Source organism: Silene latifolia, chromosome 1, assembly GCF_048544455.1.
Source record: "Silene latifolia isolate original U9 population chromosome 1, ASM4854445v1, whole genome shotgun sequence".
In the NCBI taxonomy this organism is placed as follows: Eukaryota; Viridiplantae; Streptophyta; class Magnoliopsida; order Caryophyllales; family Caryophyllaceae; genus Silene; species Silene latifolia.
Genome location: NC_133526.1, coordinates 198,646,815 through 198,717,919, shown reverse-complemented (window position 1 = coordinate 198,717,919; position 71,105 = coordinate 198,646,815). Strand labels below are relative to the sequence as shown.

General features: G+C 38.3%; 6 protein-coding genes across 8 annotated transcripts; 3 read left to right on the top strand and 3 right to left on the bottom strand.

Annotated features, from left to right (window-relative positions):
* The first annotated feature begins 22,141 nt into the window (after positions 1-22,141).
* On the top strand, positions 22,142-23,131 carry LOC141621720 (uncharacterized). The gene has a single exon (XM_074438006.1). The coding sequence runs from the start codon at positions 22,317-22,319 to the stop codon at positions 22,737-22,739; it is 423 nt and encodes a 140-aa protein (XP_074294107.1). The 5' UTR covers positions 22,142-22,316; the 3' UTR covers positions 22,740-23,131.
* Positions 23,132-28,358: 5,227 nt separating this feature from the next.
* On the bottom strand, positions 28,359-32,013 carry LOC141617187 (laccase-17-like). Its single transcript, XM_074434373.1, has 6 exons — positions 31,851-32,013; positions 31,435-31,586; positions 31,102-31,346; positions 30,815-30,949; positions 29,602-30,570; positions 28,359-28,710 (listed from the first exon to the last, which is right to left on the bottom strand). The coding sequence occupies exons 1-6, from the start codon at positions 31,941-31,943 to the stop codon at positions 28,580-28,582; spliced, it is 1,725 nt and encodes a 574-aa protein (XP_074290474.1). The 5' UTR covers positions 31,944-32,013; the 3' UTR covers positions 28,359-28,579.
* A 2,305-nt stretch (positions 32,014-34,318) lies between these two features.
* LOC141617193 (zinc transporter 2-like) lies at positions 34,319-36,753 on the bottom strand. Of its 2 annotated transcripts, XM_074434377.1 has the most exons (4): positions 36,631-36,753; positions 36,273-36,426; positions 35,173-35,679; positions 34,319-34,832 (listed from the first exon to the last, which is right to left on the bottom strand). In XM_074434377.1, exons 2-4 carry the CDS (start codon positions 36,403-36,405, stop codon positions 34,441-34,443), a joined length of 1,032 nt encoding a protein of 343 aa, XP_074290478.1. In that variant the 5' UTR covers positions 36,406-36,426; positions 36,631-36,753; the 3' UTR covers positions 34,319-34,440. The 2 variants fall into 2 exon arrangements, with proteins under 2 accessions (XP_074290478.1, XP_074290482.1); XM_074434381.1 differs by lacking the exon at positions 36,631-36,753 and having other exon boundaries at positions 35,173-36,366.
* Positions 36,754-36,803: 50 nt separating this feature from the next.
* Positions 36,804-40,941, bottom strand: LOC141617202 (E3 ubiquitin-protein ligase SDIR1-like). Of its 2 annotated transcripts, none has more exons than XM_074434386.1 (9): positions 40,714-40,941; positions 39,561-39,693; positions 39,378-39,432; positions 39,244-39,296; positions 38,911-39,139; positions 38,393-38,507; positions 37,820-37,865; positions 37,344-37,457; positions 36,804-37,148 (listed from the first exon to the last, which is right to left on the bottom strand). In XM_074434386.1, the coding sequence occupies exons 2-9, from the start codon at positions 39,651-39,653 to the stop codon at positions 37,020-37,022; spliced, it is 834 nt and encodes a 277-aa protein (XP_074290487.1). In that variant the 5' UTR covers positions 39,654-39,693; positions 40,714-40,941; the 3' UTR covers positions 36,804-37,019. The 2 variants fall into 2 exon arrangements, with proteins under 2 accessions (XP_074290487.1, XP_074290491.1); XM_074434390.1 differs by having other exon boundaries at positions 39,576-39,693; positions 40,714-40,938.
* Positions 40,942-44,007: 3,066 nt separating this feature from the next.
* On the top strand, positions 44,008-50,969 carry LOC141617175 (pumilio homolog 1-like). The gene is made up of 9 exons (XM_074434361.1): positions 44,008-45,422; positions 46,245-47,539; positions 47,640-47,781; positions 47,934-48,041; positions 48,307-48,519; positions 48,628-48,738; positions 48,998-49,192; positions 49,508-49,682; positions 50,464-50,969. The coding sequence occupies exons 1-9, from the start codon at positions 44,751-44,753 to the stop codon at positions 50,499-50,501; spliced, it is 2,949 nt and encodes a 982-aa protein (XP_074290462.1). The 5' UTR covers positions 44,008-44,750; the 3' UTR covers positions 50,502-50,969.
* Positions 50,970-55,526: 4,557 nt separating this feature from the next.
* Positions 55,527-57,419, top strand: LOC141617180 (transcription factor PCL1-like). Its single transcript, XM_074434367.1, has 2 exons — positions 55,527-56,563; positions 57,072-57,419. The coding sequence occupies exon 1, from the start codon at positions 55,645-55,647 to the stop codon at positions 56,518-56,520; it is 876 nt and encodes a 291-aa protein (XP_074290468.1). The 5' UTR covers positions 55,527-55,644; the 3' UTR covers positions 56,521-56,563; positions 57,072-57,419.
* Positions 57,420-71,105: the final 13,686 nt, after the last annotated feature.

Here is a 71,105-nt window from a genome sequence, read left to right as displayed (position 1 = left end):
ACATTTTTTGCATGGCTTGGAAAATCGACCCATTGTTACGGTGTAGACGTTACCATTTGTTGAAATAAGAGGAGTTTTATCAAATTTTTCCTACTTGAGTTGGGTTTATGCAATTTTTGCATAGTTTTGGTCATCAATGCTATGTTAGGGCATAGACGTGTCTCATGTGTTGCAATAAGAAATGGGATGTGATGTGTCGATAATTCTTGATTTGAGCTCCACATATCCAAACGGTGCTTGCACCAATCCCGTTTCGACCTTCTCCTTAGCCCCGTTTTAACCCTTGCTTCATTTTGAGTGCATTCTACCATTGTTGCATTTCATAGGACACAGGACGGTCTTACACATTAGATTGCGGGCACGTTTTCGCTAGTTGAGTTAGTTGAGTGATTTTGGTTACTATTGGTCACAAAAATCACCTTGTTCTTTCATTGAGTGACGCGTGAAAACCGTGAGGATGTCGTTGCCTTGGTCCCCTTAGTCATGGGTCCTTTGGGTTGAATCTCGTGTCGGTTTTGTAATTCTCGGCGGTCTTGCCCTTTCTCACCTTTCCCCGCTCTTGAATTTGTTTCTTGAGCATTGGTCACACGAGGGTTGCTTTAGTCATGCTTAGGGGGTTGGCACCTCAATTGGCACTTCTGAGACGGTAATCCCGACCAAGACCGTGTTCTGTTGTTTGAAAAATTCGGCCACTTAGATGAGGAAAGTGGATCATTTTGTTAGATGCATTCTATTTATTGATTACGTGCTTTCATGATGGATGTGTCAAAAATTTTGTAGCAAGACCCAACTTGCCTTGCAATAGGGCACTCTCCCCTCATGGGTGTCAAATTGCGAGTTGAAGGGGCGTTGAGTGCACTAATACTCGATCGTCTTAGTTAATAGCGTTGTTGAGTGGTGCTTATATTGTGCACCCACTCTCCGTATTTATCTTAGTTGTACATTGGTTGAGGACTTACTCGGGGACGAGTAAGGGTCAAGTGTGGGGAGGTTTGATATAGGATCCTTTTACGCCTTTTTTTCCCTCTATTTTCATGCATACCGACTCCATTTGAGTCGGTTTTGATCGTCCTTTCTCGCATTTTGTGTCCCGATTCCCTTTACTATGACTTTTTGGCCTCCTTGCAGAAATTGAGGCGGGAACGGGTGAAATGAAGCAAGGAAGACGGGTTGTATCAGCCTTGCATGGAAGAAGAAGGAGATGAAGCTGAGGAGCATTCCCAGCCGATAGGCCGGCTGCCGGCCAGCCGGCTGGAAACACCAAGTATATCGAATTCATTGTAAAACCAAGTAAAAGGGATTCCCAGCCGGTGGCCCGGCAGCCGGCCAACTGGCTCGGAGAACTTCTAAGCTGAAAACACAAGTTTTGAAGGAAGATACAGGAACCTCCCAGCTGGTCAAATGACCGGCAGCCGGCTGGGAGTTCCCCCAAATGCCAAAAGTCAAGATTCAAGTCAAGAGTGCCCCAGCCGGTCAGTGACCGGCAGCCGGTTGCCCGGCCGTGCATACCTGATGACTTCCAAAAATTAATTCAACTTCCAGGAAACTCCCAGCCGGCCAGAGGCTGGCGGCCGGTTGACCGGCCGGTAGTGCAAAGTCGTGTTTTAAAGCCCATTTTGAATCCTACCCTAATCTTGGTGGAAACTATATATACCCCCTCCCTTAACCATTTGTACACACATTACCAGATATGAATTTATTTCCCTTTCAAAGCTTCAAACTTTGCTAATCATTTAGTTAATCATTCCTTAATTAGACAAGTTCTTCAATTAATTAGTAATTGGAGTTGGGTTGTAAGAAGATTGAAGGTTCCTCCTTCTTTATTTTTCTATCCTAATTCCTTTCTTGCTATTTGATTGGTATTATTTCTCTCCCTATTTTGATTTGTTTACATTTGTTTTTCCTGCAAGTTTGTTTGATTGTTGTTGTTAAATTTGCATCTTTGTTGTTTGATTGTTGTTGTTTTCACCATTGTTCATCTTTTCATTGTTCATCTTCTCATTAATTCTTTTTCCTTTGTTCATCTTTTGTTATTTGTACTCAAAGATTCAATCCTTGAGTGGATTGTGTTAAAGATTGTGTCTTTTAGTTTGTTCATCCTTGTTATTAAATTAAGGGTAATTGGATAACTTATACCTTGAATAACTCACTTTTTCAAATCTTATACCTAAGATAATTTTCTTTAAAATCTTATACCTAAAATAACATTTTCTTCTAAACTTGATACCAAATCTTTAAAAAATCTTTAAATTAACGATTTTACCCTTACTAATTTGATGGTTTTTAGTGGTGGTAATCGTGGATGTGTGTGTTAATAGGTGAGACAAAGGATGATAATGTTTAATTAGTAAGGGTAAGATTGTCAACTCAGGGCTTTTTTTCAGATTTGGTATCAAGTTTGGAAGAAAATGTTATTTTAGGTATAAGATTTTAAAGAAAGTTATCTTAGGTATAAGATTTGAAAAAGTGACTTATTTAAGGTATAAGTTATCAAATTACCCTTAAATTAAACCATCTTTCTTCATAATTATTGTTGGATTGTTGCATGTTTAGAAGTAAAGTTCATCCTCCCACCATGTTTATGCTAAAAGACTCCATCTTTATTGTTTATTTTGCCTCTAGAAACATGATTAGTGAGTAGTCTCCTTCTAGGACTCGGTTTGACCCGATATGGGTAATTTCACTAACTAATTATCATTAAGGCTGATTTGTGGGGAAAATTGGTGAGGGTAGTTTAGAGGAATTTGCATGTTTAAGGTTTGGCTTTTGGGTAGTGTCGACTTGTGACCCTTGTCCACCAACGGGAGTTGGTTAGGTTGTAAATTGGATACCTGAAATTTGACCTTGTCACCAACTAAGGTTGAGACCGGAAGGGAGAACCGAGGGAGGGTGCCTCTAGGCTAGCATTTGAAATCGACCTCCGGAAGGAGGAGTGGGATGACCCGGAATACGATGAGTACTTAATGATCTTGACCAAATTCTTGACCTCCTTGGAAAAATGCATGTTTTCATGGTTGTTGGGTTTTGAGTTAGGAATACCAACTTTCGAACCCGGAAGGGGGGGTTAGTTGGAGTAGCTAGTGTCCTTTTGCGAACCCGGAAGGGAGATTCTAGGCGAATTAGAGTCATCTCCCCCTTACCTTTCTACCCCTTTTGATTAGCCGAGACGATTAGTATGTGGAATTACTTATATTCGTGGGAGAACTGAGTTCTAGTCCTTCTCTTTATTTGATCTATCCTTTATCATTTAGCTTGTTCTTATCTTGTCTAGTTTAAATTTGTTAGTTTAGTGCTAGTTCGTTACCACCCTCTTGTTTTATATCGACTTAGCTAAGCTCAAGAATATAGACAATTAGTAATCACCCATACTCCTTGTGGGATCGACCCTCTAGAGTGTACAACGATAAAATCGTGCACTTGCGAGGTATAACTTGTTACCATCAATTGCTGAGAAGCACTTGTTCAACAAGGAAATCGGGGAGATGATCAGACACCCACCAACAAAGAAGTATCCGTATGTCAGTCAAGACCATTGGGATAGTTATATCGCTTATAGGCAATCTGACAAGTTTAAGGTAACTTAATAATAATAATAAGTAAAGAAGTATACTTAGTTTAGTATTTGTCATGCTTACGTTTCTTGATACAATTTATTTGATGAAGGCTATGAGTGGGAGGAACAAGGCGAACATTTCAAAGAAAAAGACTGTCTTTTACGGCTCCCGAGATGGTTATGGATTGGTTAAGAAGAAACATGTAAGTACATAATTCTTATAGTATTAAAATATTAGGTGTTTTAGTCGGATATTATATATGTTCATAGTAATCATACATATTTTGAGAGGATATCAATGTGATGAATGAATTGTAGGCAAAGCTTGGAAAATTTAGTCGTCACGACGTTTGGGTGGAAGGTCACACTCCTAAGAATGGAAAGACGGAACCTGAATATGATAAGGACATCAAAGAGAAAATTGTAAGTTTGAATAAATATGTCACTTCTATCACTGGTAGTCGGAGTTATATAATTGTGTGTTGCTTAATGGTTTTATGTGTATGTAGAGGATCTGTGAGAAGGAGGTATAGGAAGGAAAATGGAAGCTTGAAGGACGTGATGACATTCTTGCTAGGGCAATCGGCAAAGCAGAGCATCCAGGTCGTGTGAGAGGGGTATCGATGCATGTTGGTATCACTAAGTATTTTGGAAAAACTACTTGAAGTGGTGATGATTCCAAGAAGGTAATCTATAAATACTGTATTTGAACCAACGTAATTTATAACTATATATGCTGACATTAATTTGTACTACACAGCTACATAAAATAGCCAGATTGATGATGAGAATGTTGGAAACTGGGGAAAAGCCATCGGAAAAAGAGTTGGATATGGTTCAAGAAGTCATAAAGGAAGTAGAGGGGGAGGAGAAGGAGGAGTAGGAGGAGGAGGAGAAGGAGGAGGAGGAGGAAAAAAAGGTAATAATATTTATGTCTTATATATATACAATGTGTTATATGATTTGGAAAATGGCAAGGGAGAAGGAAATGCCAAAGGAGACTCAGGTGGGAGCCGAGGATCGATATCAGGTATTTGAAGAGGAAGCCGGGAAGGCCGTGACACAGGAAGAGATTGAGGTAGTTGATGATCAGACGTTCTTCTCTACACCGAAAAAGGTATTAGCTGTTAGTTTATAATTATTCATCTCAGTTCACGTTTTTTACTTATGAAATTTATTAAAGGTAGTGAATGTATGTATACTAATTGATTAAAGTTGTCGTGAAGGGCGATTGCAAGGTGGCTTGTCATCTGTTCTATTTACAGGGAAAACAGAAAGTTGTTGTTGCCAGGGGATACGTGTTCGGTTACGACCGGCTTCAACAAGTTAAGGTTCATGGTATACCCCTTCGTCACAATTGAAGTAAAGTGGAAGTGTCCCAATTATATAAAGACGAGTATGGGGAAGTAAAATTACTATTTCCTAATGAGGAGATCATTTATTTGAAAGAAGCCCTGAGCTCTTATGTGCAATGGCCTAACAACCTCGTCAATGTTGTCATCCCCGAGGTACCTATACACAGACGTTAATTATTACTTGTTCTTTAAATGTATTAGGGTACGAATATTAACACATCGTAAGTACATTTGCAGAAGTTAAGCAAAGCTATGCCAGCAGCTAAAGCAATTACTACTACGTCAACGGAAGTTGTTGCAGTCAAGCCTGCTTATGATTCTTATTATGAATCGTGTGAATATAAGAAAAAAATGAAAACTGCTTCGCTGATGGCTTTGGACAACCTGGCTGTAAAGAAGTCACCTAGAGGGGATGTAGTAATCATTAACATTGAAGAGGAAATTATGGGCGCAGCTGATATAGCCGTACTGGGCCCGAAGCAACTGATGGAATTTGTCGACCTTGACAATTTAGATGTTGTTCACATTTTGATTTGGATAAAGTAAGTTTTATTAATAAAACTATTTAGTCATTTCCATTTACGAATAATGATGTTTCTTAAAATTATCAATTACAATAACATTTTTCATTCCATGTCCTACGGATTCTTGAGTCCTAAGGCATTCTCTGTGCACAGAATTTCATACGAAGAACAAATCAATAGTATCACTCGTCGATTGATGTCGTCCAAAAAACTATGGCTTGCCCCCTACAATGAGAATATGTATGTATAGTAAATGATTATTGTAATGAATCACAGTTCTATAAATTTATTATTAACATGCTTAAATGCGTGTAAATGAACTAACAATTCAATGTCCCAAATTGAATAGGAAGCATTGGGTGCTACTGGAAATCCAAGCAAAAACAGTGTACTGGATTGACTCTCGCGAAGGCAAACCCTCTGACAGTTGTGTAAGGATGATAACTGAGTAAGTTTACAACCTTCAATAATGTCATTTGTTATTGTATGACTTGATACATATATATATATATATATATATATGCAAATAATAATGGCATGTGTGTATATTTATGATTTAGTGTTTTTGAAGCAAAAAAAAAGATTATGTCCACTTGGGAAATATGAAAGCGACGTCGTTCCCAATTTTATCACGCCATTAGTAAGTGTATTCTTAATAATTACTCGTATCATTTAATTAATGTTTATGCGAGAGGTTGATTATCTAATTTAGCTGATTTGTGTGTGATTTATATAATAGTCTCCTAAAGCACCAGACGACAAACAATGCGTCTTTTACGTTTGCCAGTCCATGTGGGAGGTTATCAACAGAAAATTATCTACCATTCCGATACGGGTTAAATTAGTGTGATTTAAAAACTATTTTAGACGTAAATTGAGTTCAATTCTGTATACTTCCATGTATTATATCTATTTTGATTATGTGTATTTTGAATTGTAGTTTCCACAAATACTCAACAAAGCCCGGGAATATTCGCCAGAGGACATCAACCAGATGAGAAATATGTGGGCCAGTTATGTTGTTTCATTAGCGAGGTCTCAATAGTTTTCTCATACTTTATGTACGAGTGTGTATATATAGATCCATTGTGTATTGGATTCTTTTGTTTTCTCAATAGCAGTTGTGTTTTGGCTGTTGATCATCCTGTTTGTACTGTTTTTAAACTGAGTTTAATTGATTGCGGGGTGTAATATTTTGCTACAGGATTGAATTTTTGCACTGCACAGCTGTTGGAATGCTATTTTTCAGCAGAAAGAGTGAAAAAATAGCATTTCAAAGAAATGCTACAACGCTATTTTGAAAAAATAGCATTTCAGCAGCTACTAGAACAGGCTAAAATCATTTTTTAAAAAAAAAAATTAAAAACGATAACGGTTAAAAATAACCCGTTGCAAACAATTATTTGACAACGGTTTTATTTAGATAAATAATCGTTGACATATTTTCCCTCCCATTCAAACCGCCAAAAATATAAGATAACGAACGATAACCGTTGTGGAGTTCAAAACTTTTACAACGGTTTAATATTTAAGCAGAACCGTTGACAAAATTTCATCAATATAAATAGATAACGGTTACATACCGTTGTCAACAAATGAATATAACAACGGTTTTGCACGCAATAAAGCCGTTGTTAAATTTTGACATTCAATTAAATAAGATAACGAAATGAACCGTTATCATATATAATATTTAACAACGGTTTTAGAACGATAAGACGTTATCAATAGTAAACTACGACAACGGATTTGAAGCTGTTCTTAAGATTTAACAACGGTTTCTTAAAAGATTTTATAACGGTTCTTGATGTTATATAACGGTCGCGTGTTATTTGTACAACCGTGGTATATATTTAACAACCGTCGTTGTAATAACGATCCCGTGTTTCTATTTAAAAACGGTAATTTGCATTATTTGACCGTTATTGCATGTCTTATTTGGCGTAGTGTAGGGGAGTCGGGTCACACATGCAATTGTAAATATATATTCATGTTAAACTCGGAAATAATAACATTGTTAAATAATTAGGCTTAAAGACACCCACCTCACGATATTAGTATCAACCATAGACTGGGTCCTAGAGAAACTCTCGTTTATGACTAGGTCGTCTTACTACACATGCTTAGTCTAATCCGATTCCGTACCTCTCGACTTATAGATATATTAGATTTTGCATGGCTTCTTTAGTCCCTAGACAAAGGAAATTACTCGAACATAATAGAAATGAAACTAATAGCAAATGATGTAATAAACATGAATATTAGCAAAAGTAAATGATAAAGGAACAACAAAATAATACAAGAAATAAAATTACCTTAACAAAGGAAATGAAACTTGAAGAACAAATACTTGAAATAACTTGAAATGCTTAAATGAAGTGTAAATAACAATATGGAAATGCTTAAATGAAATCTAAACTAAACTAAACTAAGAACTAAAAAAACTAATGATTTGTGCTAAAATATGAGAGAAATATATCGTGGTAGTCTACCCCAAGTGTTGAATACTACCCACTATTTATACTAAATAGGAGGTGAAACGTAAACAACTCGGAAGAGCTTAGATACGGTTAACCCCGATCGGGGATGCATGAGTCCGGGCATTTTTGAGTAATTGCTTGAGTAATTGCCAAGAGAATCCCATGTTGGCCATTAGCTCCTTCTTAAACACCCGGTTAATTGCACAATTAGCATCCAAGGCATTCTCTCATCTTCTCTACTTGGGCTTTAACACTTGATTTTATACTTTGGCTCATTTCTTCAATTTTCTACTAACATAAGTTAGTGTCATTTTTTGCTTGGACCAACACTCCTTATAAATTGTCATGCCATGATCAAGCTTGCCTCTACTTAGCCTTGCAAATTCCGATATTTGCTAAAATGACGGAAAAAAGCTTCCGATCGCTTAAATCCCACAAAATGTAACAAATACGAGCAATACACCTAGAATGCAATATTAGCTCACAAAAACACTAAATAAAGCGCAATAGTCAAATAAATCTAGCTAAAATACGGGGTTAAACTATATATAAAATGGACACATCATGCACACAACTGTAAAAAAACCGGTCTTTAAAAAATTGGAAAGCAACAGAATGCAGGAGATTAAATACTTAAATTGTGACAGCTCCATCCAGTTAAAAGAGTAATACATAAGACATTATAGTTGTGGATGATTGGCATAATCGACTTGTAGACTACAACTCTACAAGTATTCGGGCATCCTTATGCTGATCATCCTCGACTATATTGTCTTGATACGGTGCAATTCGCAAAATTCTATGTACTCCGTAATATTTAATGTAATGCTCATTACAACACTTTTTCATTCTGCAATTTTTGAAATTGACAGTAAAAATGCAATTAGGAAACTAGATCAATAAAGCTACATTGATGCTATATCTTACTGAATTCACCAAGGACAAGAGTGATATTTCATCATAGGCCAAGTTTAGAAGGAAAGTCGTCGCAAATATCTTTCAAATCATCCAATTTTTTCTTAGAAACCATTCAAATGTCTCATCGACGGCCTGCTTCCTTGAGCTTGTTCTTCACAATAGAACTTATTTTTAGCTGTTTACTACTAAGCCCTGTTCTTTTGGACTGAAACTAATCTGATCTGAACTGAACTGAACTTATAGGATCTGAACTTAACTGAACTGAACTTATAGGATCTGAACTTAACTTATGAATCAATCGAATCAACTTATAGGATCTCGAATCAACTTATAGGATCGAATCAATCGAATCAACTTATAGGATCTCAAGAAGTGAACTTAAATTAAGTGAGGTATAGGATCTCGAATCAACTTATAGGATCTCGAATCGAATCGAATCAACTTATAGGATTCGAATCAACTTATAAGATCTCAATCAATCAACTTATAGGATCTCGAATCAATCAACTTATAGGATTCGAATCGAATCAACTTATAAGATTCGAATCGAATCGAATCGAATCAACTTATAACTCAAGTGAACTTAAATTAAGTGACTTTTGTCCAAAAAAATGCGCCAAGAGTGCAAGTATATGTTCTTATAAGCTACATTGATATTTCGGACTTTATCTGTCCTTAGATTCAGTCCACTCCACTACTCCAGTGCTAATAATTCGATAGTCATAACTCGCAATTTTGAGGAATCATTAAAGATTTCGTTATCATAGGAGAATTGCTACAAGGCCATAATTGGTGAAAATTGATTTGAGTATTATTTGTCGCGTTTTTACGAGTACAATTTTGTCGAAAAAACGAAGGCTACAATAGCAAGAATTTATGGTTGAGATAGGGAATGGGAAATTACCCAATATATCGGCGGCCAGTTTGTGGTACAACCAATTCAACAAGGAAGACTAACATGCAGGGACACTTATCCGAGTAACAAAAAATTTCAAGTTTTAAGTCAACAACATGGATGTTTTTTGTATGTTTTAAATAAACATACAAAAAATAAACTATCTTTTACTATGATATACAACAATAATATTACCTAAGTGTCTCAACTATGCAACCTTACCCTTATCTTAGCAACATAAAGGAGTTGTTTCCGAATGAACGAAGATGAAAATCGTGTCGATAATAACTGCATCAAATGACCGCTACTTTACAATTGGGTCGTATTTACATCTTTTTTGATGATTGAACAAAATTAGTGTTGTGTATCATGGTGTTAAATCTAGTCTCCCGAGACCCAGTGTCTCAAAATTTCCGTTGATATGAACTCAATTAGTTAGTCTTGCTGAAGATGGGTCAGAGCAAGTGACGGATAATGTCACTCACAAAACGGATAGGAGGGACAAGGTAGGTGCACCCCTATATGCTTCCCTCTCTCCTCTATTTGGGTCATTTGTGAGGGAAAATGGTATCCGTCCGTCACAATGAGATTTTGTGAAACAACACGGAGAAGAACGTATGAAAGTTGAAATTGTTTTTGCCTTGTCCCCACTCCCACACATGAATTTTAACTTTAAAAAAATGTGGGCCCAAAGTTCACTAACACTTAACGTTCACTTGGGCCCACGTGTATGCATGTGGTTCATTTAAATTTATCTGTGATCCATTATTCCATTTTATGCAATGGAAGCCCATTTGATCAATTCTTGTCAACACTTGTTTTATGTTTGGCCCTCCTAATTTCCATTGCTACAATGCCTATAAAGGCTACAATATACCCGGCCAACCCGGGTGGTATATCGAAGAGATCTTAGCCTAATGATTAACACCGAGAAAGTGATAACTTAGGTTATGGGGTTGAATCTCCCTTCCTCCGATATTCTACTGGCATCGGATTGTGGTTATGTACTCCTATATAAGTACAGGTAGTCTTGCTTGTGATGGGCTAATCCCGTTACAAGCTTGTGACCTCTTATAAAAAGGGAGAGGGATAAGGTGGGGCACCCCCCATGTGCTTCTCACTCACCTTTTAATGAGTATTTTGTGAGAGGAAACGGTATCCGTCACAAGCTTGTGACGAATATCGTCCGTCTTCAATGAGATTTTGTGATATAAGTAAGCAATGTAACGTACACTTTTTTTTTGGTTGGCAATAAAGAAATCCGCCGTCGCTAGTTTTGGAGTGCATTGGGTAAACTCTCGGGTATTATAAGTAATAGCTTGCAAACCACGTATATCATGTACGCCACCCGAGAGTGACATGTTCGAAGTCTAGAAGATATGGACTCAGGCCACAAATAATCCATAAGATTGTTGGAATGACTTGAACCTGGGTCTCTTGAAAATTTCAAATAAATTTTAACCACTAGACTCCACATAGCCGGACACAAATTTTACTATTGAAATGGAATAAATTAGTAACTATTACGTGAGACGGTGCTATTAGATGAAAAAAAAATCATTTATCCTACATAATACGGAGTAGTAATAAGTGAATAGTCATTGTATGAAAATGGATCATCTCACCGTATAAAACTGTCTTACTGTATAATTTTTTATCAATATAAATAATAAATTGATTCAAGACAACGGGACCGTAACACAAAAGATAAGTCTGCAGTGAACACATACTATCCATTTGTCGATCCACTTATATATTTATTTATTCAGTAAGTCTTTCTTGTGATTGATACCGGTCATAAGCTTGTGACGGATAAAATATCACCTACGTGGGTAAATAAGACAAAAGTAAGAGAGCCTTGAGTATTACAAATGGCTTGTTTTTATCTATCCAGATGAATTTTATTTGTCTTGTCATAAGCTTGTGACTGCTGTTGTCCGTCACAAATAAAAATTTGTGTTATTTATTATTACAATAAATAAATTAAAATTGGTATGAACAATTGTCTGAAATATATAGTTTGACTGGTCAAAATCAATATGTGTACTACACTAGCACTACTACTATTATTTCAAAACATGCTGTCAGGTTTCATACTAAAAATTTATCATTTACATTTCCTTGGATCCTAAGTTAATTAAGCATTGGACAGTTAAAAGAATGCTGCCTTTCTGATTTCTGTTGGCTATTTCAGTATTAAATTAAAGAAATAGTAACAATTTTAGATAACTTTATGGTCAGAATTCAGAAACAATTTGTAATAAAATATGTAAAATGAAATAACGTCAATAATTGGTTATCGAGTTTACTCGCTCAAAATTAGGTGGACCGAATTTTTAATGTATTTGTATTTCTTCATGATATTAACCTAATATTACTGGAAAATGAAACAGACTTTCTTTAAGTTTATAATATATGCAAAGCGATATACTGTAGATAATATAGCTCATAAAACGATCTCCTGATAATATCGATGTGAATGAACGGTCTTATATTATTTGACACAAGCCCTATCTTAAAAAAAAAATTATTATCAAATTTTACAATTAAAGTTCTAACTTATGATTAAATACATTTACAATTTTACTATAGATTTTGAAAATAGACAAATATAATATGACATGAGAAGAACATTATATATAGTTCTTCTATTGTTATTACTCTAAGTTTATAACATATGCAAAGCGATATACTGTAGACAGTGGTGGAGTTAGGGGGTTAGCAGAGGCGGTCGCCTCCCTGGCAGTTGAGTTTTTCAAAAAATTTAATTAAAATTTTTAAATTTTTTCGAGTGTGCCTTATATTATTACCCATTCGCCCCCTCTAAATTTTTTCGCCCTTTCTAAGCTCAAATCATGATAATATTGCTGTGAATGAACAGTCTTACGTTATTTGACACAAGTCCTATCTTAAAATTTTTTTATCAAAATTTTATAATTAAAGTTATAACATATTGTATTAAAACCGCTTTCATCTTAAAACGAATACTATCGTCGTAAGGGATACCTAGTTGAAACCAAAAGGGCATAGTAAAATGATGAAGATGGAATCTAAAATGGTGGCGTCAGAGGAACGTAGGAAGAAAGAATAGAGAAAAGTGCGGATGAATGTGTCAGACAAGTGAATTTGAAGGAGACGAGGGCGGTGCTTCCAATTAATAAGACTTTTTTACAAGATTTCTGTCATTTAATTTGAATCCCATATGCTTTGTGCTAACTTGCATGTGCAACCATTTCTCATTTACTTCTTCGACTACTACGTTTCCAACCTCTTTACTATTTTAGGTGTTGGGCATGGTGAAATGTACTACAAATGGTCTTGATGAGGTCGGGTTGGTGTCTATTGATCATGAATTTGTTAGGGGATTGATTATTACGAACAATAAATTTGACAAACAAATACAGACCAAATCGACTCTTGTTTTCCTAATAGAATAATTCGACCCTTATTCTTCTGCCTGGGTTATACCGAATTTTTCTACTGAGATAAGACGCTCCCCTCTGTCTTTGGCACTCAAAGATCAGAGACGTAATATAGAAATATTGTGTGTAGTTTGTTAAACGTTTGTTGATGTCAGAAGAATTTTCTATATGTGCTTCTTCTCTTCCTCTTTGTTTATATAGAGAGGAAAACAGGGAAGGGGGGAAGTTATTCTGAAGAGTTGCAACTCTTCAAAACCAGGAATACGTTGAATTGATTTCCCTTGAAATTAATTAATTATCTTTTCAGAGTAGACACGGAATTAAGTTCCGTATCCCGCGATATTTAATTAATTCCAAATTTTCGGGGGCGTTGCCCCCGAACCCCCATCGGGGACCACGTTCGCCCCTGGACCCAGACTCGCTGACCGGACAGCGAGACCCCCGTCATAGTCATTCGTCCGAATGCTAAACCGTAATTCCGTAAATATTTATGCAAGTATACTCTCCGTATTTTCCCGAACTTACAATTTATTATTCAGAAATTACCCACTAACGAACCAACCTTAATTACGCAAAAATGAAACCGGTAATTACTCTTAAATCACCAACAATCCTCCCCCATTTAAGCGTAATTCAAGATTAAATAAGCTAACAATCATACCAATTTATGCATAAATGAAAATGTCACGAAGATTGAATTTTCACTTAGTGAAATTACACATTCCAAATATTCGAGTATCGGGGTGTGACTAAGCATTGAACCCTCCTACACATTTTGAATACATGAAGATAACTCACACATAAACTATTTTACTTCTAAAATTACATTAACCGACACTTAATTACAAGCCTAGTGTCCCTTATCTATTCATGAACATATGAGGAGCCAAACCCAATCTCCTTTGAAGCGGCTGAAGACTTCATGTTCACATAGGTTGATTTTTTTCATCGTGTCCCTGCAAACACACTTTTTCAAAAGATCAATTAAGAAGATAAACTTCATCCTCACAACTTACAAGACTAAGCACACACCTTGGGATTTAAGTTTGTGTGCTCCAATCTCATAACAATAGGCCTTCCACATTGAATTCAGCCTCTAACGTTGTATTAGAGGGGAATTGGGTATCCTATTGCTAAGGATTTATACGAGTTTTAGACCCATCCCTTCAACCGACTTGTCAATCAAGTCCTTAGCTAATGCTTTGGTCAAATGATTAGCTAAATTCTTTTGAGATCTCACAAACAAAACTGTAATAACCCCAGTTTCTATCAGCTCACGAATCGAGCTATGTCTAACACCCAAATGTCGTGATTTGCCATTATAAATTTGACTATAAGCTTTAGCCATAGTAGCAGAACTATCACAATTTATAACCATGGGTGGTATAGGTTTTGGCCTTAATGGAATTTCATATATCAAATTCCTTAGCCATTCCGCCTCTTTTCCAGCTGATGCCAAGGCAATAAATTCCAATTCCATGGTTGAGGTAGAAATACAGGTTTGCTTCTTCGAAGCCCACGAAATGGCACCTCCACCAAGCAGAAACACCCAACCACTCGTTGAAGAGTGATCTTCAACGTTGTTTATCCAACTAGCATCTGTATATCCTTCTAATACCGAAGGATATCCCACATATGTTAGTCCATAGTTCTTGGTAGCTTTAAGATATCTCAATACACGATTAATAGCTTGCCAATGAAGATTACTGGGGCTCTTCGTGTATCTACTTAGTTTCCCTACCGCAAGAGCTATATCCGGTCTGGTGCATGTCATGGCATACATCGGACAACCAATCGCTCGAGAATATTCGAGTTGTGAAACAGGTTCTCCCTTATTAGGTACGAGTTTCAAACCATGAATCATAGGAGTACTAGCTGGAATGCTATTTTCACAATTGAATTTCTTTAAAACTTTCTCAATGTAATGAGTTTGTGTTAAAGAAATTCCTTTGTCACTACGCTTTATTTTTATTCCAAGAATCACATCAGCTTCTCCCATATCTTTCATTGCAAACTTGGATGATAAAAATTCTTTACAAAGATCAACTTGGCTTTGGTTTGTACCAAAAATTAACATATCATCCACATATAGACATATGATCACGCCATTACAAGCATCATCAAACTTGCTATACACACATTTGTCTGATTGATTTAATTTAAACCCATTAGACAGAATTGTCTCATCAAATTTATGATGCCATTTTTTAGGAGCTTGTTTAAGTCCATACAATGATTTCACTAGTTTGCAAACCTTATGTTCATTTCCTGGCATAATAAAACCTTCTGGTTGTTTCATGTAAATTTCTTCCTCTAAATCTCCATTCAAGAATGTTGTCTTTACATCCATTTGATGGATCACTAGATTGTTAATGGCAGCTATGGCAATTAACAAATCGAATAGTGGAGATTCGAGCCACGAAGCATAAGTATCAAAATAATCAATACCTTCTTTTTGCCTAAAACCTTGGATGACTAATCGAGCTTTGTATTTGTCAATTGTACCATCCACTTTAGTTTTCCGTTTGAAAATCCATTTACAACCCAAAGGTTTACAACCACGAGGGAGATCAGTTAAAACCCAAGTGTTGTTTCCTAAGATTGAATCCATTTCATCATTTATGGCTTCTTTCCAAAACGAAACATCATGAGACATCATAGCCTCATCAAATGTCCTAGGATCCTCATCAATATTGTAACAATAAGCATATTGGGATCCTACTTCATCTCTTGAACCTTCAACCAAATATGTTTGGAAATCGGGTCCAAAAGATTTGTTTTTCCTTATTCTTTTACCTCTACGAATTTTAGGGGCATTGTTTTGAGGTTCTACAACCTGATTTGGTTGAACAATGTCGTTATTTTGTACTTCAACATTAGTTGGAGTCATCAAACTTGGTCTAGAAATAGACGAAAAACATGTTTCATCGAAGATGGCATCTCTAGATTCTATAACGGTATGAACCGACACTGCATCGTTTGGTTCTATTACATAAAATCGATAAGCCTTGGAATGCTCAGCATATCCAATAAAAATGCAGTCAATACCTCTTTCTCCCAATGTTTTAATTTTGGGTGCGGGTAGTCTAACAATCGCCCGACATCCCCAAACTCGAAGATAACTCAAGTTTGGTCTCTTTCCATACCATAATTCATACGGGGTGATTTTGTTTTGTTTATTTGGGACCCTATTTAGTAAATAGCAAGCCGTCAACATGGCTTCCCCCCAAAATCCGTCACTTAGACCTGAGTAAGATAACATGGTGTTAACCATTTCTTTAAGAGTTCTGTTTTTCCTTTCCGCTATACCATTTTGCTGTGGTGTATACGGAGGGGTTACCTCATGTATTATTCCACATGAACCGAAATAGGTAGGATCATAGTATTCACCTCCCCTATCCGTTCGTAACTCCTTAATGAAAGAAGAATTTTGTAACTCTACTTCATTCTTAAAAAGAATAAACTTACTCATTGCCTCATCTTTAGAATGTAACAAGAATATATAGCAAAAACGAGTACAATCATCAATGAATGTTACTAAATATTTCTTATTTCCTAAAGATGGAGTAGAATGATAGTCACATAAATCACTATGAATTAATTCTAAAAGAGTAGAAGATCGTTTTACTCCCGCAAAAGGTTGCCTCGTAATTTTGTTCAACATACAAAAATTACATTTCTTTGTGCTTGTATCGAGAGGAGGAATAAGTTCGTTTTTAGACATTAAAAATACTCGTTTATAATGAACATGGCCTAAACGAGCATGCCACAATGAAGATAAATAAGTTTCGGAACAAACCATAACATTATTGATTTTATTCATGTTATCATTATTAAGGTTTAACATAAACATACCATTACATAAGTATCCGAAACCAATAAATACACCGCACTTAGATAATACATAACGATCAGATTCGATCACTTGTTTATATCCACATCTAGACAATTGACCACTAGAAACCAGGTTTTTCCTTATACTAGGAACATGTAAAACATTCTTCAAGCACACTACTTTACCAGAACTAAGACATAAATTAACATCGCCACATCCTTGAATTTCAGCGGTTGACTCGTTCCCCATGTAAATTATGGTCCCATCTTTAGTGGGTACATACTTGGTGAACCATCCACGGTCTTTGCAAACGTGTTTGGTGGCTCCCGAGTCAATCCACCACGAAAGGTCATCATCCTGCATAAAAAATGCTTTAGGAATCCATGATACATAATTTCCATCTAAATTGAAATCACATACAAGATCATTACCTTGTTTTGGAGGACCTTGGTCCTTAGACCCTTGTCCAATTTTCATCTTTCCCTTTTGATCTAACCCTTTCTTTGCAAACTTACAGTCCCTTTTCAGATGACCAGTTTTGCCACAAATCCAACAGCCTGTTTTGGACTTTTTATCCGGATTATCGGTTTTGTCCTTTCCATTGTGTGGGCGTTTCTTTCCTTTCCTATCGTAATTAGAGCCTTCACCAATATCCATCATATTGATGGACATAGTTTTTCTGGCATCCTTGGTTTTTGCATATTCTTGAGCCCTTATGGACTCCTCTATGCGCAAGCTTTTACCAAGATCTGTTAACGACATTTCTTCTTTCTTATGCTTTAGTGTGTGCTTAAAGTCCTTCCATTGTGGCGGAAGTTTGTCAATAATACTAGAAATCGAGATGGATTCAGGCATCTCCATGTCATGTTGGGCGAATTGCCCCAATATACGCAACAGTTCATTAAATTGCTCCATCACTGGTCTAGCATCAGACATCTTGTAATTCATAAAATTACCGACCAGAAACTTTTTACTCGATGCATCTTCATCAATATACTTAGACTCCAACTGATCCCACAAATCTTTTGCACTTTCACAATTCTGATAAATATCAAATAAAGAATCAGCCATACCATTCAGAATGTGTCCACGGCAGATGTAGTCGTCATTATCCCATTTGCTTCTCTTCCTTAAATCCTCCACGGTACTGTCGTCATCCACTTCAGGGCAGGGAGTACTTAAAACATATACCACTTTCAGATTCGTCAATATGAAGTGCATCTTCTTCTGCCATCTTCTGAAATCAACACCTTCAAACTTTTCCAATTTGTTAACCTTCATTGTCATCTCCTTATTGTTCGTCATCTTGATGAATTTCGGATAATTATTCTATTAGATTGTTAGGGTATTGATTATTACGAACAATAAATTTGACAAACAAATACAGACCGAATCGACTCTTGCTTTCCTAATAGAATAATTCGACCCTTATTCTTGTGTCTGGGTTATACCGAATTTTTCTACTGAGATAAGACGGTCCCCTCTGTCTTTGGCACTCAAAGATCAGAGACGTAATATAGAAATATTGTGTGTAGTTTGTTAAACGTTTGTTGATGTCAGAAGAATTTTCTATATGTGCTTCTTCTCTTCCTCTTTGTTTATATAGAGAGGAAAACAGGGAAGGGAGGGAAGTTATTCTGAAGAGTTGCAATTCTTCAAAACCAGGAATACGTTGAATTGATTTCCCTTGAAATTAATTAATTATCTTTTCAGAGTAGACACGGAATTGAGTTCCGTATCCCGCGATATTTAATTAATTCCAAAGTTTCGGGGGCGTTGCCCCCGAACCCCCATCGGGGACCACGTTCGCCCCTGGACCCAAACTCGCTGACCGGCCAGCGAGACCCCCGTCATAGTCATTCGTCCGAATGCTAAACCGTAATTCCGTAAATATTTATGCAAGTATACTCTCCGTATTTTCCCGAACTTACAATTTATTATTCAGAAATTACCCACTAACGAACCAACCTTAATTACGCAAAAATGAAACCGGTAATTACTCTTAAATCACCAACAGAATTTACGAGTTAGGTTTCGTTCTTTTGTACTGAAACTTCATGAATTAGATTAAATTTGTTGATAGTAAACTGTATTGTTTAAATTGAGTAGTTGAACTGTGTTGAGCTGAATTTATAAGATTTTGAACTCTTGTTCGTGTGTTGATCATGAATTAACCAGCGAAATTCGTTCTTATGTACAAAAACTTTATGAATAGGATTTAACTTGAATTGTTGAAAGTAATATGTATTGTTTTCATAGAGTTGTAGATTGTGGAACTAAATTCATAGGATTTAAACTAAATTGAATATAACTAAATTAAAGTGAAGAACGAAAATAAATTAAAAATACTAATATTGAACTTATAAGACCGGAAATGAAATGTATGACTTGAACTGAATTTAGCAGAACTTGAGTAAAACTAAAGTTAATTAAGTAAAAAAAAAAAAAAAGTCTAAATACCGTAGAATAATGATTGAAAGAAGCTATTTTAACTTTTATATCGATTTTAAAAAAAATTGTGGTATATTCACATCCTTTTACTTAAAAAGAATAAGTAAAAGGAATTAATGATATTGTTTACTAGACCTGGCAAACAGATAAGGTCGTGTCGTGTTCGTGTTCGTGTCCGTGTCAACCTTAAACGAGTCATCACTACCCCAACCCTAACCCGACGCAATTACATAAACGAGTCATTTGTCTCAACCCTAACCCAACCCATTTAATTTTTCTATGACCCAACCCGACTTGTTTAACCCATTTATCTTGTAGCAGGTTATTTTTAACCCGTTTCACCCAATAAACTAATAATAAAACTAAGTTTTATCGACTTATTATCCCAAAAATGATGAATGAGAAAGATTATTTTTAAGTTGTTTGGTTGAATTATTGGTTAAACCCAAGTGTATTATGACACTTTTAATTAAATGGGTAATTCGTGTCGAGTTCGTGTCAAAAGAGTTCATCCCTAACCCGGCCCATTTAAGTTTCGTGTCGTGTCCATGTCAACCCAATTACATAAATGGGTCGTAACCTCTCAACCCTAACTCTGCTAACTTCGTGTCGGGTTCGTGTCGTGTTTTCGGGTCGTGTCAATTATTGCCACCTCTATTGTTTTCCGTATTTCATACTCATTATTTCACGTAGCATTATTTTGATTTACGGAGTAGATATAAATCCTAAAATAATTTGACAAATGTAAGAAAAATAACTCATTTACTTGTCAGTTATTTCCTTATTTATCAATCAATGTGACATGATTTAATAAGAGTTCTTTACGTATAACCCATAAAACAATGTAAAAACATTTCGATAAGACAGCCATTTCGCAATTACATGATAGTTTGCTAAAACTTGAGAAAATTTTAATTGGACAACACAAAGTGAAGCAAAAGTACACCTTATCACATGAACAACCACGTGAATTTATGTCTCCAAAATTTCATAATTATAATACGAACATATAACCTCATTAATTGCGACATGATTTGAAAGCAAACTTTGAAAGTATGATTTATATCTTAAGAACTCCATAGACAAAAAATCTTATCTACTAGGGAGTTTGTACATCTAAAACTTAATGATAATTAACAAGCTTACAAAACCTCAAATCAAAAATAGTTTGAACATCATTATCATTATCATTATCATTATCATTATTATTATCATTATCATATGTTATTATTCACTCGTCATGCGTAAATGTACTCCATTAATAACGTTTTATGTAAGATCACTTTATAATATGAGACAATCCTTTTCATATACTGTCGAGCTGTTCAGATGTCGTAAGATTGTATCACTCTCCGTATATAATGTCATTTTTGGAATATCAAATTTCATCTTAGATGAAGACATTCTTAAGGACCATAATTTTTACCTAATGATGTTTTGTACATTATTTAATTTTCGATTTAATTTTAAGAGTGAAAAATTAAATATCGTTACAAATACACATTAACCCATTTAGGCTTTGTGTTTTCTGACTTAATTTATGCTCATTTGAGTTCAATTTAACTGTACTATAGTTCAACCCAACATTATTCAAATTAACTCTTGTTTTAGTTTCATTCAATTCAATTTAACTTATTTCAGTTCAGTTAAATTCATCTCACCTCTATTCAGTTCAGTCCCGTTTCATTTAGATAGAGCTTGTAAACATAAGACATGATCATGGGGATCTTGGTAGGTTAAGATGAGAGTATGTAATGAAAGTAATCATGAATAATTTATAGGATTAAGGGGGTGATTATTATGGAATCAATGATTCTAAAGTGGGTGATGACATTAAAGAATAAGTCAAAGTATAAGATTGGACCATAAGTCGTAATTAATACCCAAAACAAACAGTTTTTAAACATGTTTCTTATGCACAAGTACCTATAGAATCCAACCACGTCACATTTTTTAAAACCTTTTTCGTACTTAGTCAAAACAGTGTGGACATGTGCTGACGGGGCCATGGAACTGTTGGGCAACAGTAAATCGACATTATTACTATAACCTACAATAATAATCTAATTTTACTTCAAAAAAATGTTTCCTCCTTACAATTTGCAAAGTAGTTAGTGTAAGCTGTGAAAATTCACATGTTAGGTCCTGTTTTTTTTTGGCATAGTTCAATATATTTCAACTAAATTTAGCTCATTTTAATTTAACTTAGCTTATTTTATCTATATTTATTTTAGTAAATTTCAATTCAGTTCAGTCCTAATCAGCTCATTTTAATTAGTTCAATTCAGTTTAAATTAGTTTAGTTTAGCTTCATTAAACCCAAAAGCCATGGCCTTAGTTTAGTTGAACTTTAAGGCTTATATTTTACCATAGGGGACATTTTCACCCATCTTTATTCATATTAGTGCCAACATTCGTTTAAAAAATCACAAGTCTCCTTTTATCAAAAATATAATTATAAAAAAATTAATATTTAATACGAGTAAATTTGAGTTATCTTGACTTATTCGTTCTAACCGAATTAATTCAACTACTTTTTTTATAAATCAATGTTTTTTAGTGTGTATTTTAAACTACTTTCTACATATAAAATATTTAAACTGATTTAACTATCGTAAATGGGTTTAATATATTACTATAAAAACAATTACAAATGTAATTTTTTACTCAAAACATTTCACCACTTCAAGTCTCATTCATGGGGCATATATATGACCTAGACCTATATAAACTTCCCTATCAACTTTTAATCCTTAACTCCTATATAAATCACCTTAAAAACCCCAAAAAAATCAAACAATTGACAAATTACAAGCAAACCTCTCAAACCATTCTCTCTTTTATTTACTTCCTTCATCCTCTTTGCCTCTATTTTGGCCATCCATGGCCTATGAAGACACAGATTTCTACTCGACATCCGAAAAGAAATGGAAATTATTCAAAAAAGATAGTTCATCAACACATAAATCTTCATCTCATTACATAGATTCATCATTAATGCGTAGTTATTCACATAAAAACAATAATAATAACACATCTCCAAATTTTCTTAGAAGTTTTTCACAAAAACCCTCATCAAAACTAAGTAGAAGCTCCTCTTTAAAGAGTTCATGTCCTTCCTCTCCGACACTTCGAAGAAGCAACTCAACCAAGAATAAGTCGAATCTAATGCGAAGCTTTTCGAAAAAAAGCAATGCATTTGGTAAGAAATGTACTAATTTGGCTAAGGAACAAAAGGCTAGGTTCTATATTATGAAGAGATGTGTTTCTATGCTTGTTAGTTGGCGTAAACATGGTGATTCTTGATGCATTGGAGATGATGAGATGTTATAGTTATATATCGTCGATGATCTGAGTAAGTCATATATCTTCGAGATCACAAATACTTGTATAAGACAGCTGGTCTCGTAGAGAGTTATGTTTCTCTAGGTAGTACCATGCATGATAGTTATATGAAAGAACATATTTGGCCATTGCATTTTCATTTTCATTTCCATTTGGATTTGTGAAAAACATAAGCCATGCATCTACTTTTTCTTTTTATTTATAGATTTAATGACGATAGATTAATTATCTTTGTTTAATTTTATTTAATTAGATGTTAATTAGTTAAATTTAGTATAATGTAATACGCGTTGTGCAAATATATATACATTAGAACCGTTTATATGTTTATATATAGATATATCGGAGTTATTTCTCGCTCAGTCTTTAGAAGCACTTATAATAAATACTCGTATGTAACGATATGCATGATTCATGTCGTCCGACCTTATATTCAGATGTAGCTAGCACACATAAACTAGTTAGACCATTTATTTTCTTTTTATCTTTAATTCTAGTATCTTTTTTTTTCGTATTCATGAAAATAAAATAATTTTGTTATCAGTTAGCCTGCAATTTACATTTTTCATATTTTGTCTTTGCTAAGTCAGAATATAGATTCCATACAGCTGTTGAAATTGTCAAATGCATGAATATGATGATATGAATAAATAAATATTTCCTTTGTCTTAAATATTTGTTTAACTGAATAAAATAACTCTCACAATGAATAAAAAAGATAAACAAATGAATGAGACCGACCACGTATGGTATAATATTTCAAATCTGGTTATAGTCCGCAAACACATAAGATGGGCATGCATTATTTAAAAACATAAATCAGATGTACATAACAAACAGTTATACAGGGCACATGTGAGCTTTGATCTCACCCCTTCTTACAACTTATAATAAAAACAATTGATTGAGTTAAGAACTATAGGAAATTTGGTTTCATTTGATTATTTGAAAGACATCTTTGAACATTTTTTTTTTTTGGGATTTTTAGCGAATAATTAGTCCATTTAATTACATGACCCTGAGGCGAAGTTCAATAGGCCTTATAGACCATGAAGGGTACGAACGTAAGTTACTTAGCTAATTTACTGATAAAGTTATGAGATGTTAGGATGTACTATTATTGACCGTGGACGCTTAACATGACTACAAATCCCGAGACCATATATCTACAAGCTTACATTTATTGATTTGTTTTGGAAACTAATATGTAGAACAACAAAATGGAAAGTTTGAAATTGATGACCATAAGAATTTCAGAACTACATACTGAAAATATATACCTTCTTCTTTTCTCACATACAGATCGAGTATATCGATGTAGACTCATATACTAACTCAAACGTATGGAACTCAGTTAAGCGAAGCGAGTATAATATATAAAATATTTCTTAGATTCACTTAATTCTATACGTTTGATAATACATACACCTTACAAAAACAAAAACATAAAGAAACAAAATTAAGTGGAGATTTAGGAAAAGGAGAGTACTATTTGGTGTCATTTCAAAGGGGGGGCATGTGACTAGAGTGAAGCTAGGCATTGTATGATGATTAAGAATGTGTGAATCATAAAACAAACAACACAACAACAACAGCAACAACTATAGCACAATAGGTCTTGGTATAGATAGGTGGGGTGAATAGACGGGTAAAAACCTCTAATAAAATGGGTAGAGGGGACAAGGTGGGGCACCCCCCATGTGCTTCCCACTTTATGGCAAATGGGTATTTTGTGAGGAAAAATGATATCCGTCTATACGTATAGACGGATAGTGTCCCTCTATAATGAGAATTTGTGATAGCTGGAACTAAAATTCTCCATTCTTCTCTTGGTCCTACTTAATTGCATCACCAACTTCTTCAATCAAATGTTTTATTCATTGTTTTTCAATTATGGTTATCAAACAACAATTAATAGAATCTTCTATATGAAAATCTAGTTTAAACAAAAGTAATTTAAATAAATGTTAATTATTCAAAGTTATTAGGTCAGATTTTGATAAGGAATATAAGTGAAGGTTACTATAATGGATACAATAGCATAAGTTATAAAATTCGGAAATTTCATAACTAAACTGAACTAAATGAAGCAAATCTTAAGTAAATGAAGCTAAAATAAGAGTTAATTTGAATACAGCTGAGATGAACTATGTTAAGCTGAAGTGAACTGAATAAAGTCAAACTTAACTGAAATAAGTTGAAATTAAGTTAGAAAGAACAGGCCTAACACAAGTACTTAAGCAATAAGCAAGACAACACACAACTTAATGATTGTAATAACGACATTGTTGTATATAACTATACAACATCTATAAGTCAATTTATATGTTACTTCGTAATGAGGAATCGACTCAAATTCAAAACTTGTCCATAAATTTTCATACCTAAACCAATTGGTAAAAGGAGTAGTCCATTAGAATACACGGAGTAACTTATAAACTGGACTCGGAATTTTAAATTTAGCGATGGAACGATGCCCTAATACACACATCGACACATGGAAAGGATACGACCTCAAACAAAACCAATACTAGTACTTGGTATATGTCTATCAACTTTTAGAAAATTGAAACCAAAGTAGGAGCAACAAGTTGTCTTCTTCTTGTTGTTTGAATATATGATTCTTAACTATTTTAGAGACTATAACTTCTTGTTACTACGAATATTTAGGTCACTTTTAGGAGTAAAATAGTACAATTACAGCAACAATTGCATAGAAAAAGGAAAGAGACGACAATTCGTACACTTATTCATGGATCGAAAAGTTAGAGTGAAATCATGCAATGAGTGAAAAATTTTCTGCACATTATGAATAGATGATTTGACAGTGTTTTTATCCAGAATTTAACAACTGAGAAAAATACTGCAATAATAATTGACCATTTAATTCCTAGACTGAATGTAGTTAAAATTTGAAAATAAAAAGGTCGTCGCTTTTTTTGGGGGCTTAATTTCAGTTCATTTCACTTCAGCTCAACTCATTAAGTTCAATTCGATGAAGTCACTGTTCTTTTCGTAGTTGAACTGGATTAAGCTTGGCTGAAACGAATATATGACGCTGTTTTTTATGGTTTAATTTCAACTCATTTTAGTTCGGCTCAACTATATTCAGTTTAATTCAGTTCATTTCAGCTCATATCTTCACAAATTAACTCTTACTTCAACTATATTCATTCAGTTCAGTTCAGTTAAGCTCAATTCAACCGAAAAGAACAAGATTATCTTTTACAGTAGTTTCATTCAATTTAGTTCAACTCCGTTCAGCCAAAAAGGTTAGAGCCAAAGAGATTCACAAGTATAAATAATAATAAAAAAAGGTTAACATATTTTTATAATAAATAGTCTCACGATAAATTTACTGATAGATAGTTATTCTTTAATGTCATCTTTGCCTTTTTTTTTTTCTTTTAAGTTATTTGTATATTATACGTTGTGTCTCACATATAATACACAGGTAATTCCATCAATAAAGCTTATAAATTTGATCATCAAAACTGAGACCTAGTTCTCGCCCTCTCATGACTGAACAAGGCCTTAAACACCCTAATGATAAAATTATTATTGCTATTTAATTTGTGTTATTATGTGAGGGAAATATTGCTAATAATAAATCTTGTTGTACATCGAAAAAAAAAAGTATTTCACCTCATTCACTTGAACCTATATATTCAATTACTCCTATCATTTCAATGAATAAATACAATATGAGCTTTAAATATTAACGGAAATAATCAAGTATTTCAGTTATATTAACGGAAATATTGCTAATAATAAATCTTGTTGTACATCGAAAAAAAAAAGTATTTCACCTCATTCACTTGAACCTATATATTCAATTACTCCTATCATTTCAATGAATAAATACAATATGAGCTTTAAATATTAACGGAAATAATCAAGTATTTCAGTTATATTTGTGATATTTTATATAGAAGGTCTCTCTTCAAACGTGTATATGTAACCCATTTACAACCAAATGTGATCTTATTTAAGTGGTAACATTTTTATGAGTCAAAATCCTCTCCATTTCCTCAAAAGAAATGGAGAGGTCATTTCCTTTCGATGGACGAGATTGTATTCTATCAGCATTGAACAGTTGACGATTTATGCATAAAAATATAAGGTTAATAGAGTATAGAGAGGATAATATTATTAAATGGGTTTGTGAGAGGAAATGGAGAGAAAGGAAATGGAGAGGATCCTAATTGCATTTTTATGTTACAAAATGTGACCCAGTTTAAGTGGTCATATTTTACCATAAAAATGGCGACAAAGGCCCTGTTCTTTTGGACCTAATTTTGCGAACTTTTCTGAACAAAATTTATAAGATCTAAACTTCTATGTTAAACTGAACTTTGTCATCTGAAGGCTTTAGACAAAATTTATCGTCTGAAATGAGAATTTGCGTATTTCATATTAGTGAATAGTGAGACCATCTTAGACGAGAATTAGCGAATCCCAAAAACGCTTGATGACATTTTGATGGATACCAAAATTGAGAATTAGCGAATCCCAAAAACGCATGATGACATTGATGGATACCAAAATTGGGCCCTTTCCGTCTGACAACACGCACGTAGTAAGAGACAAGAGTCAAGAAGGCCCATTAAAAGCTGACCACACGGGCCGTAACGCACTAACGCACGTTCAATATAGGCTGCCCAAGTTTGAAATTAGGGGTGCATGTGTGCATTGGACTATTGTTGTACTCCTCCAACCCGATTTGTAAATATCGTCGATGTTTTAGTAAATATCGTCGATGTTTTCATTCCAAAAGACGATAATGCCCTTTACATAATTACACTATTTTCTCTTTCTAAGCAATTTTCTCTCGAATTCTACTAAAAACCAACTACATTTCGATCTCTCATCGCATTAAACCAATTAAAAAATGTTAGAAATTAACGCACATCGACTAGAAAACTTAAATAAATTTTAAAAATCGGCAAATAAACGTATTAAACACGATTTTTTTTAAAAAAAATGAATTAGCTCATGGACTAAATGTTGAGAATCAACAATCGACCATGGACCAAACGTTGAAAACCAACGTTTGCCATGGTCCAAACGTGGGAAACCAACATTGGCCGTGGTCCAAACGTTGGAATCCCACGTTTGGCCACGGAGAATTTTTTTTTTTAACTTTTTTTTTTAAATCCAATTGCTTCTACTTTAACATCACCATCTTATTCATCTAGACATCCATCTGTGTTATCACGGACGAAACTAAGTGCAGGCTGACTAGGATATTGTACGGTCGAGCATTTTAAGAGAAGAATGTACACAAATCTTTAAAAAATCAAATAAAATTAACTATTATTAGAAATATATGTAAGATTGATACTTCAGCTTTAGGTAGAGTTTTAAATTTAGGTTTGTCCTTGCGTGTTACAAAAGTCGGTTCGTGTGAAGATGTCACATGTAAAAGTCTTTCATATTGAAGAAAGAAGGAAAGGGTGACAAGTTTATAAATAAAAGAGCTATTTCACTAATTGTCAATTGGTTTGGAAATTGGAATAGAAGTCATGGAAGCTTCTCGGGCTTATTTCAGAATATAATGATAAATGTATTGGGCAAAAAACCGATCAATAATATTTCATTCCACGTAGTATTCTTAACATTATACTCTCAAAACTCAAGCCTAAGCTAATTATTATTTCTTCATAGTACACTAGTAAATTTAAATAAAAACACAAAAAAATAATTTACACATATTCTTTAGACAATAAAGCAAATTAAAACAAAATGCATGGCATATGATGATATGAATATGTAGGGCAAAAGACAGCTCAGCTGATGAGTCAGCATTTCGGAAGGTCGGCCGGAGGAGGTGGCAGTTTTTGATTGGGCAGCATGCCATCGAGGACCATCCAAGCCATCCTTAGTCCCCAACTTATGTGCACTTCAAAATGGCAATGCATGAACCATACTCCTGCATGGCTCCATTAACAAAGTTCTTACGTAAGCATTATAATTCGACTAGTAGAAAAATACTCTTTCCGCCTCGATTATTTTAATCAAAAGTAAATAAATGATATTAACAGATAGAGTAATCGTTTTATAACCTGATTTTAACTTTTAAAATAAAAAATAAACGGAAATTTCCCATGGTACCCCTTAATTTTGTCAAATTTTCCATAGTACCCCTGTTTTTAAGAATCTGCATATGGTATCCTTGAGTTTCCATTTTTGTGCCCATGGTACCCCTAATTATGTAACGGTCGTTAAATGGAGGTTAAGTTTTGATGATGTGACAATAAATTAGTAATTAAAAATTACGGAAATTTCCCGTGTTACCCCTTAATTTTATCGGATTTCCCATGATACCCCTGATTTTCATTTTTATTTCAAATTTATTAATAATTTTTAATTACTACTTCATTGCCACATCATCAAAATTTAACAGTCTTTACATTAGGGGTACCATGGGCAAAAAAATGGAATCTCAAGGATAACATAAGCAAATCTTTAAAAGCAGGGTACCATGAGAAATCTGACAAAATTAAGGGGTACCATGGGAAATTTCCGAAAAATAAATTATATGGCAAATTCTCATTTCAGATGGCGGTATCTACCTGAAATAAGAAACATAAAATATGACTATTTAACGATAAAATGCGAACATTTCCTAATAAAAAGTTATCATCAGTTATTAATTGTTACAAAGTTACAATTTTAATAATAAAATCCATCATTAAATAGTCACTTTTTATTATAAAGTGCTGTTATTTTTCTCGTATTAATTTAAGACCGTTTTAAACGAGTCATGTTGAAAAATTAATTTCATGCAACATTAACCTATGTGTATGTACACAACACTGACCTGGGTTATCGGCTCGGAATCGAAGAGCAACCCAACCACCGGCCGGTACAGCAACCGTGTTCCGTTCAACGGGATCAACAAGATTATAATTAGCAGGGTCTTTACTAGAATTAAAATTTCCAAAACCTTGACCAACAACATACACATTGTAACCATGAAGGTGAAGAGGGTGACTTTCAGCACTTATTATACTAGTATCTTGTAAAACAATCTCCACACTTGTGTTATATGATAACACAATGACTTTCGTACCGTTGAGAACGTTCGTATTGTTCGGTGGCGTCCCCGTGTAGTTAAATTGATTGAGAGGAAATTGAGGAAAATCGGTTTTGAATTGGCCCGAATTTTGGCCAAAGTAGTGGGATTGAAGCAGAGAAATTGATGGAAGTGTCATAGAAATGTTGTTAATTGATGCAGAGAATTTTGTTGTGTTAGTTGGGCCTTGACATGTTTGATTTTTCGGACATGGGCTCGTTCCGAGCCCAACTGTTAAAAAAATGTGTTTATCGACTGTCTGGGGTACAGTCACTGGGAATGCAGCAGTGTTTAAACTTTGAAATTTACTAGTAAAGTTGGTGAAAAATGACGTGTCGTTGATTGAAGGTAGACATGGGAGGTCGTTCAGGGTTACGTTTTTAGGTCCTGGTGACGGGACCGTGTACTCGAGGATGGCGGACGCGGTGGTGTTGTCGAATGTGCCACTACCGACGAAATAGGGTCTTAGACCCATTAAGTAAGTGGTGTGACTAGGGTTTGGTTTGGTCTTAAGGAGGACATTGGTTGTTTGGCCAGGTGTTATTAAAAGCGTGTCGGTTTCGAATGGCTTGACGTAAAGCGCATCGGCTTCGACTACGGTTATGGTGTGATTTGCTATGCTGAAGAATAGGTCGTCGTTGAGTGCAGCGTTGATTAAACGTAAGAGGTATGTTCTCCCTGGCTTGATCTTCAGCTTGTATGTATCAGCCATACCTAATGACAAACAAATAAAAAAATATTAACATGTTGAAATTTGTGAAAATACTCGTCTGTCTCAATCATTTGTTTAAATTTAATTAAAATATCTCTCACAGAATATAAAAATAAATAAATAACTGAAACGCTGGGATATTATATATGTTTCGTTAAAAAGTCTCAATTGACTATTTTCATCTTGCTAAAAAGTCAAATGAGACCGTCAATTGAGTCTTATTCATTAAAATGGAGAGAATGTTACCTTTAGCTCCGGTACATGAATTGTACAAGGGACCTGGATATCCGTTGAACGTATAGGCATCCGAAACATTTGGGCCACCTCCGGTTTGGAGGGCTTGGGCGATAACTGCTTCCGTGTCATTATTCCACCACTCGCCTACACATTTGGTGTCGGAATGACAACAAGAATTGCTTAATACCATGCATGATCGCGTTACAAAAACAGGGGTCAGGGGATTTCAATCAAAAATAACTATTGACCAGGACGAATGAAGTAATAATTAATTAAAAGACGGGTTCAATAAGTACCGAAAATGATGGTTTTCTCTTTGTTGGGCTTTGGAAATGGATATGATACATTTTTCTTAGGAAAAATGATAATAGGACCATGAATAGTTGCTCGAAGCCATGAGATGTGAGCATGCCAAAATAGAGTTCCTCTTTGACCATTGATAGTATAGTTGTACACATAGCTTTGATTTGTCTGGATCGGACATTGGGTTATGTAGGCCGGCCCATCAGCCCATTGGCTTCCACGTTGTCGTATCCCGTGCCTATATAATATTTTCGACAAATCAGTAACTCTTCTATAAAACTGGCCTATATATAATAGGTTATTAAAATACCCATTACAAGTACTACCAATGGATGGTAAGGTTGTTTGGCACATGATTTACAACTTTAATGAGGACTCGATCGCCCTCCCTAGCGAAAATCGTTGGCCCAGGAAACTTGCCATTGACGGTAATTATGCTCTTCGTTTTGCACAAATGTGTCACGTTATGCGCGTTTATCTACAAAATTAACATTAAAAGATTTAAAACTGTAATAAGCCATTTTTACATGTAAAAATAAAAGTAAAATTATATGATTGTATGATTGAATAATTTGTCATGTACTCCGTATAAGACTGTTGTATGAAGATAACTAGCCCGTTAACCAATTATGAGATGAGTAAAACCACATGAAATTTATATAATGGTCTAATATAAGTTCAATTCAAAAAATCGCAAAATTAGGTTAACGTTTACTTGAAATTTACGGATTAAAGCACATACATCAAACTTATAATGTCGAGTAATTCCACGACATAGCAAAATATTCGCAAGCACGACAAGAATGGCTGCCGATAATGATAATGTAGAATTCATCTTATTTCTCTAAAAATTAATTATAGTGTAAGGATGCTATATTGCTAGCTAAGTAATTCGTAGTTGCATGTGTAAGTGAATTTGGAGTAATAAATTAATTAAAGACGTTGGTTTACATATATAAGAACTTATGATGATGATGATAATGTTTGTTTGGTACGTAAAATTGTTAGGTGAATATAGAATTCTTGAGAACGATAGGCTTTCAATCTTTCACTCACTTAGGAGTGGTGTTCAAGTCAAATTTACGTAGATGTATCATGACTAAGACCTTTTTCTTTTCAGCCGAATTGAACTAAACTGAACTACACTGAATTTAATGGAGCTAAAGTGAATTGAAGTAAGAGTTAATTTATGAGGAATGAAATAAGCTAATTAAGTCCAAAAGAACCTAATCTATCTTTTAGTAACTTTGATTATTGAACTAAAAGCTACATGCATCTTCCCATACATTTTCAAAAGTCAAATATTATTCAAATTCTATGAATAATGTTAAAACTTTGTGAATTCATAGCGGTATCGGAGCTAGGGACGAGTAGGGTGCGTCACCCCTTCAAAAACGGAAAAATCGCAATTATTGTTTAGCTGAAATTCTCAATTTTTATCCTAATTTACTTAAATTACATTATTAGTTTGTCCACCTCGATAGCCTGATCCCCTGAATTCAAATTCCGACTCCATCGTTAATCCTTAAGACATATGTAGACTATATAGTACACAATTAGCTTAGACAAAGATCTTTCTATTATAAGTACACATCGTGGAAGTTGCTAAAGCTGATTTAATTGCTAGATCGTAACCCCATTTGGGGTTATTTCAAAAAAAAAAAAAAAAAAAGGAAGTATATGCGGAGTACATAATAATAGCCTCCCGAGACATAGATCAATAACTGCTCGCAAGGGTGAGTTTAGTGGTTAAAAATTGGATGAAACTTTCTAAGGGTTTCAGGTTCAAGCCTCTCAAAGAGTAAACTTGTATAAAATGAAAGTGGAAGCATGCCGAAATAAGGCCACATCGACAAATGCCGAGAATGTCAGTGCCATGTCACTTTTGCATCTGTCCCTTTGTTGAATGTAGGTGCGGTTGTGTCAATAACTTGGTGAGATTGTATGCAATGTAACTGAGAAGGGTAGTGAAGGTCATGGCAACTGGCAAGGGAGTTTTTGAGTGTCAATTTGGTAGTTGTGTTGAAGGTTTCTCTTAACCTAACAGTCTTTCAAGCAATAAGCCTTGCTTAAGTTGACGACATACCTTCTTTAGTAAGACAATGATTAAAAATTCCTTGAAAATAGAAATCTTGTATATTGTCAAGCTCTATTGGATGTCTTATACAATTTCAGATGATGATTCTTGTCAGCCGACCTAAAATTATTTTGGGATTAAGGCTGTAATGATTAATGTTCTTGTTATATGCACATTGCATATAGATAGGCTAAGCCGGCATATAATCGATCATCAATAATCTTAAAAATTCACGTTTATAACACGATAAAGCGGTTATATTTAGCATTTACTCTGTACTTATCCTAGATATCTTATACGGAGTACATAGTACTATAGTTGTTTAATTTATTCATGACGAGTAACCCAAAGTTAACCCAAACTACGCACAAATAGGATTATACATCCAGTAAAAAAATTAAACTTATGTGTATTTTTTCTGAACTTATTCAAAGTTATATTTTTATTGTGTAAATGGATGAAATCAGATACTCGAATTCTTTAAAATAGAATACTCGAATTCTTTATTACAAAACTCAAATTCTACACCGTACAACTGGTAGTATAATTCATGAATTGCAAACTAGTTAAAAACTACATATGGTCTATTATCTGTTTGTAATGCAAGAAGCGCTAATAGTATAGCAAGTCATTTGTTTTTTTTTTACCATATCAAAATAAGATATGGTAAAAAAATCGATCTTGAACATTTACATCACTTGGTTGTTAGTTGATTGATAATAAGTTGATTATGCTTAGCCAAAGGTTTTATGTTCAATTACTCGTCAAAATATAAGATAAAGCTAGGCGTCCCCAAACTAAAACCGAGATAAGGTGCACACCAAAAAGACATATGGTAGAAAACTACAATTCATCAAACAAGAGGGTTTTGGTGTCATATTTGTTGGGAGAATAGGACTTGACTATATGATGGTGGCACATTGCATATTTGCATGTGCTAGTTGTTCTTGTTTCATTTTCCTCGTTCAATTAGCATTTGGTGGGAGATTAGAGAAGTTAACCGAGATTTTTTTTTTTCCATCGGCGTAAAGGGAGTCAGTCACAAAGACGGTTTTTATGCTAACGGGATTTAAACTTTGGTCGTGAATACCACCTCCCATGGCTTCACCAACTAAGCTAGTTGATATCTTCGGCTAACTGAGATTTTATAAACCATACAAACTAGATATTTAACTTTCCATAATATGTAATGTAAATTCAAAAGGTATGAAAGACATTTACTCCCTACCTTCCATTTGACTACAAAAAAATATGATTAGTCCCAAATCATAACAATTGCTATGACACCGACCCCGAGAAACACAGCTGCAAACTTATAAAACGAAGTGTCGAAACGACAAGGAGATTGCGGCTTGTAACCTTTAGCTATAAGATGGCAGATGGCGACATACACAAAGATGCCACAAGCAAAACCCATAGCAATCGCGTATGTCCAATCAGCTGCCCGGCCTTCGGTTGTAGCATCAATGCCTATACCAATGCCGACTCCTATAGGGCTTGATACGGCGAAGGCAAAAGAATAGAGGATAGTGGCCTGTAGAGGCCTCTTTGGTAACATTTTCAACAGAGCGATACCCATTGCTATGGCCGCGAATACTTTATGAAGCGTTATCGTCCACAAGTTCCTCCAAGCAGCGGCTTCAGTTGCTGGAGATAACAATTTGGAAGTCAATGTCTTGCCTCAAACACGAAAAATGTCTTATGAAAAAAAAAAGGATAAATTTAAAAGACGATTAATAAATTATCAAAAATCAAGATTCCTGCCATATAGCAACGGTTTTTCTAACATGTGCTCGGTGGGAAATTGAAAAACGTAATCATCTTTACTTTTTTTTTAATAGAAAACCATTAAATTGTGTCTATTTTGGTTTTCTTTAACATGTGCTCGCTGGGTACATGTTAGAAAAACCGATATAGCAAATAGGGGTAATGTGCAAGGAAAAAAAAAAAATGAAACAAGAAGTTTAGTAAGTTCGAAATGAGTTACCTGCAATACCAACGGCGATACCCTCAAAAACGGAGTGGAAACACAGTGCACAAATAAGAAGGATAGTATCTCCAAACGATGAAGTTTTCATGAAAATCGGGTTGTGCTTCACATCCTCACGGCTTCCGAGTTCTGGTTCAGCATCATTTTCCACCTTACCTTGTTCTATTTCCACCCTATTAACTCCTGAGCTTCTTGTCGCAACATACGCAATAACAGTATCAGCAAACATAGTTACAAGGTAACCCGCACAAGCTAACATGAATGAAAAGGGGTATTCAATCTTTGTGAGACCCTTAAATGTTGAAGTAGAACCGCTCAAGAAATGCATCATGGATGTTCCGAGAAAGACTCCTCCGGCAAACTGAGTACCTAAGACGAGAAAACCCTCGTTCCATCTCAAGAAGTAGGGTGAGACACCAAAGGCAAATGTGCTAACAAAGAAGATAGCTAAACACCCCAATTTTACGCCTATGAGCTTCTTTGAACGGAGATTCACATCGCTACCTGCAGCCTCATGATCATCATCAATTCCTCCATGAGCCTCGGTTATTATTAGTTGTAAGGAGAAAAGGAGAAACACAATAATTGTGAGATAAGTTGGCTTCAAAGATTTGAGCGTAATTGATGTCGTCATTGAGCTAACTTTTTTTTCCGCCTTTTTGATTTCCTCTCTACTAATTCTCGAATGAGCTTAGTCTTTCGAATTAGTTATGTTAGTTTAATGATTGTCGAATTTTGCTAGATTAATTATTGCACAGACTTACTTGCGTGATTGCCATTTAAACATCAAATTTGTAGTACACCATTGACTTTGCAAAAATTGTACTACACCATAGTCTGTCATACTGTCATTGCAAATCAGTATATTTATTTTAATGCACATAAGTGGGCTGGGCATTCGGGTTAAATGACGATTAAGTCCAGTTAAGTATAGTAAGTAAGTTTTAGGCCCGATTTAACACTTAAAGCCCACCGCGTAATTTATTTAACATAAAAAATTACTCGAGTTTCAACATTTCATCCACCTAAAACATTATGAATGTTATATGTGAATTTAAGGAAAGCGGGTTAAACATTAATTACGGAGTATTACTTACAGAGATAGTTGGGCCTGGATGAGTCTTTTCCTCGGAAGAGTTCATAAGACCAGCGATAGCGAGTATATAGAAAGGCATGAAACATGCTGTTTTTCAGTACAAACATTCCGTTGAGACGTTGACGGCCCCCCATCAGGACGACTCATTCTCTTATCTGAAAGCAGAACAATGCAATTAAAGAAAAAAAGGACAATATCATCAAAATATTAAATAATAAGAACTCCGGAGTAAAATAATGTAATGTACCAAATTCAATAATGCAATGTCCACAACAGTTCATTATTGCAATAACTCAGTAAGTTGACTTATGCAATGACGACTATGACGTTAATTAGGATTAAGACGGCTGACCACGTACCGGAAACATATCATTATTTGTAAATCTCCTGGAGTATGATCCAGGTGACCTTACGGGTTATATATACAAGGGGAAGCTGAAAGAGCGAAACTTCAGCAGCATTATTATTAAGGATCCTGACCTGAAAAAGATATATACAGCTATACGAGTATATGAAGTTATGAACAATGAGATGAATCAATGCTAATGTATATTTATTACTCTCATTGCGATCATAAGAATTTGTTTTTGTACATTATCATCAAACACCAGCATGAAGAATCGAGGTGTCAATTGCAAGATATAGGAGGCAACGAGGCAGGTAATCTTGATGCTCTATACAGAAAGCATGATATAACGTGTAGTGATGTAGTATACAAATCATACAAAAGTTTGAAGTTTGTGGAAACTTAGACGATATCTGCAAGGTCTGCAGCAAAATCCAAGTTATCTTGCATTCCTAACCCGACAACTCTGAGTTTGCAAACCGGGCATGTGCCTTGTTGCTTCAGCCATGGATCGATGCAATGAGCATGGAACTGAAATAACATATCAGCATATAAATCTCGGTCCACTGGTCCAGTCATTTGGCTATAAATTTAAAAAGGAATAATTGAACTACATTTGAGTAAAAATACATGGTGAGATTTTCATAAATTTGACGAAAAGGAATAGTTGAAATATAGTATGACATTCGACCAGCCTGATTAATAGTCAGCGAGTAAATCACAAACCTGGTGTAAACAGGGCAAAGTGCGAAGGAGTTCTCCTCTGTTGACTTGATCTAAGCAAATAGTACATGTAAGGTCATCTTCAGCACCCTTGGCACTACCACCGTCTTCTTCTGCCTATTTTGGTAAAAAGTGTTCAGAGTAATGTCAGACTGCGTGCTTTGACGAATGGCCGTACTACGCAGATCAAGCAAAGTACACAGCTATTTTGTGAGAATATTAATGCTTTTGGCATTCGCATAAAATCAAAAGTTCTAAGAGTCGTGTCAAAGAACAAGAAGTTGTTGAAGTACCATATGTAAGTAAGGTACCCACATGACCCACATGCCACCACCTGTAACTAAACCCCAGAACGAACCAGGTGAAGATACACGTGCAAAACGGTATAATTCACAAAATTGCAGGACTCATGGAGAATAAATTTCTTCTGCCAATAAAAGGGGAAAAAATTATAGAGACGAAAAGTAGTGTTAATATACCTTGGGAGAACTCGAGGAAGATGATACGCCGTATTTTGACTCCCCACTGCCAAATACAGTAGATAATATGTAACAATATTATGTGTGAAGTAGCAGTCCTTCGATGCAGTTCTCGACGCAATTTTCATCTTGGGTCATTCGGAAACAGCCTCTTTGTGTTTCTAACACAAGGGTAAGGCTGCGTACATCCGACCCCCCCTTACCCCGCAATTTGCGGGAGCCATTGAGGCACTGGGGTAATGTTGTTGTTTTTTTATTATGTGCAATGAAAAAGCCTAGGGTCAATACAGTACTTTTTAAGTTCACAATCATTCAGAAAAATACAGCCGCGACATCTTTAGTTGCAGGCAGCTCTCCTAGCTGCTCGTTTATCATTGTTTTAGTTTACAAGTGTGTGTGTGTGTGTACCGCAAAGTTACTGACACTGAAAATTGAATGGTTATATGACATGAACTGAACTTCTAGCCAACATGACAGCGAAATACTTGAATCCTTAATCATGCAAAATGTGGTAAAAGAAACCACCAGCTCTCCTATGAAGAGGTTGATAAAATTATAACCACGCGTACTGACCTTTTGGGCTCAGTAACCTTATACTTGTGAACAGGTAAGGCATTTATCTCCACTTCAGTCATTGATGGGGTGTTTGGAACATTGTCAGAGTCCAATGTTCGCAACGTTTCATAATCTGCAACAATCCAATGAAAAGCTTCATACTTAAATGTGTACAACATGATGAGTTTACGACTGTCCTCAAAATGTCCGTATCACCCTTACTCTAGATTACAGGTATCAAATGTGGTCGCATAGGGGCTGGGTCTAACGGATTATATGGCCCACCAACAAGGTGGCTGAATCTAACATGGATTTATGGCCCACGTACATGTGTCAAGGGGGTAGATAGTTTTGGGACGATTGAAGGGGTCGTATATACGCAAATTTTCAGAAAAGATTGTATGCATCCGCTTCTTTGGTTGGTTGGTTGGCAGAACAGGCTGGGTCCAGTGGTTTACCCACCCTATAAACAGTCACCTAGATGTGAGGGGTTAGGAAACAGAACTTGCAAAACAGCAAGGCATGAAGTGGTATACCTAGGTCATTGAATTCTCGATCCAGAAGGGCAAGCTGAAGTCGTAGTCCCTGAAGCCGCCTTCTACTGGCTAAAGCTATAGAATCGGGCATCTGCAAATGGAATTGGGCCGGTCCTGACAGTCCAATGCCTGATGCAGAGAGAACTTGGGACTGCGCTCGTAGTTGTTGCCAGGTTGCATACACCCTTAAGCTAGTAGCAACCAGAAAAACACCAAGAGCCAGCCAAAGCTGCTTATGTTCAAGAAGCACCACTTAGGTAATTACCACGAAAAACATAAAGAGGCCGCAGCGGAAGAATGTAACAAAGCAAAGTGTGTTTAGGCAAAAATTACCAGAAAACTAGGCGACATTTGATGGGTATTTAACATTGTGAACAATAAAAGAACTGCAAATTGAAATAGCAGCAAAGCGGTGTCAGGATAAGTAGTGGAAGCATGTTGCAGACAGACAATGAAGCAAAGCTTACCTGTGACTAGAAACATCAATGAATTTGTATTTACAGATCGGACATGTCGGATTCTCTGTCACAAGCAGAATGCTAATGAAATGAGCAAATCAATTGACATGCAATTCAGAATAAACCAAACAAGTAAAAAAGTCCACTTTTAAGGAAAATACAAAAGAATTAATTAGAAAAGAGAACTGTCACATGAGAAATCTGTACCAGTGGACTCCTTTCGGGAATAATTCCTGGAAATCCATCCTCAATATCTCCTCTACTACCACGAAAAATGAAGCTCATGTTCACAGGAGTTGCAAGAAATAAATCAGCCAGACAACACCTGCAGAGAGCCAAATATTAATCTTCCGATACTGACAACAACAACAACATCAGAGCCTTAGTCCCAAAATGATTTGGGGTCGGCTGACATGAATTTGCTCAAAATATAATGTTCGTATCCATCAACATACAACATTGTGATTGCGATGATGTGCTTCAATTACAACCTGAACCTATTGCAATAGGCATTCTAACCTGATATTCCAAGGCACACTTTATATGTTAAAGAACAATGCCCTAGCATGCTACCACAAGTTTCGATTGAAGGATTTGGAGAGGAAAGGGTGAGACAATTTCCCTACAACTTTTATATAATTATAACAAAATCTACAGAAGTACATCATAGACAATATTTTCCAGGTTCGCCAGTTCGCCACTACCTAGAGGCACAGCACAAGGGTCATTTGAAACAGCCTCGTTGTGTTGCTAACACAAGTGTAAGGCTGCATACATCCGATCTCCCCTTACCCCGAAATTTGCACAAATTAATCACCCATCAACTTCAGTCTTACCTTTCAATCTATATGCCTTGAGTATGCAGTTTATACATCATGTACACAATTTTGCAATTTTCAACATTAACAAGAAATTGTTACCACAAACTTAACTAATCAATTAATCATCAAATCCTCAAAATGAAAATTGAACAGAATTAACCTAGAATGTGACATCTTAGTAAATTGGGTTAATGCTAAACACGATAAAATATATTCCCTCCATTCCCAATCATTTGTTTACCTTTGATTAAAATACGGAATAAAAAAGGAAAACGGATGGATGAGACGAAGTGAAGTGAGCATCTTGATCATGGTACATTGGTACCATCTATTAAAAAATTGAATAAAACCCACATAAAAGATGAAATCTTTAAGCTAAAACACAACAATTTAGCAAATGAAATTACTTTTTTATCTTAATTATGGTACCATCATTATAAAAATTGAACAAAACCCACAATTAAAGATTAAAGATGAAATCTTTAAGCTTAAATACAACAATTTAGCGAGTGAAATTGACTTACAATAATGAGATCAATGGCACACAAGTTCTCCAAGTAACAGTAGTCGTGTGATGTTATGGCCGTGCGCGGTTCACAGTGTCATTATAATTCTTTTGGTTATGAATGAAAATAGAAGTGATAAAGAGTGAAGCTGGAATGGTAAAGTGCAGAATTCTCTAGTACGTAGTAAGTTGCAGGTTCTGGAAGCATACAAATGATACAATTACGTTTACGCCAATGCTCGTTTGGTTGAAAACACGTGAATGGTAAATTTCCATGAATTGGGGGAATACAAAATCTCATTGAAGACGGTTATATCCGTCACAAGCTTGCGACCGATACCATTTTCTCTTATAAAATATTCATGAGAGGTGAATGGAGAAGTACATGGGAGTTGCCCCACTTTGTCCTCTCTCCCTTTTTGTGAAAGGTCTTTAGCTTGTGACGGGATTAGCCCGTCACAAACAAGACGCTTTAATTGGGGGAATAGAAGGTACCCTTTGGATTATTTCAAAATTGGAAGATTTTACGGGTTCAAAATCCATCCAGGATATTGAAATTAGGTGATTTACATTTTTTTTTTACTCCGTATTACTACGGAGGAATTGAAATATCTAATCTTTCTAGATAATTGTAAATATCCGCATGCATTTCATTTAATCCTCCTACGCCAATCAAATGGTTGAGTAATTCACGTAAATTGTCCAATTTATGTGTTTTCTAAACTTATGCAAGTTTAAATCCCTTATGGCAACTAAACGAGCACTAATTTCCACCTGAAACGGTCTTTTAATAGAGTTCATGTGATACTTCTCATGAGAATTTCTTATTTTACTTTCGTACATCAACTTTTTGGGTTTTACTTATTTCTTGTTGTAGAAAATGTAGTACTCCTTATATTTGTATATACGTATGCAGTGATGTCATGTATTCATGTGTTGGGACTGCCGCCTCCACCACTCCGTCACATTAGTATGATATTATCCGCTTTGGGCCAAGCCCTCACGGTTTTATTTTTGGGCTTCTTCCCAAAAGGCCTCATACTAATAGAGTGGTGGGTCTCTTATAAACTAGATAGAACTTATCTTCTTTTCCAATGTGGGACTTGGGTTGTTACCCCAACAATCCTCCCCTCAAACCAAGGACCACGTCATTGTCCTCCCCTCCAACGATACTATCTGTCCATCTTGCACAGCCGTTATCAGGAAGACTTTCGACACAAGGCACCCACAGATCTCCAATCGCGAGGTCACACCGAGGGCGCTCATCCACATTGCGCAAAGGCAGTCCACTTGCCTCGGGCTCCACCACACACTGGACTCAGCCGAACCATCGGCTCTGATACCACTATTGGGACTGCCGCCTCCACCACTCCGTCACATTAGTATGATATTGTCCGTTTTGGGCCAAGCCCTCACGGTTTTATTTTTAGGGGTTCTTCCCAAAAGGCCTCATACTAATAGAGTGGTGGGTCTCTTATAAACTAGATAGAACTTATCTTCTTTTCCAATGTGGGACTTGGGTTGTTACCCCAACAATCCTCCCCTCAAACCAAGGACCACATCATTGTCCTCCCCTCCAACGATACTATCTGTCCATCTTGCACAGCCGTTATCAGGAAGACTTTCGACACAAGGCACCCACAGATCTCCAATCGCGAGGTCACACCGAGGGCGCTCATCCACATTGCGCAAAGGCAGTCCACTTGCCTCGGGCTCCACCACACACTGGACTCAGCCGAACCATCGGCTCTGATACCACTGTTGGGACTGCCGCCTCCACCACTCCGTCACATTGCGCAAAGGCAGTCCACTTGCCTCGGGCTCCACCACACACTGGACTCAGCCGAACCATCGGCTCTGATACCACTGTTGGGACTGCCGCCTCCACCACTCCGTCACATTAGTATGATATTGTCCGTTTTGGGCCAAGCCCTCACGGTTTTATTCTTGGGCTTCTTCCCAAAAGGCCTCATACTAATAGAGTGGTGGGTCTCTTATAAACTAGATAGAACTTCTCTTCTTTTCCAATGTGGGACTTGGGTTGTTACCCCAACATCATGTTAGCTTAAATTAAAACGGTTTTTTAATAGTTTACTTATTGTCTTATTGACCAAGAAATTAATAGTTTTGTTTAAGATAAATAAAGCTAACTAATGTATTGAAAAAATGATATCGAAATCGACATTCAAATTAACAAAAAGACCGAGAAAATGCACATTCTTTGCAATAAATTGCAATATGTTGTCATCAGAATGAGGTAACTCTGAAAATCATTCCAACTTCATGAACTCAACATGAAATTTGGTCCTACAAATCTACAATCCTACAAATGTACCATTACTATCGCAAATGTAAGGTAATGCCACCTAAACAAAATATGTAGCTACTAGAGTGTAAAAGGAGTAGATACAAATAATGTTGAAGCTATCTACCCTATCAAATGTAAGAAAGTGTTTTTTTTTTTTTTGATGCGTAAATGTAAGAAAGTGTTAACTACAAAGAATTTGATTTAATAATTTATAATATCATATAATTAACAGATAAAAATAATATTGTCATCAAAAGAATTAGTTTAAAGTAAATAAGCGGTTTTGTCATTGTAAACGAATATTTTAAAAATCCTTGTAGTTATAAGAAAAATCATCCATAAAATATTCTAAGACGTCTCAACAAGGGATTAGCAAATAGCAATAGAGTCTAGTAGTCTACTACAAAGATATGGCATAGGAGTAGTAATTAACAATTAGAGCTATCAATTTTTAGAAAAAAACACTACTTTAAAATAGATTTTTGCACTTTCGTCTCTCTCATGAGTTTGTTATCTCTCTCGTCAATTAGCTCATTCTTTAATGGAATTTAAATACTCTCATTTATTCGTTAATTAATAGCAAAACTAAAAGTAGTTTTCACATTTAGTTACAAATTCAATTGTTGAAACGAAATTAAAGTCGAAGTGTAATCGTTAGCTTTCTTATTAACATCTAGTGACATAGATGTACACCCACAAACTTTCACGTGAAAATCGAATTCATGTTTAAATTCATTGTTCAACAAACACTTCTGTATGTCATCACGAGATCATCCCAAATAAGTAATTAATTTACCATTTTTATTCATCCACTAACATAGATACACCCACAAACTTTCACGTAAAAATCGAGTTTCAAGAGTTAGTAATTTAGGTTTATTATTTAATGAATTACGCTATATTTCATCACTAGATAATCCCAGATAAGTAACTAAGAACAAAAAAAACAAATAATATTGAAAAAAATGTAAATATTTAATTGTAAAGCATTTTAATTCTCTCTTCAATTGAAAAAAAGATATTTAAGAAAAAATAAAAATAAAACTTTAGTTCATCTCTTGTTCATTATCTTTGTTCAATTGTCCTGTCTCTCTTTTTTCTCTCCAACAAAAAAAAACATCATGAGTCCATTTTCCACAACAAAAACCCTAAACTGAGGTTCTTCTAATAACATGAGTAGTACTACTCCATATAACCCACAATTTCCCCAAATCAATTAGCCTCCAAATTTGACCTAATTTGTTAAAACGCCTTTTTAATCTTTCTCTCTTTCATATCCCACCCCTTTTTCTCATTTTTTTTAAGAAAAAAAAAAATAAAAGTTTGAGAAAAAGGGTAAAAAATGGAGGAAGCTGTTGCTTGATGATCATCTGCCAAAACCCAGATAAAAGTTTTGATCTTTTTCATGTTTTTGTTATTTTTATGTTGACTAATTAATGTGCAGCTGAAACCCAGTTGAAAAGTTTGATGTTTGATCATTTTATAATTAGTCTGATTGTCATAATTTAGTGTTTTAGTAATTAGGGTTTATAAAAGTAGTTTTCTTTTTTTGTAAATAATCATAAAGTTGTAAACTTTTTAGTAATATTAGGGTGATTAGTGGTTGAAAGGGTTAATTTTGACTGTAAAAGTTATAAGGTTTAATTTTTTAGTAATATTAGGGTGATTAGTGATTAGTGCTTAAAAGGGTTGATTTTGATTGTATAAGTTATAAGGGTTTCGAAAGATTTTCGGGTTTTTAAGGGAAAATGTTGTCTGAATTAGGAAGAAGACCATTGTTGGGAGGTGGTGGTGGTGGTGGGAGTAATGAAGGGTCATTTGGGGATGAGCTGGAGAACGAAATAGGGGTGTTGCTCCGCGAACAAAAGCGGCAAGGGCAAGGGCAAGGGCAAGAATCTATTGCCTTGGTCGCTGACCGTGAGCGAGAATTGAATATTTTTAGGAGTGGTTCGGCCCCACCTACCGTGGAGGGGTCGTTAAATGCGGTAGGGGGGATTTTTGGTAATAGCAATGGGGCATTTTCGGAGTTTGCCAGGGGTAAGAATGATAATGGGGGTATGTCTGAGGAGGAACTTAGGTCTGATCCTTCATATTTGTCGTATTATTACTCGAATGTTAACTTGAACCCTAGGTTGCCACCACCGTTGTTGTCGAAAGAGGATTGGCGTTTGACTCAGAGGTTGCAAGGTGGGAACTCGGTGTTGGGTGGGATTGGTGATGGTAGGAAAGTGAATAGGGCTGAGAATGGGCCTAGCAGGTCGCCCTTGGTTATGCCCCCTGGGTTTAAGGCTAAGAAAGAGGAAAAGGTGGCTGAGGCGGAGAAGATTCGGGGAACGGCTGACTGGGGAAAAGATGGACTTCCTGGTCTTCCAGGAATTGGTCTTGGTGCTAAACAGAAGAGTCTTGCTGAGATTTTTCAGGTAAAATGACGGTCAATTTTTCTTTGCCTCTAGTTATTGTTTTCTTGCAAGTGTAAATGATAGTGTTAGGATGTGCATTAGTAATATGAATTTATGAATTGCTACTGTGATATGAAGTTGATTGTTATTGGCCTCCTTGAATTTTAGTTTTTGGGAACTTTGTCCTATGCTCGAACGTGTGTTTTGTCAGGTCAGTTTTCTTCAACCTTTGTTCGTTGGATAGGAGGCAATTGCGCCGCCCTTATCGAGGTAATGTAGGAACCAACAAATGGAAGTTAGAGGTAATGGTGGTGGTGGTGGTGGAAGAGGAAGGAGATGAAAAGGGGTTGTTAGTTATCCCATAAACGAGGGTATACCCAACTTCCCTTAGGCCAATACATTACTCTTGTATCAGAGTAAAAAAATTCTACCTCCCCTTTATCCTCCCTTCACCCCCCCTTCGTTTTCCTGTTGCCATCATCATTCCTCCCTTTTGTTTTGACTTCTGTTATTCCTGTAACAATAACCATCAATCCAAGTGATCCTGTTACTGCAATGTTTTTATAAACAGGAAGTTGTATTACGATTAACTCAATTCTATTTCCCGCTAAGGAAAGGACCCCTTAAGTGTAGTTGTTCACTGTTGATGAATACCTTTTTTCTCCATCGTTATTTTGTTACTATACTGCCTTTTCCAAAAGTTGCACTCCCTCCGTCCCAATCATTTGTTTACCTTTGATTAAAATACCCCTCACGAAGAATATAAAAGGTAAACATATGATGGGACAAAGGGAGTATATGCTTCCCCACACTATTCTGACTCTTACGATTTCTTCTCCCCAGAACGACTTGGCCAACTCTAATCCTCCGTCAAGACACCCATCTCGCCCAGCCAGTCGCAATGCTTTTGATGAAAATGTTGGTGCGTTAGGTTCAGCTGAAGCTGAGCTGGCACTTCTACGTCGTGAGGGTGCTAGTAATCAGGTTTCTGCCTCTCAGAATGTTGCCGCGCCTACCTCTTATTCTTATGCTGCTGCTTTAGGCACATCGTTGTCAAGAAGCACTACACCTGATCCCCAACATATAGCTAGAGTTCCCAGTCCTTGTCTCACTCCTATTGGTGAAGGTAGAGCAGGAGCAGCAAAAAAGAATGTTACTAGTCCAACTTCATTCAATGGCATGTCATCGGGAACAAATGAGACTGCTGATCTCGTAGGTGCGTTCTCGGGTATGAACCTCACGAGAAATGGTATTAATGACAATGGAAATCAGCTTTCTGAATCTGGAAATTTCCATATGTCATCTGGGGCCCAGTATGTATCTCGTGGCAATATAGGGGCTTCTGAATTGAGGAGCCCCCAGATGGAGCGGCCTAAACCTGGCTTTAATGCACGGATCTCATATTCTAAGGGATTGTCTCCATCTTCTCTAAATGGAGGTGGATTGTCACCGCATTATAATCATCTAGATGGAAATAACTCATCCTATGTGAACCATGGCATGAGTGGGTTTTCGTTGAACTCGGCAGCGCCATCCATGATGGGTAGCCACCTTGGCAACTATAATCTGCCTCCTTTGCTGGAAAACGTTGCTGCGGCTTCTCCTATGGGGGTCCACGGTCTAGATTCAAGAGCAGTGACTGGTGGTTTGGCTTCTGTACAAAATTTTGCATCTCATCAAGATGCCATGTATCTTCAATACTTGAGATCAGCCGAGTATGCTGCGCAAGTTGCTGCATTGAGTGATCAATCCCCAGATAGGTATTATATGGACTTGCTTCAGAACGCATATTTGGATTCTGTAATGTCTCCTCAGAAGTCCCAGTATGGTGCTCGTTTAGGAGGTAAATCCAGTGGGTCTAATCATGGATATTATGGAAACCATGCGTATAGCATTGGAATGGGATATCCTGGAAGTTCATTGAGGAGTCCTGTTCCAAACTCACCTGGTGGGCCTGGTAGCCCAATTGCGCACACCGAGTTCAACATGGGCTATCCTGGAATGAGAAATTTAGGAGGTGGTATGGGAAACTGGCACATGGATAACGGCATCGGTTCCTCTCTTTTGGAAGAGTTTAAGAGCAATAAGGCTAGGTGCTTTGAGCTTTCAGAGATTGTTGGCCATGTTGTGGAGTTCAGGTATTTGCTATATATTCAAAATTATTTCTTCCCTTCCCTTTCCGTTGAGTGATCGAATTTTAGATTTTTATTTGTTTGTCTAATCATCTCATATGAACAGTGCGGATCAGTACGGAAGTCGTTTCATCCAGCAGAAACTCGAAACTGCTACAGTTGATGAGAAAAACATGGTGTATGAAGAAATTGGCCCACAAGCTCTTTCTTTAATGACTGATGTGTTTGGAAATTATGTGATACAAAAGGTAAGGACAGTTTCATCCTTCATCCTTCACCCTTCTTGTTTAGTACTAAGGTGAAAGCAATACCACTTCAGCTTCTGAAACCATAACTGTAAGTGACCGTGTTCTTCTTACGAAACCTGCCTGTGTTTTAAGATCTACTCTTTGGTTTTCAGTTCTTTGAGCATGGAATGGATTCGCAAAGAAGAGAGCTTGCCAGCAAACTTGACAATCATGTCTTGAACCTCAGCCTTCAAATGTATGGCTGTCGTGTTATTCAAAAGGCAAGTCTTTATCTTCTTGGTTAGGTTTTCTTTCCTTCTGAAGTTTCTCACCGTCAGTTTTGAGATATGTTAACTATGCCCTTCTGTATGGATGCAATCAGCGGTTTGATTTTAAGATTTAATATACTGCTTGAATTCATCGTTTAATGCTCATTATTATTATTATTGTTATCGTTTTTTGTATTTCGGCTGTCATACTTCTATCTCTAAGTTGCTGAGTTGTTTGAAAGAGACTCCTTTACAAAGATATGTATTTGATAAACAGGCTATAGAAGTAGTAGACGTTGATCAGAAGATTAAAATGGTCAAAGAGCTTGATGGTCACATCATGCGTTGTGTACGTGATCAAAATGGTAATCATGTAATCCAGAAGTGCATTGAGTGTGTCCCCGAAGAGCATATTCAATTCATAGTCCAATCTTTCTTTGATCAAGTTGTTACTCTTTCTACTCATCCTTACGGATGCCGTGTGATTCAGGTTTGTTAATTTCGTCACTGAAGTGGTTGTATAACACGTACTAGAATTTCTGCATTGAGTGGATGTGTTGACTGGGATGTTTTATTTTAATTTTTCTTATGGTTGCAGAGGGTTCTGGAACATTGTGAAGATCCCAAGACACAGAGTAAAGTTATGGATGAGATTCTAGGTTCAGTTAGCATGTTAGCTCAAGATCAATATGGCAATTACGTGATTCAGGTCCGCTTTTTACCCTTAGAAGGTCTTTATATTCAAAGTTTGAATACTTAAAAGTTTTGTTAAACTTGGTAAAGTCGTTGAGTGACGGTAATCATGGCGTGGGTTCAAAACCCATCGGGCATCACCATCAAATTGCCCTACAATGGCCCTTGAAATTCACTTTGCTATATTATTATCTCTCGGCTTACCTTTGGATATGCTTTTTGGGTTCCTGTTTTTCTTGTTTTTTATCCTTTTTTCCAAATCTTATTCCGAGCAGCACGTGCTGGAGCATGGGAAGTCACATGAACGAACTACGATTATCAAAGAGTTGGCTGGAAAGATAGTCCTAATGAGTCAGCAGAAGTTTGCCTCCAATGTTGTAGAGAAATGTCTGGCTTTTGGTGATGCACAAGAACGAGAACTTTTGGTGAATGAGATGCTTGGCACCACTGATGAGAATGAGCCTCTGCAGGTATCTCATATTCCGTCTCTCTTGTTTCATCAACGCAGTTATTCTTTCATTAAACTCTTCATTTGTAAGTTTCCATTTCCAATGGCGCCAAAGACTCCAGCAAAATGGCTAACTAGACAAACAACGCGTCTGTTTATAACAAAGTATCAGTCCTATACTAAACTCACGATTTTCATTATGTTTCATTTGAAAGCAACTGTGTTAAAAATGGTGTAAGGTCGTGCACACCCCTTAACTTGACTTTTTTGGGACCCCTGAGGCATTGATGTAATATTGTGTACTCTTTGTTTGTAACACTTTTGGGGTGTTATTCAGGCGATGATGAAGGACCAATTTGCAAACTACGTAGTTCAGAAGGTGTTGGAAACCTGCAGTGATGAGAAGAGGGAGCATATCCTTTCACGGATTAAGGTTCACCTAAATGCTTTGAAGAAATACACTTATGGCAAGCATATTGTTGCTCGTGTCGAGAAGCTTGTTGCTGCTGGAGGTACCACCTTTTCTCTGCTTGCTTTTATCTTCGTTGGCTTGTTCCGTCTAGATTTTTATGCATGTTCATCGTTGTGCTTGCATCTGGTGCGCTTATACTAGTTTTTTCTTTTTCACACATTCCACAAGATAAGTTTTGTTTTACGACGAAATTCACAATCTTTGGCATAATTCAATATTATGAACTATTTATTAGCAGTCGGTCCACACAATTCTCAGTGCAATATTTATTATCGGTCATCTGAAAATAATCTGACCCCCGCCGTACACGGGGGGGCTCTATAAGGCACTAAGGCAGATACTTGTACACTTCACTTTTGTTACGGGTCAATTGTCTGATCAACTCTGGAACACTTCTGCAACTAGGACTGGGCACCGGAACCGGACCGGATTATAAAGATTCGGTCCAAGACCGAACTGGACCGGTTGGACCGGAAATTGTCATTACATGCCCACTTTTTCAAATTCCGATCCATTGGACCGGATCAGACGGATCGGACCGTATTTAAAAAATAAGTTTAAGAAAAAAATATGCAAATAACAATAATTTCAGGCATTCCGGTCCAAACCTGTCCGGACCAGAATTTTTAATACCGATCCCGGTCCACTAGATTCCGGCCTGGATCGGTCCATTTTTCCGGTCCGGACCGGATTATGCCCACCCCTATCTGAAACCTCACAAAAAAACCGCGTCTCACACTATAGCTTCCAACACTTGCAGTCCGTCTGAATAACAGGCCAAGAACTGTACTAATGTAACTGTATGTGTCTAATCTGTGTAGAAAGGAGAACTGCAATGCAGAGTTCACAACCTGCATAGACTGGGGGATTCAATCAAGAGTTGTACAGCTGACAGAAGCCTTATATAGACTTTTCATCGTCTCTTCGAGTTCCCTTTTTCTCTAGTGTTTCTCCTACTACATAGAGCTATCGCTCCACGAGTCCTGGCATGGCAAGGAAACGTTAAGAGAGCCCCGGAAATAAAAAGTTGTGGCGTTCAGGACTGTACATGTCGTAGTTTTAAGGCTATACATAGAATCAGGTCGAGCTCCGATGTGAAATATATGCTTTTGTGCTCCTGCAGAATTAAAGTTGAGCTTAGATGAGGGTGTATAAAGTTATTTGAATGGCGACGGGGTTATTAGGCTAAGTTTTCGGTTATTATTCTAGCTTATATCTCGACTGTACAAATGTCCAAAGCTCTTGCTTGTCTATCTAGAAAGCTCACAAATTTTTCCTGTACTGTTTTCTTGATTTTCCTGGAAATGAAGCATTTGCTGTTTCAACATAGCATTTTTGTTTTCCGTTGATTTTCCTTTTTATTCGTTTCATACTACGGCGACAGCTTTGGAGGCTCAGTCTCAAAGATTCGGACTTGATAATGGTACATCCTTTTGAAATCATTAGGGACGGGTTACTTTGTACTCGATACAAACATGTTTTAACTTCTATTCATCACCATGCCTCTGTCCTTTGGTACATCGTTGTCTCGAGCTTATAAACTTGGAGAGCTGGACGGTTAAAGTTGAACATGTTTTTTGAGCAGTGGATTGGATGGCTAATGTAGGGATTACTTTTGAGTCGACCACTACATTCTTTGACACTCCTCCAGATGGCATTCATACGATTCTTCCTGAAGATGTACTTGGGGTAGCTATTCCCCGTTTAGTTGCTATTTAGTTTCCGTAATGTAATGGGCTATGCCCCTCTTTAGCACCAAAAAAAAAAAAACATTAATCCGTCCCTAAGGGTTCCCGTATAGGACAACAAAACGGGTAGTCTACTACTATTGAATATATGGGCCTAGTTACCTCTCGTAACTAAACCTGGCGATTGCCGGGCAGGTCAGGCTGGTTCATGCTTGTTCTTGAACGGGCCTGAACTAGCCTGTGCTACTTTTTTTCTTTTAGCCTCGGGTGAATCCGGTTGGGAATGTAGTGCCGGGGCTTGCGCCTGGTTGGAGGTTGGGCGGCTAACGGGGTGGGCCAGCGTAGTATATAAATTCGACCCATGTGATTGGGCTGGGTTTCGATTTGTCTGAAGCATTCACGTGACTTAAGCCAACACACCACGTGAAAATCAGCAGCTTGTGATTGTTCCTCATTAAACCACGTCACTTAAGCCAAATTACGGCCTTTATTTGATACCATCCTTTTAAGAAATGGTCCACACCGGTGGAGCCTTAAGAAGGATTTATGTAGAACCAAATGCAGTCCGTTTTGCTTGTGACGGTCACAAGTTTGTGACCTCTTACAACTCCCTTTCACTTATCCCTTCCGTTTTTTTTTTTTTTTTTTTTAATCTCACATCACAAGCTTGTAATAGATATTGTCCGTCACAAATGAGAATTTGTGAACCAAATGTTCTGACCATCTTTTAGTTTGTTTTTGGGCCGGATTCTCCCATTATTTGTATGTCTGTATCAATAGTATTTAAGTTAATTACAGTCATAAAAGGTAATGTCGATATTGATGTGTTTTATCGAGAACTAAAAATGTTCTAGCACAAAGTCAGCACGCGTGCCTGGGTACGAAACGTGGTGTAATGATATGATGGATATAAAACATTCGAAATGTAATCTACCACCTATCGCCACGAGATTTCGAGGTATCAATTTTACGCACATAATTTGAACCTAGCGGGGGCGAAAAATTTCAACGAGGGTGAACGGGTTATGGTATAAGAGAAACTCGAAATTTTTTCGAAAATTCCAACTAAAACTTTGTGATTTTTATCCGTCAGCATGGACGAGCGCCCCTGCTAACCCCATAACTCCTACCAAAACTGTACATCACTTTTATTTCTCATCATTGGTGTGTCGTCTATAAAATACCACCACATTGGCGATGCACTTTCGTTAGTTTCGTGTGAATTTACTAAAACGCCCTTTCTATTTTACTTTGTTGCATGGACCAATGTTGCATTTTGTATGTACGTGTTAGGATATTATTGGCAGGCCGGCTAGTGGAGATGTATGCTTTCTATGCATTTACTTTTATTGTAAGATCTTAAAATATTACCACGGTCAACCCTTATCTATTTTCTTTTTTTGGGTTAATAATTACTCCGTATCTATTACATTTTTAACATATTTTGTTGGTCTTTTCCTGTGTAAATGCACAAATAGAATTATATATTTAGTTGTATCATAACTATTGTACAACCAAGGTATAAAAATTTGAAATTATATAGTATATTTTTCTGAGCTAATTCAAAATTCATGTTTTTAATGTGTAAATGGATGAACTCAATATTTTCTAATAATACTCATATTTTTTAACATAAAGTTCGAATACTTTATCACAAAGCACAGATTCTAGACCGTACAACATATACAACTGGTTTGTATAGTCCATGGATTAATGTAAATGGGGGTTGGGTGATTTATGTAGTCCGAAAACTTCCTCATTTGTTTACTTATTCTTTGTACCAAAAGTAATAGATAATTACTCCGTACATACTTTCTCTCTAGTTTTCTCTCCCCCTTCTCTCTAAAAAACAAAACCCTAAATCCTCCCCTTTGTTGCCGCCGTTCTACTCCTTCCTCCCACCGCCACCCATCAACCCCCTACCATGTCGCCAGGGATGAGGTCTCTCAAGACCTTTTTCCGGCGACCCGTCTCCTCTCTTCCGATTAACCCTCCTCCCCTTTCTTACCCACACCCGGTTCTGGATCGTACGGGTATGCCCGTTCCTCTCGGTCTGCGTGATGTATGTGGGTTATTCGGGTCTTATCGGACGAGTTTGTTGAGGTGGTGTGGCAGGGTGGTGCTTGGATCTGGCGGTGTTGTGGGTTGGTAGGGAGGCGGTGGCTTCCGTTTTTTTTCTCTTGTGTTCCGCTTTGTTTCCTTTATGTTTTTGTTTAATTTCCGCTTTCGTTTTTGTTTCGTCTCTCTTTCTGAGGGCTCTGTCCCCGTCTATCGGTGGCGTCCTTCTTTCAGTTTGAAAGCTTTCGTTTTCTGGTTCGTTTGCAGTTTTTTAATAAGTCAGCAGAAGATCAGCGTTGTTATAGATCGTTATATGGTTTTACACATTTTGCCCGATTCATGGCTACAATCAATCACGTCAGAAGAAATGGAAACTTGTCAAGGAAGATTCGGAGACCCTCTTATGGATGAAAGCCTTTTGCGGCGAATCGATGATAGAGACTTTGTTGCAGTGTTTCATTCTTTGAACAAGAATTTATTTCCTATGGTTGTAATCGATTTGTATCCGATTGAGCTTGGCATATGTTGTAGATGTCGTATGACTTTTTATTAATGATAATGATCTTTTCTCAAAAAAAAATAAAAAATAATAGATAGCTATTGATATGGACGGAGTAAGTACATACAACTAATTAGGTGTTTACTTGTGTAGTCTAGAAAATGTATTAATCTCTGTATAAGAATAAATATAAAAGAACCTCTTATTAAGATGTAATTATATATTTTTTTCGCCTCAATTACTTAGGCTCTGTTTGGTAAAACTAATCAAAAAGTAATCAAAAACTCAGAAAGATAGTTTAAAACTAAAAGCTAATCAAAACCTAAAAGGTAAATCGATAAGGTAGCTGAAAATTAAGAACTGATAAGGTAGCTGATTATATAAAAAAACGTTTGGCAAACTAAATGAAAAGGTAACTGATTTTGATGAAATGACGAAAATGGATATGATAATTATTTAATAGTATAGATTTAAGGGGTAAAAAAGAAAAATAAAACCAAATCAGGTACCTGAAATCTCAAATGCTACTCTAGGTAGCATTTCATTTCAGGTAGCTTATTTGGTTAAATAAGCTACTTGCCAAACGATTACAAAAAAATAAGATACCTAAAATTTTGGTCAAATAAGCTATTTTGACCAAATCAGGTACATGAAATGCATTGTCAAACATAGCCTTATTTGTCTTTAATTAAAATACCTCTTATAAAGAATAAAAAAAGACAAATAAATGATTGAGACAAATTGAATATATTTCTATAAATGCTTTAAAAGTTAAAACCATATCATATACGGAGGAATTGACTTACTAAATGATACTCGTAATTAAGAAAAATTCTAAAGCTCATTTGCATAGAAATCGTCTATTAAATCCGCTACTAGTCACAATAACTATCGTGTATAATTCAGTCTTGAGCTTAAGCTTGAAACATCTACTTAATTTCATACATGTTGACAATTAGAGACAGTGGTGGAGTCAGGATTTGGGGAGCGAAAAATTACCGTGGGGGTGAAGTAGTGATGCCATAACATAAACTCGAAAAAATCAAAACTTTTAACTAAAACTCGGAAGATTTTAGTTTTTCAGCGGGGGCCAGCACCCTTGCTAGCCCCATAAATCCGCCATTGGTTAATTAGAGACATGGAGATATGAATGAAATAGTACCAATAGGCAACAAGGAACTCAAACAGCCAAAAACATCTACTAACCTGACCTGAATGAGCCGGCTGAACCCGACTCAAACCCAAATCTGATCTGAAACCCCAACTAATCCGACTCTATTCAAATTTTAATCTGGTCTGAATGTTTATTATCGCATATTGACCATTATTCTTAAATAACTTGACTCAAAAATGACTCATACCAGAAATAACTTGTGGTCGAATTCTAGCAAACTCAAACAACTCGAACTAAAATTTACTCGACCCACACCCAGTTCAATTGACTCATTTATCAATTCTACAATTAGTCGTTTTTCAACCCATTTTACATTAATATAAACGTAAAAATATGTACATTAAACATATCCCTTAATCCGCTGCGGATAAGATCGCCTTAAACAAGAAATGTTTAGCTTAAAAAGGCAAAGAATCAAATTCCTTACACAAAAAATATCTACCACACACAATCCACCTAAGCAAAAGCATCATCAAAGATATTTATTAAACTTGCACTTTCCAGTCTTCCTCCTCCTTTCCATTCCAATTCAACCAACAAACCCAACTTTCTTTCTCCAAATCAAACACCAAACTATTTTTTAATGGGAAAACATAACGGCGCTTCTTTTAACGGCGACCAAAACGACGTCGTTGACACTGAAAACGAACGAGTCCACGAGTGGGAAGTAGGACTTCCTAACCTTGACGACGTAACGCCGTTATCTCACGGACTTCTTCCTTCACAACTTTTATCGGCTTTCAACATCAAACCGACACCGTTTCGCACCGCTAGCGACGTCGCCGCCGCTTCTGCCGTCACTATGTCCTCTCTCCGCCGCTCTTATTCCGACTCCGCTGCTGTCCTCGACGCTGCAGGCGTCGGCGACATCGGCGGTGGAGTGTCGCCGGGGGATGCTGACTCAGCGGCGGCGGACGCGGCGGAGGTGATGGCGGCGGAGGAGGAAGGGGAAGAGGATGGAGAAGAGAAGGCGGCGAAGCGAGCGAGGTTAGTATGGACGCCACAGCTTCACCGGAGATTCGTCGATGTGGTGGCGCACTTAGGGATAAAGAACGCGGTTCCGAAGACGATTATGCAATTGATGAATGTAGAAGGATTAACTCGAGAAAATGTTGCAAGTCATTTACAGAAATATCGACTTTATTTGAAGAGAAATCAAGTCGGTAGTTTCGATTCCGGACCGTCTAATTCATCGGCGGCGACGGTTTCGGTTTCGGTTCCGAGGATAAATTATCAGCAGCAAAGTAATCAGAATCATCATCATCATCAGCAGCAGTATAATTATTATCAGAATCAGCAGCAGCAGCATAATAATATGTATCAGTTTAGTAATGGAGTGATGCAGACAGGGAATAATAATATGTATGGTGCTTCTGGTGTTGGTGTTGTTTATCCTCATCATCATAATCAGCATCTTAATCATAATTATCCTCCTCATGTTAATTCTGGTGATAATTAAAATTGTGAAGTTTATTCGCTGCTGATTGATATTGTTGTTGAAGGTATATAATTATTGTTTAGTTTTAGCTGTTAATTTCATGTTCAGATCTCTTGCTTTTGGTACTCATTCCGTCTCAATTATTTGTTTACGTTTTTCTTACTGTCTGCGAAGAGGTGTTTTAATTAAAGATAAACAAATGATCGAGACGGAGTGACTAGTAAACTTGATTTAGAATTCTAGTTGAAAGGACTACTGGACTAGACTAGATCATTTTGCATCGTATAACGGCCTTGTAATTCCGATAAGGCCTCGTTTGTTGTGCGCTGTATTTTGAATTGTGTGATTTAAGGATTGTGATAGGAGTAAGTCTCTTGTAAGACAGTTGTAAATGTGAAACGGATCCAAAAAGAATTATTGCTAGCACTAACTAACCGTGTATATGAGTTGCTTTAAATCCGTTTCAGGCTTACATCCGTCTCAAATAAGAATTTGTATTTCGATAGAGATTTGTGCTGCAATTAATTGATTTTTTGAGAATACTGATTATATATTTCTGTGAAAATACACAGATCACAAGTGTGAACAAGTGCCTCGAAATCTTCCATCAAAGTTGAACAACAAATGCCATGAGAGAAGATATGGAGATGATTGTGATGTATTCTCAGAATTAGGGTTTAGGTCTGGTGTATTTCTTTCCCTTGTGATTGAGGAAAGAATTCTATATTATTGTACACTTAGGTTATATATCTATGAATTTGGAGACATTAATATATGTGTTTTGTCGTGTTCGTCAGTAAATGAGTATGAAGGTGATAATGGATCTTTCTTTTCAGTTATCAAGATGAAGGAACTGTTGAATGATGAACTGGAATCTCTGGTATATGGTAATAATAACTCTCTTCCTTGCATGCTTGATATATATGGCATCACATTGTTCTTGCATCTTACTTGCCCCACTGCGATATCAACGCTAAAATATCCTGTTTTCTGCTGCTTGTGGCTCTGATTTCTGTCTGCGCGATAAAAGGTATAAACTTCAGTGAGGGCTATATTGATCTTGTTGACTGTATTGCTTGGACTTCTTGTACAATGTTAATTAGATTCAGATTTGCCTAGGAAAGTTGAGCCTCTCTGTTGAAACATGGACATGGCCGAGTTTTCAGAAACCATGTTCTAATTTACCTTACCTAGAAAAATTCAAGTTGAGCCTCTTAGTCGAAACATGCAGACGTTCCTTTTTGTTTAGGGAGAAGGGGGGAGGGGTGTGACTTAAGGGAATTAGGGCATATTATACATATGAATGTAGAACAGTGCAGGAAAGGAGCTTTGCTCTAAAACAATGGGAGTTGTGTTTGATCTTCTAGTGCCAAAACTGCCATAGTTTTGGGAAAAGACTGTCCTTTGTTTATGATCTTGCATATGCTATTCCTGCAAGTTCTATTCCAGATAGAACACGGAGGCCGTGACAATCTATTGTCTCGTAGGAAAATGCCTTATAGGATAGCTTGAATCTATGTTGCTCGTACTTGGGTACACATGAAAGCCGAGCTTGGCTGTACCCAAGTGACAAATGTTAGACACGAGTATTTGACAGAAAACATAGGTCTAAATCAAAATGGAAAGGATTCGTGCAAATCTAGATGTGAGTATTTCACTACAAGCCGCAATGGACGGCATGGGATTCTGTACACATCAAGTGTTAGGTGGTTTCTTCCTACAAGCTTCTCCAATGTCTGCAACTAAATTGATATTCAAGTCTCTAGATTTTTGGGATCAATTATAAGTTAGCTCTGTTATACTCGTACCTAAATTTGTGGGTATGAATCTTGTAAAATTGTTATGTTTTTGGGTTTTGAGGTGCACATTTGAATTCACATTTTTAATTATTTGGAGAACTTAAATTTGTGTTGTTAACACAAGGGTAAGACTGCGTACATGCGACACCTCTTACTCCGCACTTGGTGAAAGCTATTAGCACTGAGGTAATGTTATTCTTATCCTATGAGACTGTACTACTGGTTTATGTCCACCAGTTGAGCATCTCCTCAGCCATTACTGTCATCACATACTTGTTTTAGAGGAAGAATCAAGTCTGTACATTTTCTGTTCGTTCATCAGGAAAAAGTTGCAAGTTGCACCTTTGAATGACAGCAAAACTTATGCATACCATACATCAACATTCAAAATAGATATTTCAAACGCACACTTATGTATTCTTGACCACAAATGTTGTACTCTTGTTTCCATGAGATTCTTGCCCACTTTCCAATTATCTAGCCTTCATTATACGGCCCTTTTCTTTTGGACTTAATTTTAACTTATTTTAGTTCAGTTTAACTCTATTCAGTTCAGTTTAGCTTAATTAAATTCAGTTTAGTTTAAACTGTTTCAGTCCAAAAGAACAAGGCCTAAATCTTCAATAAATGAGACGGAGTAAGATATGATTGAGTTTTAAACTATTCATTTAATTTTTTTTGTTAAAATGATTTTTTCACAGGAAATCAAAACTTGATAACTTGGAGATTCCAATTTTGAATCTAAAAGCCCCTTAATTCTCACATTTTGAATTTTAATATTTATATCGACTATCAACTTAAATTTTTGTTTGATTTGATTTTTTTCAGCGAATCGATCCAATACTCCAATGCCGTCTATGTTCGCTTGTAAAGTTGTAATGGTGTGGTGCAGCACTTTGCATACACTTTACGTTAAATATATTTTAATGGCTACAATATTATATTTGTTGTGAACCTAAAACACCACCCTCATTCGCCAAATGCTCGATGTGAAAGGGCCACCATATCTCCTTTCTTAATTTATATATTATCCTCAAATTGCGAGTACATAATTCATTCTAATTGTATGCGTTGGATTCACATTATTATAATATTCCATCCATACCAGACTAATGGTAACACTTATCTAATATGGCCGTATCGCATCAATGGTAACCTTCTTTATTTGGCCCACAACATTACGAAGTTATCCTTATATTTTTTGATATTTACACAAAATGTCATTACATACCCCACCCATCAACCACACTTAAACTCACAATTACATACCCCACCTATTTTTTTCCCACTTTACCCCTGCTTTTAACCCCTTTTCTTAAAAACTTCATTTTTTACCATGTTACCATTGGTCTGGTATGTAGGGAGTAGAAGCAAAAGATGACCAGGACTTATTATAAATTTATAATTGACTATACGTCGGTAAGCAAGCTTGTAGAGAATGAAATAATATATACAGCTGTTGCGTTAAATTGTTTATTACTCATTTGAAAATTAAAGAAAATGGAACTTTTCAAGGCATACAGTGAAACAGCTCATGTATTATTATAGGTTGGGTAAATGGCTTTTTGGGGTTATGAAAGGGAAGGCTCCAAAGGATGAGGAGGGTTGTGTAAATCAATGTCTTAATTATGTATCTAAACCTTTGTTTATTCTTGCTATTTGTCTAATCGTCTCTAGTTTAGTTTAGTTTATTACCGCCACCTTCAATCTTCATAGTTCACTTTGCACTCCTCTTCCTCTTCCGATAAAAGATATGAATAGCTTGACTACGATCCTTATTAAGTCGTCTTCCCATGTGTATAGAGGTAGACCTGACCATAAATCAGGGTCGGTCGGGCCTAACACATCTGACTTAAGGTCAACCCATGAAAAAAGGTCGGCGGGCCGAGTTGACTCAAGTTGACCCTGGACCAACTCACGGCCCACGGGGCATGGCTGAGTCGGCCTGGACCAAGACTATATTTTTATTGTTTTTTAATGGCTCAACTAGGAAAGCGGGCACGCAAGCCTATAAAAGTTGGTCCATGAGTCGGGCTAGTGTTGCCCGCCCAAATGGCACCTAGGTACATGGCATTATTCCACATCGGTGAAAGTAGGAGTGATGGACTAATTTATACTCCGTAAGTCAGTGAGCTATTACTTCTACATGGACTTTTTTTTTTTTAACCTTGCTCAACTAATAACTAACCGTTCGCTCTCGATTTTGTAGGTGGGTTTGGGTCTTAACATTAGGGTTCTCAAACTAGTCCCACACCTCAAAATACTTCATTAACCAGAAATTCGAAACACAAACTCAACCCAACTTGACCGAAACTTGAATCTAAACATATGCGAGACAACCTCTAAACCCGAGTGTTTCCAATAACCCAACCCAGCCATCACCCGAGCCGAAAAAACCCGAAATGATCCAGATCACAATTGACCCGACAGACAATTAACAATCAATAGCTTTTGATTCAGTTCAATCCATACATTATCATTCTCCTTATCTTACCAAAATCACCAAAAAATCCCAAAAATTTCTCAACTTTCTCCATTAAATGAACTAAATTTAACCCAAAAAAAATTCCAATAATTGTGCAACAACATTGCAAAACAACCCAATTCATAATTCAATCTAACCCAACAAAAAAATTATACCCAATTAATCTCCTTCATCTTCAAACTCAATTTCTTTCAACTACATATATACCATTAATTAAATGTTGTTGATGGGGCATATTCTGCACCCGCTGACCGAGTCAACACATTGAGCAAGGTCAAAGCTAAAAGACAGCAAGTCAACATATTTAACAGCCTAACCGACAAAGCCTGTCGGCCTGTCACTTGGGTCTCGGTCTCGGCAACTAGCCGGCCGAGAGGCATATCTCACGACTACATCCACATCCGGTCCCCTCGATGGAGTCAACCAGGCCTGCCGGCCCGGCATGGGTCCCTCGGCCGAGGGTAAGATAGTCTTTCCACCTGCTAGCCACTTGGCCACTTGGCCACTACGCGACAAAAGGTGAAAGTCTATAAATACTCCACTTCTCTCATTGAGAAAAGGATCCGAAAATCATCTTAATCTGGTATAAAACTCTCTTATCTCTCTACAATATACTTTACCAAGTTAACACACAACTTATCTCTTTAAGTTTACTGACTTGAGCGTCGGAGTGAGTACGCTCGGTACCAAGCCGAGCCCTCAGTTTGTTCATCTTTACAGGAGAGAGCGAAAGGAAGAGACAAGCAACGACGTCATTCTACAAGCTTAAGTGGTCATAATCCTGCTCCGGAATTACACCCGGAACAATTGGCGCCGTCTGTGGGAATAGATACTAAAAGCTAGTCACCTCCCTTACAAAAAAAAAAACCAAAACAAAACCATTCAACGAGCTAAGAAGATGTCAAAGCAACAAGAAACTATGAGTGAAGGAACTACATTCTTCCAGGATGACACGTTCCGTAATTCTGAGATTGGGCAGTCCTCCACCGGCCAAGTCACTGAGCCGGTGTACGGGATGCCAAAAGAGCCAGAAACATCGCTGCCTACCGCCCAAGTCACTGTCATGGGACATGTGGTCGATGCAGCCAAACTAAAGCTATTCCTGGACCTGATGGGTAGTACGCCGATCACCCCCATCACGACGACGGTGACGGCAGCGCATCCACAGGTGACCAGGGCCCACAAGGTGACTCCGAACAACTTGTCCGGAGCGATACAAGGAGCTGGGCATGCTAGGACGCCGCCAGAGCCCGTGGTGCCAGTGGCCGACCTAAGTCCTTCCCCCACTCGCGGGAGGACAGCGTCGCCGCGGCAACAACAAGGCCACCCCCGAAGGGATTAAAGAAGTCCGACTCATCAAAATCGGACAACAAGAAGCCCTTCCCGCCAGAGGGAGAGAAGTCGGACTAAGGTTGCGAGGAGCCGATCGCTGCGTGTCATTCGACACGTGGTCAGACAGCCCCTCAGTGCCTATGTCCTCGAAGTCCCTGTGCCGACTAAACTGAAGCTTCCGCCCCTATCATACAAAGGGGATAGCGACCCAACCGACCATGCCGAGGCTTTCGAGTCGTACATGCCTCGGTATGGGAGCAAACTGATGAGGTGTGGTGCCGAGTCTTCCCAACGACCCTGCATGGGATGGCTCAGAGTTGGTACAAGGGGCTACCTAATGGCTCGGTATACTGTTATGCCGACCTGAGAGACAATTTCCTAGCCCAGTATGCTTGCAACAAGAGAAGGGCCGAGAAACATCAGACCTCCTGACTATCCGACAGGGGGAAGACGAGTCCCTCCAAAGCTACGTGAAAAGGTTCGACGCTAAGGTTCAGCAGATCCGAGAGCTGAACACTGAACTGGCGGCCTTCGCGCTGATGAAAGGCCTCCCGAAAGGCGAGTTCAAAAACGAGCTGATCAAGTGCCAAGACCTCAACCTAGATTCCGCCAGAAAGATGGCCGACCGAGCCGTAAAGGTGGAGGACTATCACAAAACCTAGGTAGGCCACAGTGAAGCTGGGCACCCAGAGAGGAAGAGCCGCCGGGACAACGTAGATAAAGGACGCCGTGACGGGAATAGGTCACGGCCTGAGAGATTTAATAGAAACAGCACTCGGCGGGTGCCGGGGAGTTCGGGATCATACACCCGGAAGCGATACAAGAGTCTCACCTCCCCGGTCAAATCTCCACCGAGGTCTTTACCCTAAGCAAGAATGAAGGGCGAGAAGTGGGCAAGGCCCCCAAGGCGAGGGGGACGGCGACACAAGCCGCTTTTGCGAGTACCACGGCCACACCGGCCATAAGACCGACAACCGCTTGTCGATCGAGGAACGCCATCGAAGAGCCGATCCGAAAGGGGGCCCTCAGCAAGTATGTAGCTGGAGGCCCAGAAACAAGCTCCGACGGGGCGAATAGAAAATCAGTATTCCAAAGGATGGGAGTGATCCAGGTTGTCATCGGGGGAAACGAGAACGGTGGGTCAGCTAATGGCACCTAAATGAGTTGTACCAAACCATCAACTTTGTGCCCAAAACAGCGATCCCCGCTTCCACCATCCCCGATATAAATATCGGAAAGAAGGACTACGAAGGAGTCGTTGCCCCGCACAGCGACCCGCTTGTAGTCCACCTGGATATAGCCAACCACTTAGTCAAAAGGTGCCTGATTGACACAGGCGCTGTAATACTACGGTTTTATGAGTCTTTGGGTACTCTATCGAGTAGGCATTACTCTGTCGAGTAAGGGTAAGTTGCGTTTTAAAATAGTTTCTGACCTGTTGGGTACTCGATCGAGTAACTAGATACTCGATCGAGTAAGGGGGCACTCGATCGAGTACCTTAGCTACTCGATCGAGTAGCCGGTTTTACGGGGAGTTTTCTCGGGTTTTGTTAATTATGCGATTAAGGTATTTAAGCTTTGTCGTCATTATTCTAAATCACTTTTGCAAAACCTAAATTACTGTTTAAGAGAGAAAGCAAGCAAGTTCTTCATCCTAATCGCATTATTAGCAATACCCGGAGTTTGGAAGGTCAGTTCTTAGCGTTGATTATACCGTTGAGTTCCTTGCGTCGAGGGTAAGATCTATGTACCCTTTTTATTGTCTTTCCTTTGATTTGGTTAAACCCTGATTTAGAGATTTGGAGGTTTTATGTGTAGTATGTGATTTGGTAGCCTTTATGTGTTGTATGATAGGAGGAGGGTTCATAGAAGAAGCTTTTTGATTCAGCAGTAGAGACCGTCTGATTGTTGTGCTTTCCAGGTAGGATTTCCTACTCAGTATTAGTCCCATAATGGGATATTGGTTGATGTATTGTGTTTGGTTGTTTGATATAGTAATTGTATTGTGATTGTGGTTGTGATCGTTGTTGATGGTTCGCGAGGCGTGGCCTCGGCTGAGTGGGGTCACTTGCGGGAGTGGCTTCACGCCCTAGTTTCGCCTTTTGTGGAACCCGCCACAGAAGGGATGTGCACATTAATGGACAGGGTTATCGCTCATTATGAGGAGTGGGGATTTGGTGGGTACGGATGCGGTCCCCCACTGGCAGGACTGGTCCAGTGGACAGTCAGTGATTGAGATTATTGGAATTGGTGTGTGTGTGTGTGTGACGGTTAAGCTGTCTGTTTATCTTATTGTTGATATATTGAGTTGTGTGATTAGTACTGACCCCGTTTAAATGTTTTAAAAACAGTGGTGATCCATTCGGGGTGGTGAGCAATTATTGAGCAGGTATGATATGACGCGTATGGGATAGCTGGGATGAGTTATCACGTGGCAGTTAGAAGTCTTCCGCTGTGTCTGACGGTGTTTTGTAGCTTTGATACTTTTAGCAGTAGACCGTCTGAGAATATTGTATTTCTTTTTATCAGTTTGGAATTGCTATGTAATCACTTTAAACTTTATTTACTTTTAAAGTTGTTTCGTTATTGTCTTATGAATATCATGCCTCGGGTAACCGAGATGGTGGCATCCTTATACCTGAGTGGTCTGGGTAAGGCACTTGGAGTATGGGGGTGTTACAGGCGCCTACACGAACATCATGTTCAGGGAGTGCTTTCTCAATCTCGGTCTGAAGATTGGAGACCTGAGCCCCTGCACTAACCCGCTATGCAGCTTCTCTGGGGCCGGCCTGGTACCCCTGGGGTCAATAAGATTGCCGGTAATGTTCGGCCAAGCGGACGCGGCTAAAAATGTTTTATCTGAGTTCGTGGTTATCGATGGTTCATATGCCTACAATGTCCTCATAGGCCGGGTCACTTTGAGCGAGGCCGATGCTGTGATGTCCATCCGGGCCCAGACATTAATGTACGTCTCGGACCGGGGGGAAGCACAAAAGCTCGTCTCAAAGGAGGAAAGAGATGAAATTGTCAATATCCAAGTATCTGTTAGGGGGTGCAACATGCGATCCCTCAAAGTGGCGAAGAAATCGGAGAAGGGGAAGAGCCCATCCTTATAGCAGGAGGGCGAATCGATGGATACTAATGTCGGCATGGTCGAAGGAGCCGAGACCGAGGAAGTGGAAATTGACCCAGAGCGCATCGTAACTATCGGTGCCGACACGAGCCAAAATTCGAGCCGATCTCCTAGACCTGCGAGGAAGAACAAAGATGTCTTCGCATACTCGGCGGCCGAGATGTCGTCGCGTGAGCGGGAGGTGATCGTTCACAAGCTGAACGTACTCTCCACCGCTCGCCCTGTCAAGCAGAAGATGATGAACTCCTCGGCCGAGAAGGATGAGGCCATCAAAGCCGAAGTAAACAAATTATTAGAAGCGGGCTTTATCATGCCTTGTACTTACCCTGAGTGGCTAGCAAATGTTTTAATGGTGAGGAAGTCATCAGGGGCGTGGAGGATGTGTGTTGATTTTACCAATCTTAATAAAGCGTGCCCTAAAGATTGTTATCCCTTACCTCGAATAGATAGTTTAATTGACGCCACGGCAGGCTACACTATGCTAAGCCTGCTAGACACCTTCTCAGGGTATCATCAGGTATTCATGGCCGAAGAAGACATGCCTAAGTGCGCATTCATCACCGGTAACGGTACATACATGTATAAAATGATGCCGTTCGGTTTGAAGAACGCTGGCGCAACTTACACTAGGTTGGTGGACAAAGTGTTTCAAGATCAAAAAGGGCGAAACATCGAGGCTTACGTCGACGATGCTATTGTAAAAAGCAAGTCTGACAGCGAGCACTTGGCCGATTTGAGCGAAACATTTTGTTCACTAAGGAAATATAAGATGAAGCCTAACCCAATGAAATGCAACTTCGTGTCCGGGCCGGCAAGTTCCTCGGCGTGCTTGTCAGCGCCAGGGGAATTGATGCCAATCCAGAGAAAGTCCAAGCAATACTAGACCTACCGGAGCCAAGAAATCGAAAAGAGGTTATGATGCTGACCGGAAGGATGGCGGCTCTCGCCCATTTCATCTCTCGGTCGGCCGACAAGAGCACTCCGTTCTTTAAAGTGCTAAGAGGGAATAAAAACTTTAGCTGGGGGGAGGAACAGAGCACGGCTTTCAAGCAACTGAAAGCCCACCTTCTGACACTACCGACCCTGTCCAGGCCGACACTGGGGGAGACGCTATATCTATACGTAGCAGTTACCTCGGCCACGGTCAGTGTCGTAATCGTCAAGGAAGAAAATAAGCAGCAACACCAAATTTACTTTATCAGCCATACACTGCTGGCCGGCGAAAGAAATTACCCACTGATCGAAAAAGCAGCCTTCGCCGTCGTCGTTGCCGCAAGGAAGCTAAAACCCTACTTCGACGCACATCCCGTGACGGTCTTAACCGACCAACCATTGGAGAAAGCATTGGAAAAATTCGAAAAATCCGGCAGCCTTATCAAATGGGCGGTGGAGCTCTCCGGCTTTGGCATTCAGTACAAGCCGAGGCCCTCGATAAAGGGGCAATCGCTTGCAGACTTCCTGGCTGAGTGCACATATCAAGAAGAATCACATCCCGGCGTGTGGGAAGTGTATACCGACGGGTCCTCCACGGCGAACGGCTCGGAGCGGCATCCTTATCATCGGCCCTAACGGAGACGAGTTTGAGTACGCCTTGAAGTTTACCTTCTCGGCCTCAAATAACGAATCCGAATATGAGGCGGTGATAACTGGAGTCGAGTTAGCTAGAGCTGCCGGGGCGGAGCATATTGTGTTGAAAACAGACTCGCTCCTGGTGACTAATCAAATTAGAGGAGAGTATGAGACTCGAGACGATGGGATGGTGAGGTATCTGGAAAGGGTAAAAGCTGACACCTCAAAATTGAAATCTTTCCAAATACAGTGCATCCCCAGGTCTGAGAACAACCGAGCCGACGCTCTCTCAAAACTTGCCAGTTCAAGCATCAAGAATGTCAGTCGAACCGTGCTAGTGGATATCGGAAATGCTAAAAGCATCACTGAGACCGTCGGCATGGTGGGCGACAGCGAAGCCGAGACGACGTGGATGACTCCGATAATGAAATACAAGCTGACAAAAGAGTTGCCGAGGACCGACAATCTGTCTCAGAAGATAAGAAGGATCGCCACAAGATACTTGGTGTTCGAAGGAGAATTGTACAGAAGGTCCGTAATAAGACCACTCCTGAAATGTGTCGGCCCAGCCGACGCGGAGCTCATACTGACAGAGATTCACGAAGATATCTGTGGACATCATATGGGGGCGAGAACGCTAGCCCACAAAGCTCTTCGAGCCGGCTACTTCTGGCCTACCATGCTGAAAGATTCCAGGGCCAAAACCAAGAAGTGCAAGAATTGTCAGATGCATGCTCCGGTAATACATGCGCCTTCCCGAGACCTGCAACCAGTACTTAGTCCCCTACCATTTGCACAGTGGGGGATGGATTTATTAGGACCATTTCCGACGGCCTCCGGAGGAAAGAAGTACCTGATTGTCGCCGTTGACTACTTCACCAAATGGGTCGAGGCTGTCGCGATACCTGCCAAGACCACGGCGGCCGTAAGAAAGGTGATTTGGGAGAACGTCATAACTCGTTTTGGGTTACCTCAAGTCATTGTATTTGACCACGGCCGAGAGTTTTGGAGCGACATGATAATGAATTGGTTGGAAGAGCTCGGTATCAAATTTGCATACTCCTCCGTCTGCCACCCTCAGAGCAACGGGCAGGCGGAGGCAGCTAATAAAACAATACTGAACGGGTTGAAAAAGAAGGTTGAAGATCTAAAGGGAAGATGGGCTGATGAACTACCGGCGTCCCCGTGGTCCCTTCGAACCACGGAGAAAGAAGCAACAAGGTACATCCATTCCACCTAGTCTATGGGTCCGAGGCCGTCCTGCCAATTGAAGCAGCGGTGCCGACATTCAGAACGCAAACTTTTGACCCAGTCGAAAATGAGGAAAGCCTGAGAGCCTCCCTAGACCTGGTCGAAGAAAGTCGAGACACGGCACGGCTCAACTTGACAGTATATCAAAACCGAATGAGAAGAGCATACAACCGTAGGGTCCACAAAAGGGACTTAAGAGTAGGAGATCTAGTCCTGAGAAAGTCGGCCGCGACCAACAAAGGAAACATCCATGGTAAAATGACGGCCAACTGGGAAGGACCCTACATGGTGGTTGAAGAAATGAGGCGGGGAACATACCGGCTGACAGACATGGAGGGTGTGCCTCTAATGAGCCACTGGAACACAGACAACCTAAGGAAATATTTCATATAGCGGCGGAGGTGTCCGAGACCGTTGTGGGCACCCCAACGCGTGATTATATCTTATGAAGAGTGATCCAAGTTTTCCATCGAAATGCTTGTCCCCTCCGTAGTCGTACCAAAGTAGACGCCACGGCCAAAGCCGGGCAGTCACTACAAATACAGTTGATACTCGCGAAAGCGACCAACATGCTTAGTAGACGCCAGCCGGGCAGTCACTACAAATGCAGTTACTACTCGCGAAAGCGACCAACATGCTTAAGAACGTATAAGTACAGTTGAGAAACGCAAATCGATCGCCTCGCCAATCCGGAGTGGCGAGGAAGCGATCAATATGTCTATAGATACGAACGCTGTCGAGCCGTAACCTCGATTGCCTCGGCCAAAGCCGGGAGTGACAAGGAAACGACCGATACGCTAACATGTTCACAACAGCAGTTGGGAAGCGCAAATCTGACCGCCTCGGCTAAGACCGGGAGTGGAGGAGGAAGCGACCGACATGCCAACATGTTTAAAAACGTTTAAGTACAGTTAAGATACGCAATCTAACTGCCTCGGCCAAGCCGAAGGTGAAACGAAAAAGCGCTCAATATGTTTAAAAACGTAAGAAGACAACTTAATGAAGGATGAGATCAAAAGCCTCGGCCAAGCCGAAGGCAAATAAACAAACTTTATTAAAAAATGTTTACAAGTGAGGCAAAACAAAGTCGACGGCCGTCCCCATAGAGATAGCCTAAACACAACCTACCAAAGTTTAACAAAAAAAGAAGGTACAACAAAAGGTTACAAACATTAAGACTTGAAGCGCCAAAAGGATGGTAGGGAGGAAAGGCTCAATAGTTGGCCCCCGAACAGCTGAAGCTGTCCGAAGGGCCTGGTGAATCTGGTGACGACCGCCCGTCTCCCTATGCTTGTTGCTGCTCGCCACCGGCAGCAGTAGCAGCATCACCAACGGTGGGCGGCCCAGAGGAAAGCTTGGCAGCTTCACTTGCCTTTGCCCTCTCAGCCTCCTCTCTGGCCTCCTTCACCTTAGCATCCCGGGCCGCCTTCTCCGCAGCCTCCTGAGCGGCCTTCGCCGCCTTCGCCTCGTCCGCGGCCTTGGCCTCCGCAGAAGTCGCCTTCTCATCCAGAAGCCGGTCAAAATCTTGCCACGGGAAGGTGCCTTCAGGAAGGAGCTCTTTAATCGCATCCCTGGTAGCATCTTTAGCTTGGTCCCGGTACCGGGCACACATGTCAGGGATGATGACGGTTTTCAGCGTCGCAATATCCTTCTCCCTCTGAGCAAGGATAGCCTTTGTGCCCTTGTGCTCCTTCGCCTCGGCCGAATGCAGGGACTTTCATCTTTCCCTCTACTCAACCATGGTCTGATAGCCGCCCTCAAATTTGTTTCTCTCCTCCCGCAGCTTAGCAGCATCAGCCAACGCAGCCTCAACCTTGTCTCTCTCAGCCAGGACCACCTTCTCGGCCTCCTCCTTAAGCTTTCGCTCAGCAAGGAAGTCTTTCATGGTGGCCAGGAACTCCCTCTTCGTCCTCTCGGCCTCCTTCTTAGCAGCGGCAAGCTCGAGCCAAAGCCGTTCAAGCATAGGGGCAGTTTGAGCCATGAGCTTTTCTTGCTCGACGAGATGAGTGCGCCGCTAGTTCACCCACTTCACCGGCCTCTTGGCCAACCTTATGCCTTCCGCCCGAGCCGAACGGGGAAACCTTCTGGGATGAGGAGTCGGCGGTGACATTTTTATCGCCCGTCCGCACAGTCGCTTCTCCAATCGCTGTTCGGTGAGAACGACAAATGGCGACGGCCGATCTATAAAAACCCGGACAAAGCATCCATGTCAACATTCATTGACATATCGAAAGCTCGTTATCGAACGCCTAAAGAACTCGCTAAATCCGAGCCATGGGTTAGATCCGTACCGTCTTAGCCTTCTTGGGCGGGCCGGCCGACCCCTTTTCTTTCCCTCGCCTCGGAACGAAGAAAGACGGCGGGCGTTGCTTCCTTATTCTTATTTGAAGTAGGAGGACCCTCCAGAACGGTGACGTCCTCGTCAACATTGACGACCACCTGATCCTTTTGGACTACGGGGATTGGAGATTGAGTGGGAGTTGACGTCGTAGCCGCCGTAGACGTTGTTTTTGGTCTCCGGCGCGGCACGTTACCGCCAATCACCGCTTGAGTCGCCGCCACATCCATTGCCTTCATCGCCTGCTCCATAAACTCGTGTGGGGCCGGTCTGCGATCACGTGGCGCGGCCTTAGGATGCAGCTCAACAACTCTCCCGTCCCGATCAAGTTCCAACTTGTTTAGAATGGAGACGGAGAGATCCCGGCCAAATCGATCTGCAAGAAACAAAGTCAACAGTTAAGCAAAAGAAGTAAACTAAGGCTCAAATACAGAAGTATAAAAAGCAAAGGTGGGCCTCACACCGACCCCACTCACCCTGGCCGAGGGCCGGTATGAGGCCGACGTGACAAAGCGGCTCGTCTTGAAGGACGATCTGCGTCGGAGGCATCCATCCCTTCGGCGTGCCATCCCTCTCAACCTCGAACAGGCTCATTGCCCGCACTTCGTCGTCCTTAAGATAGACCTTCTTGGCGTCCATCTTAATCTTATTCCGGGAGACATATCTATCATGCTCCCCCTGACTCTCACACCGCAAATT

What these genes read in the sequence shown, in the direction of transcription:
- LOC141617193 (XM_074434377.1), bottom strand. Translation starts at nt 36,405, where the DNA reads ATGGGGGGCCGTCAACGTCTCAACGGAATGTTTGTACTGAAAAACAGC. An exon ending in ATCCAGGCCCAACTATCTCT is followed by an intron (nt 35,680 to 36,272) that starts GTAAGTAATACT and finishes ATGAGGCTGCAG; the next exon opens with GTAGCGATGTGAATCTCCGT. An exon ending in TATCGCCGTTGGTATTGCAG is followed by an intron (nt 34,833 to 35,172) that starts GTAACTCATTTC and finishes TGTTATCTCCAG; the next exon opens with CAACTGAAGCCGCTGCTTGG.
- LOC141617180 (XM_074434367.1), top strand. Translation starts at nt 55,645, where the DNA reads ATGGGAAAACATAACGGCGCTTCTTTTAACGGCGACCAAAACGACGTC.
- LOC141621720 (XM_074438006.1), top strand. Translation starts at nt 22,317, where the DNA reads ATGGCCTATGAAGACACAGATTTCTACTCGACATCCGAAAAGAAATGG.
- LOC141617187 (XM_074434373.1), bottom strand. Translation starts at nt 31,943, where the DNA reads ATGAATTCTACATTATCATTATCGGCAGCCATTCTTGTCGTGCTTGCG. An exon ending in AGAGAAAACCATCATTTTCG is followed by an intron (nt 30,950 to 31,101) that starts GTACTTATTGAA and finishes CCAAATGTGTAG; the next exon opens with GCGAGTGGTGGAATAATGAC. An exon ending in TTCATGTACCGGAGCTAAAG is followed by an intron (nt 30,571 to 30,814) that starts GTAACATTCTCT and finishes GTTTGTCATTAG; the next exon opens with GTATGGCTGATACATACAAG.
- LOC141617175 (XM_074434361.1), top strand. Translation starts at nt 44,751, where the DNA reads ATGTTGTCTGAATTAGGAAGAAGACCATTGTTGGGAGGTGGTGGTGGT. An exon ending in ACGGATGCCGTGTGATTCAG is followed by an intron (nt 48,520 to 48,627) that starts GTTTGTTAATTT and finishes TTATGGTTGCAG; the next exon opens with AGGGTTCTGGAACATTGTGA. An exon ending in ATGGCAATTACGTGATTCAG is followed by an intron (nt 48,739 to 48,997) that starts GTCCGCTTTTTA and finishes TATTCCGAGCAG; the next exon opens with CACGTGCTGGAGCATGGGAA.
- LOC141617202 (XM_074434386.1), bottom strand. Translation starts at nt 39,653, where the DNA reads ATGAGCTTCATTTTTCGTGGTAGTAGAGGAGATATTGAGGATGGATTT. An exon ending in AAATGTCGCCTAGTTTTCTG is followed by an intron (nt 39,140 to 39,243) that starts GTAATTTTTGCC and finishes GAACATAAGCAG; the next exon opens with CTTTGGCTGGCTCTTGGTGT. An exon ending in CTTTGCCCTGTTTACACCAG is followed by an intron (nt 37,149 to 37,343) that starts GTTTGTGATTTA and finishes ATGTTATTTCAG; the next exon opens with TTCCATGCTCATTGCATCGA.